Source organism: Nicotiana sylvestris, chromosome 3 (genome assembly GCF_000393655.2).
Source record: "Nicotiana sylvestris chromosome 3, ASM39365v2, whole genome shotgun sequence".
Lineage (NCBI taxonomy): Eukaryota > Viridiplantae > Streptophyta > Magnoliopsida > Solanales > Solanaceae > Nicotiana > Nicotiana sylvestris.
In genome coordinates, this window is record NC_091059.1 from 124,810,144 (window position 1) to 124,882,232 (window position 72,089).

Sequence of the window (72,089 nt, forward strand, 5' to 3'; positions counted from 1 at the left end):
AAAGGAAGAAGAGACTGAAAACAGAAGATAGAGCTTCAGATATAAATAGGGGGGGGGGATTCGAAGAGAGATAAGAAGAGAGATACACAAAAATAGATACAGAAAAAAAAATCAAAAACAATTGAAAAATTTCAGAAAAATACACTGTTTGATTGAGTCGTTTGGTATTTTCTGAAGCTTTCCTCTAGTATGGAAGCAATTTCTGGTTAGCTGATAATGAAAAGGGTTTAAGTCGAGTCGTGTTTGGGGTCTGCTGATTTATTAAGATTGAAATTAGGGTCTGACTATCGTATCACATCCCTTGGTTTCAAAATTAGTCTGCTGGTTCATTTTCTGGTGTTGAATACTACTGCTGTTGTTGGTTACTGCTGATACCTCATTTTTCTGCTCCCTTCTTTCATTTCCAGGTACACGTCTCAAAACTACCTTGATGTAGTTGTTGAAATAGAAATGAGATTAGCATGTTCAAGTTCTCTATGTGTTGTACACTGATGGCTAGATAAATGTTAGTTAGTGTGTACATTGTTTGATGCAAATCAGATTTGATGTGTAATAATCTGAACTTTGAACGATATTGGACTGTTAAATTTGAATTAGAATTTGTTCATTCTGAATAGTAGTTTTAGTGTAGTGTATATTGAATTCATGTGATAATTACTCATTACAACTTAAAATTGTCTTTGAAATCAGAATGGAGATTATGATAATGTTAAAATCGGGCCTAATAATTGATTTAGTAAGTGCAGCACTTTAGTTTTGACACTAGTGATTTGAGCTTAAGATTAGGGAATAGACACTTAAATTGGTGAACTGTGTTTGATAGCTCAACTTAGTCGTTAATCACTCCATTGCCTTCGGAATATGGTGGTAATACATTAGTTAGGCATACCCCAAGCTTGAAATTGGAATCAAAATGATCAGTGCTTGCTAATTTGAGTAGGTGTACCTTGTTCTTACTTGTTACAAATTATAGAGTGCACATGGAATAGCTTGAAGCAAATTCAGTAGTATTCATTTTAATTGAATTAAGTTTGCTTGGTACAAAGATCAAGGCCCAGCGGCCTGTTGCCAGTAGTTTTGAGTTTCAGCTCCTCTGACGCGGGCCAAGGTCCAGTTTTAATTCCCTTCACGTTTGGACCTGGGCAAGGTCTGCGACTGGACCATTTTGGGGTACAGACCTGGATGTAATTTCTCTTTGTTGGGCTTATCCTGGAGCCCAATGGCTAGACTGTGGTGCTGAATTATCAATTGGTCCAGTAACAAATTAATTAGGACTTTTTCTTTTATTATTAGAAACAAATAAAAATAGAAAATCATAGTTGCTTTTAGGTTTGCCTTTTAAATAATAAACTGAGATGAGCCTCTCTAAATAAAATGCCTAAATCGCGGGGCCCTCAATTAATGTCTGTATTAAATTACTTAGAATTCGGGATGGGCCATTTAGCGAATTTCATGCCACCCAAAGATAATAACGCGTTAGTCACTTTAGGTGCGCTTTTAATAAGTTACTTTCTTAAACTCGGGTGTGCATTTCATGTGACCCAAATCAATTCCCAAAATGTTGAATAAAATATGTTCAGGATTGCGGGTGCATTTCATGTGACGCAATCCAAAGACACGTTTTAAACAACGTTCAACTTTCTCTCAAAATAATTGAATAAAAGCGGTTGAAAGCTAAATTTGGCACATAGGTTCAACATGTATTAAAATCAGATAAATAAGCTGAATATGACAGTTGAGTGACCGTGCTAGAACCACAGAATCCGGGAATGCCTAACACCTTCTCCCGGGTTAACAGAATTCCTTACTCGGATTTCTGGTTCGCGGACTGCTAACAGAGTCATGTTTTCCTCGGTTCGGGATTCAATCGGTGACTTGGGACACCATTAATCTCCCAAGTGGCGACTCTGAATCTTAATAACAAATCCCATTCCGATTGCCCTTTAAGTGGAAAAACTCTTTTATGCCCTTGCGGGTGTAGGTAAAAAGGAGGTGTGACAGCTCTGACGACTTTGCTGGGGATGCAAACCCAGAATCTATGGTTCAGGGTTCAAAAATTCGAGCTTAGAATAATTGTTATAGTTGGCTTTATCCATTATCTGATTTTGTTACATGATTTGGGCCTAATGTGCTAATTGATTGCTTTTACCGCTTTGGTATTCCGTGAACTGTATATAAACTGTTGCAAAATCCATCTTCTCTCTGAGTCTTCTAAATCATGAAGAAGTGTGCACTTCGTGTAATATCTTTTCTGTTAGAGTCATATCCTAAATTTAGAACGAGGTTCGGACAAGTTGCAAAGCCGGCGAAGCTTCTGTATTCCCGGTACGCTGCCCTCCTCGGCTCGAGCTGTCCGCTCGGGTAAGCCAGGTCTAGAACAAACACCCAGGTTCTGAACCTAGAATAACTCAACTTCATACCGGATCCCTAGTAGGAACGCTTATTTGCATCATGTGCATTTGACTTAGGGGACTCAGCACAGTGGTTGGGTCCATCTAGGACAAGCAACCTGAAATGAAAAGACCATCCTGATGCATCCTACTTATTTTCTGTGCATTTATTTGTTCGGACTTGCATGCTGACAGGCTCTTGAATCTAGGGAATATCATAAATTTGAGAAAAAGAAAAAGGAGTGAGAGGAAATAGCAGTGTAGAGAGTTAATTACCTATTTTTAGAATAAAACCAATGCCCAAATACTGTCGAAACTCTGCCGAAATTTTGAGAAAATAAAAAGAAAATATTTTATGTTTTTAAAATTGTTTGTTTTACTCAAAAAGCAAAATGTGTGAAAAAGAGTCTTTTATTTTAGTTTGTCTTGTTTTCAAAAAACGGAAAAGAAAAATAGTTTGTTTGTTTGTTATAAAAGGAACAAAGGAAAAAGAATCTTGTTTTCAAAAATAGCTAGTTTCTCTGCCCGAACTACGCGAACCTGATTCTCGTCTCTCGGGGCGGGATACGTAGGCAACCCACATAGGGTCCGGTCTTCCTAGTAAATCTTAGGTTCTTGGCTTTGCGGGGTCTTAGCCAAATTTTGCACTTCTAGCCACCTTTTGGCCAAATAAGCCATTTTGCAAAACTAGCCTCAATCATGTCTTGCATGTGTCCAGTATTGAGTGTTATTGTCTCACATAGTGTTGGTTTAAAGTTTTCTCATACAGGTGTGGATTTATTTACCAGAGTTTGAGCATGACAGACACCCAGTGACCATCCAGTCAGGATCGCTCAATCAGGAGTTGCTTAAGGAGATTTGTTTTATTTTTATGTTTTGAGTTCGTTCTTCATTTTATGTCTGTCTTTTACTTTTTAGTTTTGTACAATAATGTCAAGTCTTTTGCTATTGTATTTCTTCTTTATATTTGAAAAACATGTGTTGTAACTCAATAATCTAGAAAAAAAGAGATATTGCATTTTATATTTTCGTTATAAGGTTTCTTTAGATTACTAATTCTAGAAATGGGAAAAAGAAAAATTTTTGAGGTTGTTTTTCCTTTAGGCAATCAATATCTAGGACTTAAAATGAATTATTTTTATGTTTCCTTTAAGTATATTAAGACCAAAATTCCAAAACAAAAAGAGAATTTTCTTTTAGTACTTCTTTAAAAGCTTTATATAAGGTGTTAATTCAAAATCTAAAAAGATTTTCTTTGGAGAAGTTTCTTTGGGAAATTAGTGAAAAATGAAAAAAAAAAATTATTAGGATATTGTACATAGAAGAGAAAAAAAGACAACATACTTTACCTTTGATTTATTTTCGGAGTTTCTCTTTTAGGCAATCAAAATTGAAATCAAAAATATTTTTTTTTGCTTGTTTCGAAATCTTGCGTCAAGATATCAAATGAAAATTCAAAATATTTTTCTGTGGTTTATTCTTTAGATTTTCTTCCTAAAAAAAAGAATCAAAAAAAAAAAAATTCTCTTTTACGATTTTCCCTTAATAATTCTCATAGAGTATTTGTTTCCAAAAGAGAGAAAAAGTATGTGTTCGTTAAGCTTGAGTTTGGAATAGGTTATAAAACATTCAGTTTAGAAAATTCAAATTCTTTTATTTCTTTTTCTCATCAGAGTAGTCATTAAGGTAAAACAAAATGTCAGTTTGTTTACTTTATTCCCGATCTTCCAGAACTACGCAAAAATCTGATTCATGCGGTGTCATGATACCTAGGCAACCTACATAGGGTTCGATCGAATCATTTTTTTTAAAAAGAAAAAAAAAGAAGGAAAAAAGGGGAAAAAGAAAAGAAAAAAGGGTGGAATTATGAGACGTGAGAAATGAGAGGAAAGAAAAGAGTGATAATTAGAAAAAAAAGAGGAAGGAAAATGATCAAGCAAATGCTATAAAAGCAAAGAAAAGGGAGGTTGAAATGAACAAATTGGGATGATGCCAAGTGACCTTATGACCCTCGAAGTCATTCTAGAACCGTTAATTGTGGCTAGGTGCATTGCACGCAATGTAATATTTTTGTTGTTAAATGCCCTAACGCTAAAGTGATGGCCTCATTTTGTTATATTCATAGCAGAAGGGTGGTTGGTTTGTGGTTTTTAAGTGGTAACTCTTCTCTACAACACAAAGTCAAAAGGCAATGGCAGACAACAACAGAACTGAGTTGGTTGATACCGGTGCCCGAAAGCAGTTGGTTGAACAGGACAATGGGTTGGTTGAATAGGTAGAGATGTTAAGACAACACATGGTGGACATGTATCAGGCTTGGATGACTGGGAAGGCACCACCCCCGCCACCACCTAGCTTCCTAGATGCTGCCCTTACCCAAACTCCGGACACAATGCCAGATGATACTCCATACTCTCCAGATCTACCCGCTTATCACAACTTTCCCAACCACCCTAGTAGGTCCATCACTCGTCCTCCAACTATCTTTTCCCAAAAGTGCCCTCCTGTCATATCCACTATTCCCAGCAATGAATATCTACTCAAAGCTCATGACCAAAACTACCCCGTAGAGGTTTCCTACAAGGTTCCTGACTCATACAAGAAGAGCCCTCGGGATAAGCTTCATGTTGAAAATGAAAGGTTCACAGGAAGAGAAGGGAAAGAAGGGATACCCAGGAGGCTGAAAGGCATAGAAAAATCCTTGAAGAACAAACAAGGAAGGGAAGACCAGGGTAGCATGGCTTACAAAGAACTATCTGTGTCCCCTGATGTTCGCCTGCCCGTGGGGTTCAGAGTGCAAAAATTTAACTTGTATGATGGGTGTGGAGATCCGGTAGACCCTCCTATTGCAGTGAAATAAGAAGCGTTGGAGAGAAAGATGTCATGTTGAGGGCATATTTCAGTAAGAGCCTAACTGGGGCAGCTTTGGACTGGCATATTCGTCAAAATGTTGGTAAGTGGCCTACATTGGGAGACATGGCTCAAGATTTTGTTCGATACTTTCAGTACAGATCAGGCGTTGCCCCAGACCGCTCCTCCCTATCTAAAATGGAAAATAAGCCGGAGGAAAGCTTTAGAGAGTTTGGGCTCAGATGGAGGGAACAAGCTTCTCGAGTCAATACCCCGATTGGTGAAAAAGAAATGGTTGAGCTTTTCCTACGAGCCCAAGGGCCCACCTACTTCAGTCATTTGATCCCGGCCTTGGGAAAGCCTTTCAAAGATGTGTTAAAAATGGGGGAGCTAGTAGAAGAGGGAATCAAGTCAGGCAAAATCATGAGTTGTTCGAAAGACATTCAGAACATCCCAGTAAGCTTGGGTGGAAGAAAGAGAAACAAAAAAGATGATCCGACGGGCTTTCCCGATCAACACTTCCAGCCTCGACATCGTCCCCAAGGATATCCTGATGCACCTAGTGATGCTCCCGAATGCCACTTCCCCCCCTCCCCCCACTCCCAAAATCGTACATCACTCTCTCAGTACCCAGCTCCACAAAATGCCTATCCACCCCCACGAGCCTATCGAAAACCCCTTGGATCAGGTTTTCAGCCCAATCAAGCATTTAAGAATGAGATGTTGCTGAAAAAAGAAAAGGCTTTCACCCCATTGGGAGTGTCATACGCCAGTTAGTTCCAAAAGTTGAAGCAATTGGACATGTTGAAGCCGATCCAGATAAAAATGCCAAACCCTCTTCCAAAGAAGTTTGATTTTTCTCAAAGGTGCGCATATTGCTCAGATGCCCCGGAGCATGACATAGAGAAGTGTTGGAATCTGAAGAAAGCAATTCAGAAGCTTATTGATGCAGGCGACATTGTTGTGCAAAATCCAGATGCAGCAGACACTAGCCAAAGTCCATCGCCTATGCATAATGAGACGCATATGATGGGTATGATTTATTTTGAAAAGGAATATGAGAATTCTTCTGAGAACCTCGGAGGTCCACATGTTACAAAGCTTTTAGCGCTATTAGAGGTTGATCCTAAGAAAGAGCAGGCAAAGGGAACCCAAAAGAAATTTGCTAAGAACAATGTGATGGAGACTTGTGAAGGTCCTAGTATTGTTGATGCAGAAGTCAGTGGCTAAGATGTTGAGTTTGGTGATTGGAAAGACGCTCTTTTCTTGGTTAGCCAGGGAGGAGTTTGGTGGTTTATTTTGTTGTCATTTCTGTTGTCCGGATTATTCCAAGGGTTGTAATCCGAATATGGTCTTGTGACTCAAACCCGTCTATCCTTTTATTTTGTCTAGTTCCTTTAGTCGTAATATCTCATTTAGTGCTGTCTAGGTTTGTTCCAGGGTTGTATCCCAGTTTGTTTTACTTGTTTTGTTATTCGAACCGTTTCACCGTCTGTCTAATGCAATGTCCTGTCTTTTGTTATTTCCAGTCGTTTTCTTTGTTTAGTCCTTTTCTATCCTTTCATTTTGTCTTTTGTCTAATGCTGGTTCTAGTGACATGACATGCATGCAAAATTCTAGGCCTGGTCTTAAAGTCAGTTTAGTTATGAAGCAATGGAACAATTTTGAAGATGATAGGGACATTTGAGGGAATTAAGTAAAGGCATTTTGAGATCACTTCCAACCCGAATTGTGTGAAACTGGGGCAGGTAGAATGTAAAGAAAACCCTACTAAAATGCATCATGCCGCATCGGGTTGAAGCTAAAGGCAAGTTTGCCCAAATTGACAGGAGTCGTTCGTGGTAATGAGGGCGAGAGTGTTGTCCAATGGTGCTTTATATTTAACAGATGTAGAAGGCGAATGTGTAGATATGGTTATCAAGTCTGGTACAATCAAAAGATGTTACGATTGTTTTCCTTGGTTTGTTTAATTGTGTTGTTTGTACTTGGCATGTTTTGAAGATTGGAATGACGAAGGCATTTTGTTTTGATATCTAAACACCTTATCCTTCGTTACCCCTTTGAGCCTCATTTATTTTCTTTCATACCCCTCTTTCGGAATCAGTAGCAAAGATTAGAAACACAAGTGTAAAAGATAAGTAAAGGATAAGGAGAAAAGAATAGAACGAAAAGGGAGAGAAGAAAAATGAAAATTGAACAAAAAAAAGAAGAGAAAAGAAGAAAGAGAAAAAAAAAAGAGGAAAAAGAAGAAAGAAAAAAACAACAAAACAGCAAAAAAAAAGAAAAAGGAAGAAAGAAAAGAAAAGAAAAGAAAAGAGAAAAGAAAAATCACAATAGAGCAATTCCTATGACATGAACTACGTTTGACCTGATTCCTTTTAAGGATACGTAGGCAGCCTCACGGTTCGTCTCATCAAAATAAAAATCCAAAAGTCCCCAAGCAAAGAAACTGGGGCAGAAGTGGTGGTTGTGGTAGGAAATCTGATTCTGAAAGTTGTAATTTTGAACCCATTCAAATTGTTTTGAGCCTTTGATATACTGTCTTCCTAACCCCATCCAAAGCCCACATTATTGTCCAAAGAAAGACCTTTCGACCAGTTTTCGAGAGATGCCAAGTCAAGCGAGTAGAGGTGAATCATATCAGGGGCAACACTCTGGTCCAAGCAGAGAAATAAAATGAGAGTCTTAGAGGTGAAAACCTTCACGGGCAACGTAAGGCGACGGGAGCTGAGAGAAATAAAAATGAGAGAGTCTTATTGGTAAAAACACTCGCGGGCACCGTAAGGCGATAGTAAGTTGAGAGAAAGAACAAAATGAGAGAGGCTTGATGGTGAAAACCCTTCGGGCATTACAAGTCGAATAAGGATTGTGAATCGGATTGGATAATCAAAGCATTGAAGCCCAGTTTCACGGTTTAGGGGTATAACAGGAGTTAAACATTAGACTTGCTCAACAGAATAGGCCACAGGTGCATGTCATGGTCATTAGAGTTGGTATCCACATTTAATAGGTTTCTACTTTGTAATTTTCTTATTAGGAATCATCTCTTTCCTTTGACCTTTACTCTGTTCCTCTTGTCTTATTTACTTCCTCTTCCTGAGTCTGTTGGGTCAAAATAAGTGAGAAATGACTTCAAAATTTGCCACCGGCTGTCCAATTGCACAAAACGGGGTCTGGCTAACATATCAAAATGTCACAAGTCAGAAAAGAACAACAAGCGCATTGAGCTGGTAATAATCAACATGCTTTGGGATCCTTATGAAATACAAAGGTTTGGTACATATCAATTCATGGACAATGCAACAGATGGAGGGTGTTAGGTGAATAGATTAAGGGTATTTTCTGTGATAAGATTCACAAAAAGTGGTTAACTAGTGGCAAGCGAGGCCTTCCATGCAGAAATCAAAGTTATCATGGCAAGCTAGGGACCAATAGACTTCAAAGCCAAGGCCAGTGGTTTAAGTCAAGGAAGAACAACATACTCACTGAGTTGGTAACAATCAACATGCGTTGGGATCCATGTGAAATACAAGGGACAAAAAAGGTGGTAAACCAGTGACAAGCAAGATCTTCCATACAGAAATCAAAGTTATCATGGCAAGTGATGGAGCAATAGACCTCAAGACCAAGGCTAGTGATTTAAATCAGGAAAGAACAATGTGTACATTGAAGTTGGTAATAATCAATATACTGTGGGGATCATGTGAAACACAAAGGTTTGGTAGATGCTGGTTTATGAGCAATGCAAAAGATAGAAGGTATTGGGTCTAAACGGATCAGAGGTATTTTCTGTGATAAGGGTGACAGAGAAAGTGGTCAGTCAATAAACATGCAAGGTCTTTCAAGTTGAAACCAAAGTTATCATGGGAAATGAAGGAGCAATCGCCTTCAAAGTCAATGCCACAAAACAACCACCATATTTATAAACTCACAAGTTTTCTTTGTTTGAAACAGGGACAAATATTGTGTCCAAATCAAAGCTTGGAAGATTGAATTTTTTTCAAATGTCATGCCCAAATTTTGTCAGCACAAAGGCGGTTTGAGAAGGGGAAAGGAAAATTTGTTCTATCTGTAGGAACCCTCCATGAGGAAAAGCATGGTTCAGAGGCAAGGAATTTTATTCGTCATGCAGAGATCCTTCAGAAAGAAAGCATGGCTCAGGTAAGTTCATTCTCGGCTCTTCAGGACCCTCCTGGATAATGGGATTTAGTTTTAAGTGTTCAGGACCCTCCTTGACAATGAGATTTAGTTCTAAGACCTTCATAGAAAATAAGATTTAGCGTAAGTTTTACCTTTAGGAAATATGATTTAGCTTTGAAGTTGTCACTCTTAAGGTGAGATTTAATTTTTTTCAGGACCCTCCTAGAAAATCGGACCTAGTTTAAAATTCAAAACAATCATGAGTAGTAACATCTAGCATAAATGTACCAAAAGAATATAAGTTGGTTTCAAATTTTTTTTTCTGTAGATAGAATTCAACTAGGAGTTGTCAGGACCCTCCTAGAAAATCGGACCTAGTTTAAAAAAAATGAAACAATCATAAATAGAAAAATCTAGCATAAATATACCCCAAAGGAATATAAGTTGGTTTCAAAGATTGCATGTTTAAGATAGGATTCAATTAGGAGTTTTCAGGACCCTCCTGAATAAAGGGACCTAGCTTTATGATTTCCATTAGATAACAAGATTTAGCATAAGTTCTGTTGTAGGGTAATATAGTTTAGCCATAAAATTGTCACTCTTAAGATAAGACTTGATTTTTGATTGTCAGGACCCTCCTGGATAATGGGACGTAGTTTAAAACTGGCTTGGATAATAAGATTTAGCATAAGACATACCTTCAGTAGATATAATTCATCTTTAAAATTGCAGTTTAATTAAGAATTGTCAGGACCCTCCTGGATAATTGGGAATAGTTTAAGACCGACCCTTTTAGATAACAAGATTTAGCGGAAGTAACACCTTTAGAAGATACAACTTAGATTTAAAATTGTCGTTTAGTTAAGAGTTGTCAGGACACTCCTGGATAATAGGGAGTAGTTTAAGAACCTCTTAGATAACAAGATTTAGCGCAAGTCATACCTTTAAAAGATATAGCTTAGATTTAAAATTGTCATTTAGTTAAGAGTTATCCGGACCCCCTGGATAATGGGACATAGCTTTCAAATTCTTAGTAATATTTGGTAATATGATTTAGTTTAACACTCACATATGCGCCCAGCTACCAAACTGGGGCAGAAAATTTTCTTTGTTTTGTCTATTTTTGTTGAAATCATGGACCCGCTTGGAGAACAAGGAGAAGCAAGTCAATTTTCAGCAATCAGGCGCCCACCTGGAGAGCAAGGGAATACAATTCAAGTTTTAACAATCAGGCGCCCACCTAGAGAGCAAGGGAATACAATTCAAGTTTTGGCAATCAGGCGCCCACCTGGAGAGCAAGGGAATACAATTCAAGTTTTGGCAATTAGGCGTCCACCTGGAGAACAAGGAGTAACAGTTCAAGTTAGCAGTCAGGATCCCGCCTGGAGAGCAGGGAATACATTCAAGTTCAGCAGTCAGGAGCTCGCCTGGAGAACAAGGGAGTACAATTCAAGTTTTAGTTTTCAAGTTCTTATTGATATTTGGTAATGTGATTCGTTTTACACTTACATATGTTCCCAGATACCCAAATTGGGGCAGAAAAATTTCCTTTGTTTTCGTCTATTTTGGTTGAATTCAGGAGCCCGCCTTAAGAGCAGGGAATACATTTCAAGTTAGCAGTCAGGAGCCCGCCTGGAGAGCAAGGAATACATTTCAAGTCTAGCAATCAGGTACCCACTTGGAGAACAGGGAAAAGTAGTTCAAGTTTAGCAGTCAGGAGCCCGCCTGGAGAGCAGGGAATACATTTCAGTCTTTACATTTTTCAAGTTTTGAAGTTGGGAGCCCGCCCATATAACAGAGTAATACATTGAAGTTTGAAGTCAGTAAAGCGGAGGGTTACAACAAAAATCCCCAGCAGAAATCAGAAGGAAGACCACAAGTCGAGCCAGAAGTAAAGAAACAGCGGAGGAAGCACAAATCAACAAGGCAACATCAGTCACAAGATCAAGTTTGGAAATAAATCTTTGTAAAGCATAGATTATAGCTTAGTCTAGCTTCTTCATTTTTGTCATGGTGTAATAAGGAGGTCAGTAAGCAGTATCAACAGCAGCAGTAACAGTGAAACCACAGCTTCATGGTAGTCCCAGCTACCAAAACTTCCCGAACTACATTGACCTGATTCCTTTATAGCCAAGGATATGTAGGAAACCTTTGAAGCAGAAGTTCGGTCAAATCTTTCAAAAATGCTTCCCCACGGAGTATTCAAACAGGCAAAAATCGCTCGTATCCGCTAACTTTATCTTTGCACGAAAACTCTTCATGTTTCCGGACAAAGAGGGGCAGCTGTGAGTACGTGATTTTTACCTCATACGAATTACTCCAAAAGAATTTCAAAAATTAGGTCTTTTCTTTAACTAGGTGTTATTTTTAGGAATTATTGTGTGATTTCCCTGATTGTTCGCATATATTTGTGTGCATGTTTAATTTTGTTAATGCATTAAAAATACAAAAATATAGCATTTTCATTTGAGATTTGATTTTTACATTTTTTGGAATTAATTAATAAATTAGATGTTTTACAAAAATGAAAATTCAAAAAAAATATAACATATTTTTGTGATTTAGTCAAATTGTGTGATTTTCTTTTAATTTGGCATTTAATTATTTGTGATAATTATTAGTTAGAGTTAATTAGTATTTTTAAGTTAATTTGGGGTTTTATAAATTAAATTTAAGACTTTTTTAATTTTTGAAAGAAAAAGAAGAAAAGAAAAGAAAAAGAGTTAATAAAAGAGAGGAAATAAAATTTGGGCCAAAATTAAATTAAATCCCAAGCCCAAATCAATTAACCCAGCCAAAAACCAGCCCAGACCCGTCCCAACCCGGTCCGCCCTTACCAGAACCAAACGACGTCGTTTGGACACGCTTTGATCAGGGCCGTCAATTTTATTTGATCGAACGGCCCAAAGCTTTGCCCATCACCCGTATCTGACCCATTTCATCTGAGACTGATCCGGTCTTCATCTCACTCAAACGACGTCGCTTCATTTAGTCAGATGATCCAAGCCGTTGATCTCGATTGATCGAACGGCCTGGATCCAATTTCACCCCAGTATATATACATCCAAACAAACCCCGCCCCCATCTCGTCTAACCCCCCCATCTCGTCTATCGTCTCCCTCACCCCAAACCCTAGAGACCAGCCGCCACCATTCCCACCGCCTTCCGGTGGCGGCGCCGGCGCCATTCCCCTCCAAAATCATACCACAGAACCACCCCAACCCCCTCTTTCCAAATCCATGATTCGTTTCCCTTGAATCTTGCCCAAACCTCTCGAATTTTAGATCTAAGGTTCAAATCCCAAAACCTCCGTACCCTAGCTGACTCCAATCCCTCCCAAATTAACACCACACAACCGCCTTGACCCCCTCATACCTAATCCATCACCAGTTTCCCTCGAATACCATTGAAGCCCCTCGAATCTGGATTGGAAAGAAAAAAAATGAACCCCAAATCCCAAAAATCCAAATCGTTAGATGCTTGAAGATTTGAGATCGAAATCGACCTTAGTTGTGTGTTCTCAGTTAAGAATACTCGATTAAGGTCTATTCTGGCCATAAATTCGAAGAAAACCAAAGGCCTAATTAGAGACAGTGTTCAGATATTTGGAGGTAGATTTCCTGATTTTGATTTTTTCTATTTTTCTCACTATTATCTTCTTCTACTCCTTTCTGTTATTAGAATATTTATTTGGTCAGTATTGTTCTATGTTTTTAGTTAATAGATTGTTTGTTGATTTTGTTTGGTGTTGTTTTGTTTCTCAGTAGTTTAAACTCACAGTAGTTCTTAAATTGATTCCTGTTAATTTTATTGAAATTATTTCATTTTAAGAACTATTAGGTAGTCTGCTGGGAAAGTTTGTTTGTATAAAGATTGAATAACCTAAAACGATATGAATTGAGTTCAGCCTGGCCCATGAATTTCAAGTTTAAAAACAAAAACTTTAAGATAATAGTGGGAATTATTTAAGTGTTCACCTACTTAAGAAGTTTCTAGTGGATAGTAGGGTAGTATTTGCACTAATGGATTAAATAATTAAGTGAATAATTGAGTGGACAATGGAGTGGAGGATTAAAAAAATGAAAAAGTTGATTGGTAGTGGAGAGAACACTAACTTAATGCCTATTTCAAGGGCTGTTGAGGACATAAATAAAAAAAAAAAGGGAAGAAGAGACTGAAAACAGAAGATAGAGCTTCAGATATAGATAGAGGGGGGGATTCAAAAAGAGATAAGAAGAGAGATACACAGAAATAGATACAGAAAAAAAATCAAAAACAATTGCAAAATTTCAGAAAAATACACTGTTTCATTGAGTCATTTGGTATTTTCTGAAGTTTTCCTCTAGTATGGAAGCAATTTCTGGTTAGCTGATAATAAAAAGGGTTTAAGTCGAGTCGGGTTTGGGGTCTACTGATTTACTAAGATTGAAATTAGGGTCTGACTATCATATCACATCCCTTGGTTTCAAAATTAGTCTGCTGGTTCATTTTCTGGTGTTGAATATTACTGCTGTTGTTGGTTACTGCTGATACCTCATTTTTCTGCTCCCTTCTTTCATTTCCAGGTACACGTCTCAAAACTACCTTGATGTAGCTGTTGAAATAGAAATGAGATCAGCATGTTTATGTTCTCTATGTGTAGTACACTGATGGCTAGATAAATGTTAGTTAGTGTGTACATTGTTTGATGCAAATCAGATTTGATGTGTAATAATCTGGACTTTGAACGATATTGGACTGTTAAATTTAAATTAGAATTTGTTCATTTTGAATAGTAGTTTTAGTGTAGTGTATCTTGAATTCATGTGATAATTACTCATTACAGCTTAAAATTGGCTTTGAAATCAGAATGTAGATCATGATAATGTTAAAATCGGGCCTAATAATTGATTTAGTAAGTGCAACACTTTAGTTTTGACACCAGTGATTTGAGCTTAAGATCAGGAAATAGGCACTTAAATTGGTGAAGTGTGTTTGATAGCTCAACTTAGTCGTTAATCACTCCATTGCCTTCGGAATATGGTGGTAATACATTAGTTAGGCATAACCCAAGCTTGAAATTGGAATCAAAATGATCAGTGCTTGCTAATTTGAGTAGGTGTACCTTGTTCTTACTTGTTACAAATTATAGAGTGCACATGGAATAGCTTGAAGCAAATTCAGTAGTATTTCATTTTAATTGAATTAAGTTTGCTTGGTACAAAGATCAAGGCCCAGCGGCCTGTTGCCAGTAGTTTTGAGTTTCAGCTCCTCTGACGCGGGCCAAGGTCCAGTTTTAATTCCCTTCACGTTTGGACCTGGGCCAAGGTCTGCGACTGGCCCATTTTGGGGTACAGACCTGGATGTAATTTCTCTTTGTTGGGATTATCGTGGAGCCCAATGGCTAGATTATGGTGCAGAATTATCATTTGGTCCAGTAACAAATTAATTAGGACTTTTTCTTTTATTAATAGAAACAAATAAAAATAGAAAATTATAGTTGCTTTTAGGTTTGCCTTTTAAATAATAAACTGAGATGAGCCTCTCTAAATAAAATGCCTAAATCGCGGGGCCCTCAATAAATGTCTGTATTAAATTACTTAGAATTCGGGATGGGCCGTTTAGCGAATTTCACGCCCCCCCCAAAGATAATAACGCGTTAGTCACTTTAGGTGCGTTTTTAATAAGTTACTTGCTTAAACTCGGGTGTGCATTTCATGTGACCCAAATCAAATCCCAAAATGTTGAATAAAATGTGTTCAGGATTGCTGATGCATTTCATGTGACGCAATCCAAAGACACCTTTTAAACAACGTTCAACTTTCTCTAAAAATAATTGAATAAAAGCGGTTGAAAGCTAAATTTGGCACATAGGTTCAACATGTATTAAAATCAGATAAATAAGCTGAATATGACAGTTTAGCGACCGTGCTAGAACCACGGAATCCGGGAATGCCTAACACCTTCTCCCGGGTTAACAAAATTCCTTACTTAGATTTCTGATTCGCGGACTGTTAACAGAGTTATATTTTCCTCGGTTCGGGATTCAATCGGTGACTTGGGACACCATTAATCTCCCAAGTGGCAACTCTGAATCTTAATAACAAATCCCGTTCTGATTGCCCTTTAAGTGAAAAAACTCCTTTATGCCCTTGCGAGTGTAGGTAAAAAGGAGGTGTGACGGAGGTAACATAAGAAGACACCAATGCTTGGAAAATGTTCTTCGATGGAGCAGTAAACGCAAAAGGCATCGGAATTGGGGCAATCTTGATCTCACCCACTAGTCAGCACTATCCAGCCACAGCCCGGCTTCGATTTTTCTGCACAAACAACACTGCTGAGTATGAAGCCTACATTATGGGTATGAATATGGCAATCGACAAAGATATGGAAGAATTGTTGATCATGGGAGATTAGGACTTGATTATCCGACAAGCTCAGGGTGAATGGGAAACTCGGGATGTCAAGCTTATTCCCTACATACAACATGTGGAAGATTTTAGCAAGCAGTTCAAGTAAGGTACATCCCTCATTTTCACAATGAATTGGCCGATGCACTCGCCACTTTAGCCTCGATGTTGCCATATCCAGGCAATCTCCACATTGACTCGTTGGAAATCCAAATCCGAGAAAGGTGTAGTTACTGCAATACGATTAAGATGGAACCACATGTTTAGCCATGGTATCATGATATTAAGAGATTTCTGAAAATAAAAGAATATCCCGAGCAAGCCAATAGAGATTAAAAGAGAACCAATAGAAGGTTTGCCGGCGATTTCTTCTTGAGCGGCGAGGTCTTATATAAAAGGACTCCAGATCTCAACTTGCTAAGATGTATGGATGCCGAAGAGGCAGGAAGAATCATGCGTGAAGTGCACGCAGGGGTGTGTGGACCCCACATGAATGGATACGTCCTGGCAAAGAAGATCCTTCAAGCAGGCTATTATTGTATGACTATGGAAAAAGATTGCTTCAATTTTGTTCGAAAATGTCATCAATGTCAGGTGCACGGTGATCTGATGCGCCGTGGTCGTTCGTTGCCTGGGATATGGATGTTATTGGGCCGATCGAGCCAAAAGCTTCAAACGGGCATAGATTCATATTGGTTTCCATCGACTACTTCACGAAGTGGGTTGAAGCAATTACTCTCAAAGCTGTCACCAAAAAAGCTGTGGTAGACTTCGTGCACTCCAATATCATCTGTTGTTTCGGTACTCCTGCAACTATCATTACGGATAATGCTGAAAACTTGAATAGTAACTTGATGAGGGAGATATGTAAGCAGTTCAAGATCACACATTGAAATTCTACCCCTTATCAACCTTAAGCTAATGGCGTTGTCGGAGCAGCAAACAAGAACATCAAGAAGATTTTGAGAAAGATGATCCAAAGTTCCAGGCAATGGCATGAAAAGTTGCCATTTGCATTGTTGGGATATCGCACAACTGTGCGCACATCAGTTGGAGCAACCTCATATCTTTTGGTTTATGGCACTGAAGTCGTGATACCCGCCGAAGTTGAAATCCCTTCTCTTCGGATCATTGTAGAAGCTGAGATTGAGGATAGTGAGTGGGTGAAAGCCCATTTGGAACAGTTAACCCTGATTGATGAAAAACAAATGGTTGCATTCTGCCACGGGCAGTTGTACCAACAAAGGATGGCCCGTGCCTACAACAAGAAAGTGTGGCCTAGGAACTTTGAAGTGGGGCAACTCGTTTTGAGGCGTATTCTCCCTCACCACCAGGAAGCAAAAGGAAAGTTTTCTCCTAACTAGAAGGGCCCATACATTATCAGAAAGTTATTGCCAAAAGGGGCGTTATACCTGGGAGACATCGAAGGAAATGACCCCAAAACAGCTGTAAATGCAGACACAGTCAAAAGGTATTATGTCTAGTCTTTCTACAACAACAACATTATCCGATTGGGATGATGAAGGTTTTCATTCTTGCTACCCCAAACACTCCACTCCTTTGCTAACCCTTTGAGCCAGTTACCTTTCTTTCATTACCCTCTTTGGAACTTGAAAATGTTTGTGATAAAAAAAATCAATCAAAACAAAAGAAAAGGAAAAACAACAAAACAAAATGTTTCCCTGAACTACGTTCAACTTGATTCTGAAAGGATATGTAGGCAGCCTCTCTCTAGGGTTCAGTCGCACCAAAATAAAAATCAAATTTCCCCCAAAAGTGAAACTGGGGCAGATGTTATAATGGTTCAACGATGATCCCGCCTGAACAGTTCAAAAGTTGTACTTCGATCCAATTTCTTTTTACCCAAACCTTGTTCAAGTCCTTCCGATCAATTGGTAAAAGATGTTCAAAATCAAAGAAAGCAGTTGTTTGGATCCGATGCAATCAAGATGAGAGAAATAAAATGAGAGAGTCTTATTGGTAAAAACCCACGGGCACCGTAAGGCGATGGGGAGCAGAGAAATTGAAATGAGAGAGTTTTGTTAGTGAAAACTCGTAAAACAGCACTATAAGGCGACAGTGAGAAAAGAAATGAGAGAGGTCAATTGGCGAAAACGCGCAAAGGGCACCACTGATCGAAAAGAGGGAATTCTTTAAGATCATCGGCAGACAAGAGTCCTGGCAAGGTTCCTCAGTTTTTGAGATACAAATTATGAAGGGTTTCTGCAAAATCAGATGGTTTACATAGATCAGGCATCCAGTCCAAAAGGCATGTCATGTTCATTGAAGTCCGCATGTACTCCAAATAAGTCCTTCTTTCTTCCCTCAGAAAGGGACACTTCTTGTTTTAAACTCATTCTCCATTCCACTATTTGTATTCTTTGAATCCCTTTCGATCTAACTCTGTTCCGAAACTAAGACAAAGAAATGATGGCAAGACTGGTTTTACAGGGTTCTACTTGACAAAAGCCAAGTTCAAAGAAAAGCACCCAGCCTCAGCGGGTGCACTGAGTCGATCTCACTGGCCATGATGGCCGATGCTCCAGGTTCAAATTTATTGAAAAGGAAAAGAAATCCAAAGTCAAATGCCCATAAAGGCAAAATAAGAGGAAAAGGCCAAAACCCTATACGGGTTGAACCATCGTATTGAAAGTTTTGGAAAGCCAAAATCCATGGTCTTAAAAGAGAGATTGATCAAGCCAACAGGCAACAAAGATGTTTATCGAAAGAGTTTGTCCGAGATCAAGTAATCAAAACAATCAAGGCCACAAAATCAACTACCGTTTCAAGCTAACAATTGTTCTTTGTTGAAAACATGAAACAGGTGCAATTCAAAGCAACCTTGCAAGAAGCGGGTGTAACCAAAAGACACTGCGCAAGTGCTAAAACAACTTTGCAGCAATGATTCCGAAAGGGAAGTCCCCTCCAAATTCTTTCCCGCATTTACTCATTCCATGAAATAAAGGAAGAAACAAATTTTAAAAAAAAGAAAAGAGATAAGAAGAAAATTCAAAAAAAATGGTAGCCTAGGATCCCCAATCTCTATTTATTTATGAAAAAACAAAATCTCTATTTATGATTTTCTAACATAGGGTCTCCACTCCCTAGTTGAATTTATTTTAAAAATAGGGTCTCCACTCCCTAGTTGAGTTTGTTTTTGTACATAGGGTCTCCACACCCTAGTCATCTTTCCAACATAGGGTCTCCACACCCTAGTTGTATTTATTTTAGACATAGGGTCTCCACTCCCTAGTCGCCTTTTCCAACATAGGATCTCCACTCCCTAGTTGAATTTATTTTAGCCATAGGGTCTCCACTCCCTAGTCACCTTTCCAACATAGGGTCTCCACTCCCTAGTGGAGTTTATTTTTAGATATAGGGTCTCCACTCTCTAGTCGCCTTTTCCAACATAGGGTCCACTCCCTAGTTGAGTTTATTTTTAGATATATGGTCTCCACTCCCTAGTCGCCTTTCCAACATAGTGTCTCCACTCCCTAGTTGAGTTTATTTTTAGATATTGGGTCTCTACTCCCTAGTCGCCTTTCCAACATAGGGTCTCCACTTCCTAGTTGAGTTTATTTTTAGACATAGGGTCTTCACTCCCTAGTTGAGTTTATTTTTACACATAGGGTCTCCACTCCCTAGTCGTTTTTCCAATATAGGATATCCACTCCCTAGTTGAGTTTTATTTTAGACATAGGGTCTCCACTCTCTAGTTGCTTTTCCAAACACAGGGTCTGCACTCTCTGGTTGATTTTTAGTATAGATATAGGTTTCCACTCCCTAATCTCTTTCTCCTAAAGATACACAATCTTGATTTTATTGCGCTCAATAAAAAATAGTTTAGATTTTGTTACAATAACTCATGATTCCTAGTGAAAATTGAGGCAGAAAAATTTCCTTCGTTTGTTTGCTTTGGTGCCTGAACAGGTTTTCACCGTGAGGCACAAGGTTTGAGATGACCAAAAGAAGAAGTTTCAACCCAAATAAAAGAAAAGAAGAAACAAGAAAAGAAGTTGAACTCAAGGTGCAGAAGCGGAGAAAAGATGCGGACTGCTCCAAATTTGATTGAAGTCACAAGTTTCGCATGTCCCGCCTTGATTCGAAAAGCTGAAGAAGAATGAACTAGCGGTTACAGCTAACGAGCATCAAGATTCAGATCAGATTCTGCAGGAAGAACCATCCACGACTCAAGATCAAGCTTTAGAAGGTTTATAGATAGGAATATTGTAACTCGTAGTTGATAGGCTTTAGCTAGTTTAGCTTCTTATCTTTCATTGTGGTGTAATAAGGAGCTCAGTAAGCAGAAGCAACAACAGTGAAATCATAGTTTCCGGTAGTCCCAGATACCAAAACTTCCAGAACTACACTAATTTGATTCCTTTATAGCCAAAGATATGTAGGCAACCTTTGAAGCAAGGTTGGGTCAGGCTCTTTAAAAGAAATGCTTCTTAAGGAGTTTCAAACGGGCAAAAGTCCCTCATAATTGCTCATTTTATCTTTGCCCGAAAACCCATCGTGTTTCCGAGCAAAGAGGGGCAGCTGTGAGCATGTTATTTTTTCCCTATATGAAATACTCCTATAAACTCCCAAGAAAATAGGTTTTCTGTTAATTATTTACCATTTTAGAAATTTTTATAGAATTTTCTTAATTATTGGCATTTTTGTGCATGTTTAATTTTTATTTAAATCATGAAAAAATACCAAAATATCATGCATTGCATTTAGGATTTGTTTTTATATTTTTAGAATTAATCAGTAATTATTTTCTTTATAAAAATTTGAAAATAACAAAAATAGCTCATTTTTACATTTTTTGTCTTTTAATTTTAGTTTATTGATTTTCCTCTTTTAATTTATAATTAAGTGATGTTTACAATTTATATAATTATTTAATTAGTTTAATTTCATATTTTTAGATAATTTATAATTTTTAATTAAAAAAAAGGAAGAAAGAAAAAGGAAAATTAGAAATAAAAGATGAATTGGAAAGGAGTTCCCTTTTTCGGAATTGGGCCATTTTCTAATACCCCAATTCAGCCTAATAATGTCCCCTTTTAAAAACAATCAACCCAGGCCAAACACTCACCGCCCCAGTCCAAACAAACTGGACCAAACCAGCCGGTTCGACCCGCCCATTTCCTCTCCATATAAAACCTCTCTTATAATATTTCCCTAATCAAACCCTAGACCTAGGAAAATAAAAAAATAGTGCCCTTGTCTACTGTTCACGTTCTTCCTCCTCGACTCAGCCCTCAACTAGCCTGTAACTCAGGCGAGTTCACTCAAATGGCCCCCTCCCCTCCACGTCATTTGATTCCCAACGATTTTGGTCAGAAAGAATATGAATATTCTCTCCAAATCGCACGATTTCTGGTACGAAAGGACGATTTTCTGGATGAATGAGAGCCGTGGATAGATGTAAATTGATCCACGCCTTCCATTTGTCCCAAAAATTGTTCAAAACCTGAAGATTTTCGGATTTTTTGGCAGAAGATTTGAGATTTTTTGAAGGCTATATATATGAGTTAAGTTTCTTTGCTAGAAGGGAGAAGAAAAAAAATCGGAGAAAAAGTCTTCAAAAATTTAGTAGTTGAATTTCTAGGGTTTTGAAGTTCTTCTTTTCTCTTTAGTTTTTTTTTCAGTCAGCAAATTTCTTAGAAAAAAAAAACGAAAAAAATGTACAAAGGCATATCCTAAGGTTGTCTGTTTTAGTTCATTTTTCGAAAGAAAAAAAATAATTACAAATCTCAGCTTTCTTCCTTGATTCCGAGTTTTCAGGAATGGTTCTTGAATTGAAGTTTTAAATTGGAGTTTGTGGATCGGGTTCTTATTTTCGGCGCTGTTGATTTCTGTCCGAATTTCTCGGTTGCGATTTGAGTTCGTTTGGTTGAAGCTATTCTTTGGTTGCTCGCCGAGCTCTCATTCTCTGTCTCGATTTTTATTTGGCTTCTTTGTCTTCTAAATCTCATCCTTGTGTAATTTAGGTACGTTCTTGTTCCTGTTCACCTTTTATTTGTTTCTTTTACAATAGTAATGACAAATGCATATTTGTAGTGATTTTGAAAGTAATAAAGTGTACATTCACACGGAAGGTGCAATTTCTGGGCAACTTATGTGTTCTTTCCTCCTTTAAATGTGCTTATTATGCGTGCATTTGATATTTAACTTCAAATGCATTTGCGAAGATTCAACTTCAAAGGCCCCTGTGAATTTGATATTTCAGACTACTACTTTATTCTATTTTACATCTTAGTATTTGTACTTGAAAAACATTGCTCTCTTGTCTAGTTTGTGTTTTTTGTGGTGGTGAATGCTTGAATGCACATGTATACCAAATGCTTTATCTGTGCAGAATAATTAATGTCATACTAGTTAGCACCTTATGTAGCTTTTCTCCTTTTGGTTTTCTTATTCTTTATGCTCTAAAATTCAAGAATCTTTTCCAAGTTTAGCATGTATTTCTTGAAGCTAGATTTGTAAAATAGTGCTTTTCTTAATAGATTCGTATTGATGCAATTTGTTGTAATAGATTGAGTTGTAGTCTTTCATCATATTTTTGTCCAAGTGTAATTGATTGATGGCAGAATGCCTAATCTCACTATTAAAATTACTATTCAAAGTCGAGAAATTAATATAGCTTAGATACTCTTCATATAGTTTAGATAAATTATGCATCTGTTTTAAAAGTGGTTGTTTGAAAATCAATAGGTTAGGCATCTGTTCTAAAATGTTTGTTTGCAAATCAATAGGTTTTTTTTTTTTTAATCTTATGGTTGTCTTTGGACATGTTACGTTCTTTGAATTCTTATTTTTGCCTATCTAAGTGTTTTAAGCACTTTTGCTTGCTCTGTTCGATATAGGTAAAGGATAACAAATGACTGCAACAGATCACTCTTCAAGCCTTTACCTAGGGAATCAATAATTCAATGAACATTCGTAGTATACTTAGGCACGCGATTTTTAAAAATTATTACGGCTACGGGTACGGTTTCCGTGACGTGGTTGTGATAACTAGTTTTTAAATTAGTAAAAAAACAAGAGCATCTTTAGTTTGCCTTTAAAATATTCACCCCTTTTTAACAAAAAGATAATAATTTGAGGTGTGCCATGCTTTAAACTTATAACACATGGCCCTTACAAATTTAGATCAAGAACTAATTCTTTCTTAAAATAATTTGGGGTGTGCCATACACAAATAAAATCCTTTAATTTATGGCCCTCATATAAATTCAAAATTAGTATAGAAATTGCCTTGAACTTTCGTAGTCTGCTTTAGGCGCGTTAATTAAATAATTGCCATAGCTACGGGTACGGTTCCCGTAACATAGTAGTGACGCTTAACTACTAAAATTCGGGGGTACATTTATGTGAACCAACCACAATTTAATCTTTTAAAAATTAAACATGTTGCAGATCATAAGTACGGTTCCCGTGACATGATTCACAATATGTAACAATAATTAAATAAAAGCGATTATAAGGTAAAATGCACAATAGGTTGAAACATGTAATAAATCGGATAATAGGCCAATTTTAATAGTTTAAGCGACCGTGCTAGAACCACGGAACCCGGAAATGCCTAACACCTTCTCCCAAGTTAACAGAATTCCTTATCTAGAATATCTAATTCGCAGACTTATAAAGTAAAGTCGAAATTTCTTCGATTTGGGATTTGAAAATAAACCGGTGACTTGGGACATCAAATAAACTATTCCAAGTGGCGACTCATATAATTAAAATAATCCCATTTCAAATAATGTCACTTTAATTGAAAAAACTCCTTTATACCCTCTCGGGGTGTAAAATGAGGTGTGGCACTCGGTACTCTAAAATGGACTTCTTGGGCGAAAAGACCTTCGGATAGCTCAAATCCAACTATAACAACTCCAAAACACACATAAATCGAATAAGGAACTATTCCGAATAATAAAGTTTCAATCTTTACAAAATATAAAAATCGACCCAAAAGTTGACCCCCAGGCCCGCACCTCGGAACCCGTCAAATTTTATAAAATCCGATCACCCATTCCAAAATGAGTTCAACCATACAAAATTTATCCAATTCCGATACCATTTGGTCCCTCAAATCATGATTTTTCATTTTAAAAATTTTCATCAAAAACCAACTCTTTTCCCAACCCAAAACACAATTTAAATGATAAAAATAAATACAAATTCGTGGAATATATTTAATTCTAGTTGAAGAACACTTACCTAATCGAATTTTGGGAAAACCCCACCAAATATTGCCAAGAACCGAGCTCTAGAAGTCAAAATATGATGAAAATGGTGTAACTCTCGATTTTGGAATATATTCTGTCTGCCCAAGTGTTTGTTCATCGCGATCATGGGAGAAGATATGCTATCGTGTAGAAGAAAATAGCTACTGTCCCAAAATGTTCTATGCGATCGCGTATGGACTAATGCAATTGCATAGAAGGAAAAGATTAATTGACCAAAAAATGTTCTATGCGATCACGTAAGGAAGGATGCGATCGCAAAGAGTAAAATTGGTGGACACTATACGATTGCGGAGAAATCAATGCAATCGCATAGAAGGAAAATGCTGTTGTCCAAATTTGTGCTATGCTATCATGAACAAATCAATGCAATCGCATAGAAGGAAAATGTTGCTGTCCAAATTGGTGCTATGCTATCGCGGACAAATCAATCCGATCGCATAGAAGGAAAATATGGCAGGTTAACATTATACTGCGCGATTGCGGCTACGCCTATGCGATCGCATAGAAGGAAATACCAGATAGCAGGACAGTAGTTCAAACATAGGGAAGTATGACCCGTAGCCCATCCGAAACACACCCGAGGCTCTCGGGACCCCGTCTAATCACACAAACAACTCATGTAACCTAACACGGACTCGCTTGTGGTTTCAAATAACATCAAAAAACACCAAAACAACGAATCAAACTTATGAATTTCCAAATCTTCAAATATCAAATCTCATGCCGAAACCTATCAATTCAACTCTGAATAACGCCAAATTTTGCAGACAAGTCCAAAATGACATGACGAAGCTTCTCCAACTCTCGGAATCACATTCCTATCCCAATATCACAAAAGTCAACTATGGGTCAAGCTTCTCCATTTTTCAAACTTTAACTTTTATAACTTTTGCCGAAATGCCTCAATTTACCCTACGGACCTCCAAATCTGAATCCGGATGCGCGCCTAAGTCCAAATCACCATACGAAGATGATGAGATCATCCACGACCCAATCCGGGGCCGTTTACCCAAAAGTCCAATTCCGGTCCAAAGCTAGTTTCCTTTTTCCAATTTGACTCTGAATCATCCGTTAACTGTATTCATCCATGCAGGCAAGTCACTACACATATTATGAAACCGAGCACAATTGCTCAAAATGACCAGTTGGGTCATTACATCCTCCTCCACTTAAACATACGTTCGTCCTCGTACGTGCCCGGAGTCATTCCAAAACCATTGATCCACTGCATGAGCTTACCATTTATACACACGGGGGTGTTTCACCAACACCCAACCTATAAAGAACTCACAATGCCACTTAACTGAAGGTCTCATCTCCTCCTTAGTCCATAACCTTAGAAAAGAACCCAAAACTCAACTTTTGAAATTCATCATAGGACCCGAATTCCACATCATCACACTGAGCAAACCCAAACAAGCTGAATCAAGCCAAAAATTCCAATCTCGGATACAATCACATGTTGTTCCACACAACTCAATGCCCGAAGCAATTACATATGACCACCATAGCTGTTCAAATAACACCCTGGACGCCGGCAACACACCTTACATAGAATATAACCTTATTCCGGACCTCCACATCATTGTCCATGATAAAGAAACATGGGGGAACTCATAGCCTCCTATGAAGTCAACAAGTCAAGAAACCCTCTCGCCCGCCAGGGCCATTATCCAAATCTTAGTAGAAATACCCACATACTTCCAAACATTCCTCACCCCCAATACCATAGTACCACTCTCAGTTCTATCAACCACATCTCGACCAATACAAGAAGCCCAACTGATGAATCATCATGGAAACACACAAATTCTCACACTACACAGCTCGTACACTGAACCAGCAATAACCCAATTACGTAACACAAATAAGGAAAAGCAAAGTAGAAGAATTTTCTAACAAGTATAACATGTGCAACAACAAAATATAGTTTTCATCAAATTGTTCCACAGAGGAAAAGCAGAACCCCAAATAAACACAAGGAAAGGGTAGCTCATATAACATCCACTGCGGCGCGCAGCCTGCTCCCAAATACTTATCAAGCCAAGATGCTCGGGCCACTGATCATATAAATACTGATATCAAGCACAACATTGTGCTAAAGTATACTGTGGGAACAATGAATAAAAGTAATAAAATAGGAGAGATGCAAGCACATATATGGTGCAATGAGCAAATCAACATCACGAGGGCTATCACACCCGTATCGTCATAAGGCCTAAAGAGAATTATAACATTCAGGGGAAATAATCATACAACCGCACCGCCTAACACAACATAGAAGAGTAGCACATAACATAGACTAGGGGCGCAAACAATATTCACTCTACCTGATAACATAACCATGATGACAATCCACAGGAGCACACAACTCGACTTGATACAAATTACATATTCTCGCTGATCTTCCAATTAGGCCCAAACCAAATACGGATCCTTCCCAATTAGGTAAATATTCTTCGAAAATCGACAGTAACCTATCGATAATACATGCCATTAGTTACCCTATTCTCAACATTTCTTTACAATCCACTACAAGAAATAGCCCACAAACGGGGACACCTAGTCCCAAAACCTCAGGATTACTAAAAATTCCATACCCGGACTCAACTATGCAGATCAAAGGGCTGATACATCACTCACCTTCCATCATCCTGTCTAAGCACCCATATAAGATTCCGGCTGCACAACAAAACATGAACCTCAAAAGCCTCAGAACCCAGTAATCACTATGCTACTAGCCACGCACTGCAAACCAAAACTCAAGGTCCTTTCCAAAAATGCACACTCTTCACATATGGTAGCCAACAACGCCAACACTCTATTAGCTTCAGATACCGATTCAAGAGAAACCGCAATGTATCGCATATTCTTTATGCCCATAGTAGACCCCCACCTCAAGGCGTAGTCAAACCATCGAAATCCACCCACACGCAACTAAGCCATCAGAATTGTACCTCTCCAACTCAACCGAGTCGCACAAACCGTCCAATCCAAGAGTACTGCCACAATGCCAGTAGAGAATTCCCATTCAAAAGACCATTTACTTCCATTGCTATGCTGACCCAACACTACTGAACTGACTAATTTCTTCGGATAATCGATATGCAATAATCCCAATCAAAGTCCCAAATACAGATAACCCCAACATGAACCACGTAGCCAGAAGCTAATAAACCACTATATTTCCTCTGAAGCACACTATCGTGCCGCAACCACGGTACCTACGCTGAATAGACCTTTTATGAATCTGAAGTTGTTCCTCCGACTCCCCTTGATGCTGAAATGTAGATCCATTATTGACATAGTAATATTGCATGCCCCAATATCATTTCATGTAAACTGTCAATCCTTGGTCAAATGCAAAATCCGGGAATCCACCAATATTACATATATACATGCTTCCAGCCCAAACTGATATAAGTCTAACTCTGCAATCTGAATGCCGCTATTGGACTTATCCATTTGGTGCAAAGCCATGGGAAACAATGTTTGATAATCCACAAAACTACTCTTCACAGCTCGTACAACACAATTCACACGGTACTCCAATACCGCCAACTACTCCTAATCAACACCCACCTCGTGGCCTTGCCAAAAATTGCGACGACTAGTCGACCAATTAAACCTTCCCTGCTCGCACTCATCAACCATATGTCATAAACCGCAGCGCCTCCATACGAACAACAGAATAGTCGGTCACTACTTCTGGATCTTCTGTCTGAACAACATGTTGAGACAATGTTTGAGCATCCTTGACTCTTTCCTAGTCCATTTGTAGCATCACAAACCACTGGCGTATGGCGAATGCTCAGAGCGTAATATTATACACGAGTGGATGTAAATGAACAAATGTTATATACTTTGAACTGAATCAATATCGCATGATAAGGAATGAAAGAAAGGGAATTTCCTAACAATTTTGTAGCCTCTCAAAGATAAGTATAGACGTCTCCATACCATTCCGCAAGACTCTACTAAATCTGCTTGTGACTGGTAGCACCCATGAACCTAGAGCTCTGATACCAACTTGTCACGACCCAAAAATCCCTCCGAAGGAGTCGTTATGGCACCTAGTCTCTAAACTAGGTAAGCCTAACATAAACTGAAATAACATTGATGTTTACTAACTTAAAATTAACCAACTCTGAATAAATCAAAATTCCCAAAATCGGTGGTACAAGTCACAAGCCTATGTAAGAATAATTTCACAAAATAATACATCACTGCCCGAAACAAAGGAGCAAAATGGAAGCAAATACAAATGAAGGTGACTCCGAGACCTGTGAACGTTGTAGCAGGTTTACCTTGAGTCTCCACCGCGACGACCCGCACGGCTACTATCAATCCACCTGGATCTGTACACAAAAAATGTACATAAGTGTAGTATGAGCACACTACGGAGGTGCCCAGTAAGTATCAAGACTAACCTTGGTGGGGTAGTGACGAGGAACATTCAAGACACCTACCGGTCAAATGAAATGAACGGGATATGATAATAAAACATCAAGATAAAGATAAAGATGTGATATCAACCGCGAAGAGAAAATTCAAGTACAAACAGTATAATCAATAAAGAGAGAACACGGATAGTAACAAACGGAAACCAAGTAAATCAGATAACCCAAGCAATTCGACACTGACATAATAGAGATGGAGAAAAGTAAGAATGTATCCAATTAAAGAAAACAATGTCAGCTCAATCAATCACATCGTATTTAATACACCATCCCGACCATTTCAATCCTTGATTTCTCATATCATAATCTCAACTTTCAAACTTTCAGCACATATGGCACCTCGTGCCCACATATTTTCCATCTCACTCTTAACAACAAAATCACATGATATACAATACAAAATGTCCTTACAAATGCACTTAAGATGTTCAAGAAGTCCTATTTACATAATATAGGTTAAATTTCAATTTCTAAATAAGTTTGGAAAATCGGCAAGAAAATATGAAGTTATTTTTCGAAATCATTCGAGTAAGAAAATACCCCTTTCAATTTAAAATACAACATCAGAAGAATTATTATCTTTAACAGGGGAGTTGATAACTTAAAACTTAGTAGAAATTCCTTTTTAAGAAAAATACAGCTAAGACGGTTTAAGGGGATATAATTGAGAAACTAATTGAATTAAGGATGTAACAATTATTGAAGTTTGAAGTATTGGAACATATAAATAAATATATATAAATACAGTGAGGTATAGAAAACATTGTGGGTCCTAACACAAAGGATTACAACAGTAAAGGAATTAAACAGTTTAAACATTTGTATTTATAACAACAAATAAACACAGCATCAGAAAGTGCACGGCATCACCCTTCGTGCTTTTACTCTCGTTCTCACCATAAGAATCAATATTCACTTTTATTATTTCTTGTTGCGGCATGCAACCCGATCCCAATCATATGTTACTGTTGCAGCGTGCAACCCGATCCAAAACTTTTAATATTGTTGCGGCGTGCGACCCAGTCCCAATCATATATTACTGTTGCAGTGTGCAACCCGATCGAATACATATAATATTGTTGCAGTGTGCAACCCAATCCAAATCATATAATGATGTTGCGGCGTGCAACCCGATCCATATAATATTATTGCGGCGTGCAACCCGATCCCAATATATAAATCAACACCAATCACGAAAGAATCCTGGCAAAGGAATAATAAGGAAACAGCAATATCCCGGCAAGGGAGTCAACAACAAGAATAAACACGTACCGACAAGGGAACCAACAGTAAGAATTAAATATGTCCTGGCAAGGGAATCAGCTATAACAAAACTTGTACCAACAATTAACTTTATAATGAAACCTCAACTACACAACAAGACATAATAGGCACGTGATAACTACACCGACAACCACAACAATTGGACATGTAACCTATTTGCACGAAGTCATAGAGGAACTCACAACCAAGAAGTATCAAAACAATAAGGAAGGCAATAACTTCAATTAAGGCAATTTAGGGTCAATGTAACATGTAAGAATTAGAGGAAAGCTAACAACGTCATATGGAGCATATAGAGGCAATTTAAGAAACTAGGAAACGCAATCATAACAGGATAATTTCCACATAAGGACCTAAGAACCCTAGAGGCAAATTTCCCACAGATAAGTCCGAGAACACACTCATCACCTCACATACATGTACTACAATTAGCATAGAAGACTCAATTCCTAAGGGGAAGTCCCCCACACAAGGTTAGGCAAGATACATACCTCAAAGACGACAACTCAGTACTCTAAAATGGACTTCTCAGGCGAAAAGACCTCCGGACAGCTCAAATCCAACTATAACAACTCCAAAAAACACATAAATCGAATAAGGAACTATTCTGAATAATAAAGTTTCAATCATTACAAAAATATAAAAATCGACCCAAAAGCCGTCCTCTAGGCCCGCACCTCGGAACCCGTCAAATTTTACAAAATTCGATCACCCATTCCAAAATGAGTTCAACCATACAAAATTTATCCAATTTCGATACCATTTGGTCCCTCAAATCATGATTTTTCATTTTGAAAGTTTTCTTCAAAAACCAACTCTTTCCCCAACCCAAAACACAATTTAAATGATAAAAATAAAGACAAATTCATGGAATATATTTAATTCTAGTTGAAGAATACTTACCCAATCGTATTTCGTGAAAAACCCACCAAAAATCGCCAAGAACCAAGCTCTAGAAGTCAAAATATGATAAAAATGGTGTAACCATCGATTTTGAAATATATTCTGTCTGCCCAGGTGTTTATTCATCATGATCGCGGGAGAAGATATGCGATCGCGTAGAAGAAAATAACTACTGTCCCAAAATGTTCCATGCGATTGCGTAAGGACTAATGCGATCGCATAGAAGGAAAATATTCACTAACCAAAAAATGTTCTATGCGATCGCGTAAGGAAGGATGCGATCGCGAAGTGTAAATTTGGGGGACACTATGCGATCGCGGCCAAATAAATGCAATCGCATAGAAGGAAAATGTTGTTATCCAAATTCGTGCTATGCTATCGCGAACAAATTAGTGCAACCGCATAGAAGGAAAATGCTGCTGTCCAAATTTGCGCTATGCTATCGCGAACAAATCAATGCAATCGCATAGAAAGAAAATGCTGCTATTCAAATTTGTGCTATGCTATCGCGGACAAATCAATGCGATCGCATAGAAGGAAAATATGGCAAGTTAACATTGTACTACGCGATCACGGATACACCTATGTGATCGCATAGAAGGAAATACCAGATAGCAGAACAATAGTTCAAATATAGGGAAATATGACCCGTAGCCCATCCGAAACACATCCGAGGCTCCCGGGACCCCGTCTAATAACATAAACAAGTCATATAACCTAACACGGACTCGCTCGAGGTTTCAAATCACATAAAACAACACCAACACAACGAATCAGACCAAAAAAACAAACTTATGAATTTCCAAATCTTCAAATATCAAATCTCATGCCGAAACCTATTAATTCAACTCGGAATAACGCCAAATTTTGCAGACAAGTCCAAAATGACATGAAGGAGATTCTCCAACTTTCGGAATCGTATTTCGACACCGATATCATAAAAGTCAACTATGGGTCAAACTTCTCCATTTTCCAAACTTCAACTTTTCCAACTTTCGCCGAAATGCCTCAATTTACCCTATGGACCTCCAAATCCGAATCCGGATGCGCACCTAAGTCCAAAATCACCATACGAAGCTGTTGAGATCATCCACGACCCGTTCCGGGGCAGTTTATCCAAAAGTCTAATTCCGATCAAATTCCCACCGTTTAAACTCCCAAAGCTAGTTTCCTTCTTCCAATTTGACTCTGAATCATCCGTTAACTGAATTCTACCATGCACGCAAGTCAATACACATATTATGAAGCTGCTCGAGACCTTCAATTGCCGAGCTAAGCACAATTGCTCAAAATGACCAGTCGGGTCATTACATCTTCCTCCATTTAAACATACGTTCGTCCTTGAACGTGCCCAAAGTCGTTCCAAAACCATTGATCCAGTGCATGAGCTCACCATTCATACACTCGGGGGTGTTTCCCTATCACCCAACCTATGAAGAACTGACAATGCCACTTAACTGAAGGTCTCATCTCCTCTTTAGTCCATAACCATAGAAAAGAACCCAAACCTCAACATCTGAAATTCATTATAGGACCCGAATTCCACATCATCACACTAAACACACCCAAACAAGCTGAATCGAGCTAAAAATTCCAATCCTGAATACAATCACATGCTGCTCCCCACAACTCAATGCCCGAAGCAATAACCTCTGACCACCATAGATGTTCAAATAATACCCTAGATGCCGACAACACACCTCACATTGAATATAACCTTATTTCGGACCTCCACATCACTTTCCATGAAAAAGACACATGCGGGAACTCATAGCCGCCTATGAAGTCAACAAGTCAAGAAACCCTCTCGCACGCCAAGGCTCTTATCCAAATCATAGCATAAATACCCACATACTTCCAAATGCTCCTCACCCCAAATACCATAGTACCACTCTCAGTTCTAAGAACCACATCTCGACCAATACAAGCAGCCCAACTAATGACTCATCATGGAAACACACAAATTCTCACACTACACAGCTTGTACACTGAACCAGTAATAACCTAATTACGTAACACAAATAAGTAAAAGCAAAGTAGAAGAATTTTCTAACAAGTGTAACATGTGCAACAACAAAAATATAGTTTTTCATCAAATTGTTCCACAAAGGAAAAGCAGAACCCCAAATAAACACATGGAAAGGGTATCTTATATAACATCCGTTGCGGCACGCAGCCCGCTCCCAAATACTCATCAAGCCAAGATGCTCGGTCCCCTGATCATATGAATACTGATATCAAGCACAGGATTGTGCTCAAGTATACTGTGGGAACAATGAATAAAAGTAATAAAATATGAGAGAAGCAAGCACATATAAGGTGCAATGAGCAAATCAACATCACGAGGGCTATCTCACCCGTATTGCCATAAGGCCTGAACAGAATTATAACATGCTGGGGAAATAATCATACAACCTCATCACCTAACACAACATAAAAGAGTAGCACATAACATAGACTAGGGACGCAAACAGTATTTGCTCTGCCTAATAACATAAACATGATGACAATCTACAGGAGCACACAACTCGACCTGATATAAATTACATATTCTCGCTGATCTTACAAATAGGCCCAAACCAAATTCGGATCCTTCCCAATTAGGTAAATATTCTTCGAAATTCAATAGCAACCTATCGATAATACATTCCATTAATTGACCTATTCTTAACATTTCTTCACAATCCACTACAAGAAATAGCCCACATACGGGGACACCTAGTCCCAAAACCTCAGGAATACTAAAAATTCCATACCTGAACTCAACTATGCAGATCAAAGGGATGATACATCACTCACCTTCCATCATCCTGTCTAAGCACCCATATAAGATTCGGGTCGCGCAACAAAACATGAACCTCGAAAGCCTCAGAACCCAGTAATCACCATGCTACCAGCCACGTACTGAAAACCAAAACTCAAGGTCCTTTCTAAAAATGCACACATTTCACACATGGTAGCCAACAATGTCAATACTCTATTAGCTTCAGATACCAATTCAGGAGAAACCACAATGTACGACATATTCTTTATGCCCATAGTAGACACCCTCCTTAAGCCGCAGTCAAACCATTGAGATTCGCCCGCACACATCTAAGCCATCAGAATTGCACCTCTCCAACTTAACCGAGTCGTACTAACCGTCCAATCCAAGAGTGCTGCCACAATGCCAGTAGAGAATTCCCATTGACCATTTACTTCCATTGCTATGCTAACCCAACACTACTGAACTGACTCATTTCTTCGGATAGTCGATATGCAATAATCCCAATCAAAGTCCCAAATATAGATAACCCCAACACGAACAACGTAGCCAGAAGCTCATAAACCACTACATTTCCTCTGAAGCACCCCATCCTGCCGCAACCACAACACCTATGCTGAATAGACCTTCTATGATCTGAAGTTGTTCCTCCGACTCCCCTTGATGCTGAAATGTAGATCCTTTATTGACGTAGAAATATTGTAAGCCCCAATATCATCTCATGCAAAATCTCGATCCTTGGTCAAATGCAAAATTCGAGAATCTACCAATATTACATATATACATGCCTCCAACCCAAATTGATATAAGTCTGACTCTGCAATCTGAATGCCGCTATTGGACTCCTCCACTTGGCACAAAGCCATGAAAAACAACGTCTGATAATCTACAAAACTACTCTTCACAGCTCGCACAACACAATTCACAAGGTACTCCAATACGCCAACTACTCCCAATCAACGTCCACCTCGTGGCCTTGCAAAAAATTGCGACGACTAGTCGACCAATTAAACCGTCCCAGCTCGCACTCATCAACAAGATGTCAGAAACCGTTGTGCCTCCATACAAACAACAAAATAATCTCTCAATAGTTCTGGGTCTTCAGTTTGAACAACATGTTAAGACAATGTCTGAGCATCCTTGGCTCCTTCGTAGCCCATTTGTAGCATCACAAACCACTGGTGAATGGCGAACGTTGAGAGCATAATATTATACACAAGTGGATGTAAAGGAACATAAGTTATATACTTCGAGCTTAATCAATATCGCACGATAAAGAATGAAAGAAGGGAAATTTCCTAACAGTTCTGTAGCCTCTCGAAGATAAGTACAGACGTGTCTGTACTGATCCGCAAGACTCTACTAAACCTGCTTGTGACTGGTAGCACCCATGAACCTAGAACTCTGATACCAACTTGTCACGACCCAAAAATCCCTCTGAAGGAGTCGTGATGGCACCTAGTCTATAAACTAGGTAAGCCTAACATAAACTAAAATAACATTGATTCTTACTAACTTTAAATTAACCAACTCTGAATAAATCAAAATTCCCAAAACCGATGGTACAAGTCACAAGCCTATCTAAGAATAATTTCACAAAATAATACATCACTGCCCAAAACAAAGGAGCAAATGGAAGTAAATACAAATGAAGGTGACTTCGAGACTGCGAACGCTGTAGCAGGTTTACCTGGAGTCTCCACCGTGATGATCCGCACAACTACTATCAATCCACCTAGATTTGTACACAAAAATGTACAGAAGTATAGTATGAGCACAACACGGTGGTGCCCAATAAGTATCAAGACTAACCTCGGTGTGGTAGTGACGAGGAACAGTCAGGACACATACTAGTCAAATGAAATGAACATGATATGATAATAAACATCAAGAAAAAGATAACGAAGTGATATCAACCGGGAGAGAAAATCCAAGTACAAACAGTATAATCAATAAAGGGAGAACACAAATAGTAACAAACGGAAACCAACTAAATCAGATAACCCATTCAATTCAACACTAACATAATAGAGACGGAGACAAGTATGAATGTATCCAATTAAAGAAAACAATGTCAACTCAATCAATCACATCATGTTTAATACACCATCCCGACCATTTCAATTCTCAATTTTTCATATCATAATCTCAACTTTCAAACTTTCAGCACATATGGCACCTCGGGCCCACATATTTTCCATCTCACTCTTAACAACAAAATCCACATGATATACAATACAAAATGTCCTTACAAATGCACTTAAGATGTTCAAGAAGTCCTATTTACATAATATAAATTAATTTCAATTTCTAAATAAGTTTGGAAAATCGGCGAGAAAAGATGAAGTTATTTTCAGAAATCATTCCAGTAAGAATGTACCCTTTCAATGTAAATTACAACATCAGAAGAATTATTACCTTTAACAGGGGAGTTGATAACTTAAAACTTAGTAGAAATTCCTTTTTAAGAAAAATCCAACCTGAGACGGTTTAAGGGGATATAATTGAGAAACTAATTGAATTAAGGATGTAACAATTATTGAAGTTTGAAGTGTTGGAACGTATAAATAAATATATATAAATGCGGTGAGGTATTGAAAACGTTGTGGGTCCTAACAAAAAGGACCACATATGTAAAGGAATTAAACAATTTAAACATTTGAATTGATAACAACAAATAAACACAACAGCAGAAAGTGCATGACATCACCCTTCTTGCTTTTACTCTCGTTCTCACCATAAGAATCAATATTCACTTTTATTCTTTCTTCTTGCAGTGTGCTACCCAATCCATATAATATTGTTGCGGCGTGCAACCCGATCCAAAACATATAATATTGTTGCGGCGTGCAACCCGATCCCAATCATATAATGATGTTGTAGCGTGCAACCCGATCCATATAATATTGTCGCAGCTTGCAACCCGGTCCATATAATATTATTGCGGTGTGCAACCCAATCCATATAATATTATTGCGGCGTGCAACCTGATCCGACTATACAAATCAACACCAATCATGAAAGAATCCCGACAAAAGAATAATAAGGAAACAACAATATCCCAGCAAGGGAGTCAACAACAAGAAGAAACACGTCCCGGCAAGGGAACCAACATTAAGAATTAAATATGTCCCGGCAAGGGAATCAACTATAACCAAACTTGTACCAACAATTAACTTCACAATGAAATCTCAACTACACAACAAGACATAATAATCACGTGATAACTACATCGGCAATAACAACAATTGGACATGTAACCTAGTTGCACGAAGTCATAGAGGAACTCACAACCAAGAAGTATCAAAATAACAAGGAAGACAATCACTTCAATTAAGGAAATTTAGGGTCAATGTAACATATAAGAATTAGAGGAAAGCTAACAACGTCATATGGAGCATATAGAGGCAATTTAAGCTACTAGGAAACCCAATCATAACAGGATACTTTCCATATAAGGACCTAAGAACCCTAGAGGCAAATTTTCCATAGATAAGTCCGAGCACACACTCGCCACTTCGTATGCATGGACTACTATTAGCATAGAAGACTCAATTCCTAAGGGGAAGTCCCCAACACAAGGTTAGGCAAGATACATACCTCAAAGACGACAACTTGGTACTCTTAAATGTACTTCTTGGGCGAAAAGACCTCCGGACAGCTCAAATCCAACTATAACAACTACAAAACACACGTAAATCGAATAAGGAACTATTCCGAATAATAAAGTTTCAATCTTTAAAAATATATTAAAATCGACCCAAAAGTCGACCCCTGGGCCCGCACCTCGGAACCCGTCAAATTTTACAAAATCCTATCACCCATTCCAAAATGAGTTCAACCATACAAGAACCGAACTCTAGAAGTCAAAATATGATGAAAATGGTGTAACCCTTGATTTTGGAATATATTCTGTTTTCCCATGTGTTTGTTCATCGCGATCGCGGGAAAAGATATGCGATCGCGTAGAAGAAAATAGCTACTGTCCCAAAATGTTCTATACGATCGCGTAAGGACTAATGCGATCGCATAGAAGGAAAATATTCACTGACCAAAAAATGTTCTATGCGATAGCATAAGGAAGGATGCGATCGCGAAGAGTAAAATTGGTGGACACTATGCGATCGCGGACAAATCAATGCAATCGCATAGAAGGAAAATGTTGCTGTCCAAATTTGTGCTAGGCTATCGCGAACAAATCAATGCAATCGCATAGAAGGAAAATGTTGCTGTCCAAATTTGTGTTATGCTATCGCGGAGGTTTCAAATAACATAAAACAACACCAAAACAACGAATCAAACCAAAAATCAAACGTATGAATTTCCAAATCTTCAAATATCAAATCTCATGTCGAAACCTATCAATTCAATTCGGAATAACGCCAAATTTTGTAGAGAAGTCCAAAATGACATGACGGAGCTGCTCCAACTCTCAAAATCGCATTCCAGCCCCGATATCACAAAAGTCAACTATGGGTTAAACTTTTCAATTTTCCAAACTTTAACTTTTCCAACTTTCGCCGAAATACCTCAATTTACCCTACGGACCTCCAAATCTAAATCCGAACGCGTGCCTAAGTCCAAAATAACCATATGAAGTTGTTGATATCATCCACGACCCATTTCGGAGCTGTTTACCCAAAAGTCCAATTCCGGTCAAATTCCCACAGTTTAAACTTCCAAAGATAGTTTCCTTCTTCCAATTTGACTCTGAATTATCCGTTAACTGAATTCAACTATGCACGCAAGTCAATATACATATTATGAAGCTGCTCGAGACCTCAAACTGTCGAATCGGGCACAATTGCTCAAAATGACCAGTCGGGTCGTAACAGTTCTTTTCCCCAGCAGAGTCGCCAGAGCCGTCACACCTCCTTTTTACCACCGAGAGGGTATTTAGGAGAGTTTTTACCAATTAAAGTGACATTTGTTTGAAATTGGATTATTTTATTTAATTTTTTAGAGTCGCCACTTGGAATAGTTTATTTGGTGTCCCAATTCACTTTGTTTATTTTAAATCCCGAATCGAGAAAATTTCTACTTTATTTTAAAAGTCTGCTAACCAGAAATTCTAAGTAAGGAATTTTGTTAACCCGGGAGAAGGTGTTAGGCATTCCCGGGTTCCGTGGTTCTAGCACGATCGCTTAAACTATTAATATTGGTCTATTATCTGATTTACTACATGTTTTAAACCTATTGTGCGTTTTTAGCTTTATAACCGCTTTTTAGGATTTATGGAATTAATTGTTGAACAAGTTATGATTGTCGTACACTTGCCATTTTGGAACATACCGCAAACCGTGCTACATGAAATGCACCTGCAATTCGCGATATGTTTATTTTTATTAAAACTCAAAGTTGTTATGATCGGGTCACATAAAATGCATACCCGGATTTGGAAATTATGCATCACAACTATGTCATGGGAATCGTACCCGTAGCTATGATGATTTTATTATAACACACCTAAAGCAACTAGCGCATTTAATTATTTTCTTAATCTTTGATGTTGTTGTGATGCCAAAATTATGAACAAGATATTATTGGGGCAAATAGACTAGCTAACATGATCTATAACTTGGCCCAGATTCCTTATGGTTCAAGACCCACCTTATGGCCCATTCTTATTCCTTGCCAAGAGAGAAACAACTTCAATTTTTCTATCTACCCAATTAAAAGCACTTATTCAAGAACCAAGACTACATACATCATAATCGAAATAAAACTAATTAAAACAATTTAAATGAAAACTAAGACATGCTACTCAAACAACGTAGAATCATAAATCAACCAACACGCGCACCGAGCTATCATAACACAATAAAATGAGAATGAAAATTGAGAAATGGACCTTTTATTGATGAACAAAGCTGAAAATTGCAAATCAATTGGGCTAAACAAAGCAACAATCCTTGGACCGAAACACCGAAATTAACGATCCGAAACCTCGAATCGACACCGAAAAACTCAAAACCCAAACTCAAAGCAACTGCTATCCTTTTTTTTAATTCGTCTATTTCAATGTTTTCCAATAGAACTCCTTCCACACACGATGCTCAAAGGCAAGACAATACAATAATGTACCAGCACACGAAACAATACGAAGCTCTTTCGGTTCTAAACAGCTAAGTATCACCAAGATCAATACATGAGAAAGTTCAGTGATAGACCGACAATCAGGAAGAACCTCATTAACAATAAGCAGCTCTTTGCGTTTAGAATTCACCACCTTTTGAATCTAATTTATACGAGGGTTTTCTTTCCTCTGCTAATGTCAAATTATCTCGATTCCTAGCAGGTTTAATTGAGCAAATTGTCAATGGTCGATAAGTTGAAACCAAGTGAATGGGTTGGATCCAGGGAATCTGTAGCGCAACTTCCTTTCCTCTGAAAAAAATGGAAGTTCTTTCTTTTGCCAAAAAGTCGCGGTTCTTAACTTTAGTCTAGGTCTTAGGTCTTTGGGAATTGGGAGTCTGCCGTTTATTTTTTGGGTCTAGAAATTGAAAACTTAGGGTAGGGTTTCGATAAATGGGTATTTTATATAGAGGTGGGAAGGGATCATGGCCATTGGATTAGAAGGAAATAGATGGTTAGGATTAAATCTTGCACTTAAGTGGGCTAATGAGTTGGGTAGAATGGGCTAAGGGTAATTGGGTTGGACCATGTCTTTTGGGTTTGAACTTAGGCTAAAAAGACCAAATAATTCAATGTATCTATAAAAATATAAAAATTACTCTAAATTAAAATAAACTAGTATAAAACTAAATAGTACGAGTGAAACTAATTTTTTTGTATATTCAAATGTTATAATACTATAAATATAAATATACTAATTGACTTTAACCTAAAGATAAAAAATATTTTTTTTGTAATTGTTTATGTTTTGTGATAAAAATAAAGTAAAAGAGTCAACACTATTTAAATAGTGATAATAAACCTTAATTACATATTTACGCTAAAATGTGTAAAATCTTGGGGAAGGTCAAAAATTACATGTCTACAGATCTGATGATGAATTCATCGGTAGGGAACCACTCGAACATCCACTAGACTTGATCCTTAGTCAAATTTTCGAAAAGTTGTACCCATCCCGCAACATCCTCTGGCTGAGCAAACATGTTTGAAATATTGTTCATTCTTTTGGGATGATCGAAGGCTATGTGATCATTCCACGACCTTCGCGGAAATTCTTGACGGTATTGTCCCTTTTGGAGATGTTCCAACGACCAGACCTGTAGCAGCAAGTTGCTACCCTTGAAGAACCTGAACCCCTTCTAACATTGCTCCAAAGCCTAGTACATGTCTGCAACGATCATAGGGATGATAGTGTATGTATCTCCCTCGATCCCGTCCATCAGAGTTTTGGTCACCATGACCAACCTAGTATGGATCTTATCCCCTTGGATTGGGAATACCAGTATGCCCAAGAAACACATAATAAACATGAAGACCCTACGGTGAATCCAACCTAAAGAAGTTATTGAGAACTCATCATCAAAAATACGGTAGGAGCTGCCGTGACTGTATCTTTCATAAAGGAACTCAAAAGGTATATAGGAGTCCTTTAGGCATTTCAAGTTGTCATTCTTCTTCAGCCCCATCATTTTCAGAAATTCCCTAGCAGTGCAATTTTCAGGTGCTAACATATTAGGGCTATCCCAAGGAAACCCAACAAATCCTCCTATTTCTTCTATGAGGGGAGTCATTTCTATGTTCCGAAAACAGAACACAGCCCTTTCCTTGTCCCAAAACATAGTTGCTCCTCGATCAACATTTTGTTGGGCTGAAGGTCCAATAGAGAAGGCAAGTTTCCTAAGACTCGTTTCACATGGTTTTGGTCACATGAAAGAAGATCCCTCCACCAATCTAGCAAAAGTGAGGATATGCTACCGGCCATATAAAATCTGGGGACTTCGCGCCTCATTTTCTGCAAAACAAAGAGAGTTAGGCCCTTTCTCCCTCCAGGTTTGTCTATTTATACAGTAATGATTAGTATATTGGCACTTATTTCTCCAAATTAATGCACATAATTGTGGTTACGTCCATTGGGATTATGGAAAACCCGATCGACTTTTGGACAAGGCTTGTCTTAAAGGGTTATTATGTGTACAATATATTAACCTGGCTAAGTTTGACCATTATGCATGTACAATTTAATCAGAGTAAGGTTGCTATAGAGGTGTAGACTGGGACCCTCAAGCGAACAACTTGAAGGGGAAAGGCACGGAACCATCGAACGCACCGCTGATCGACTAGTTTTACCACAAATACGCCTTTCCAAATTTAAAGGGTGATATATAGGAAAAGCGCAAACACTCATCAAGTGTTGCTATAGGATTAATTACGCACGAGTGGAGTATGATGTTGAGCAGGATTTATGAAATAATAAACAGCATGTTGTCAAGTATTTGCACATAGGAATAATAAATGCAGTATTTAAATAATTGAAAGGTAGTTACGAAAAAAAACAAGGAGACAAGTCAGTTTTAGGAAAATAAATCATAAATGCTTGAAAATAGATAGTTAAATTCAAATAAGGGAAAGGGTGCAGGATAAGGCATGCGTGGACTAATATACAAAAAAATATGTTCATTATGGTAAGAGCCTAAATATCCCCAGCAGAGTCGCCATACTGTCGCTTCCCCTTTTTCCCTCGCGGGAGTCCGCGTTTCGATGTTCATGGGGTATAACTCGTTTCCTTTTGGAAATTGGGTATTTGGAGAGTCGTCACCTAACGGATTATGGTGCGTTAGGGCACCTAGAGCGATTAAATCATATAACTAGTTTGCATTACCAGAGATTAGGGTAAGGGCTCGAAATAACCTTGAGGGGAAGGTGTTAGGCACCCCTCGCGGTCCACAATGGTAGGTCCCGGCCGAACTTAGACTATGTGAATTAGTCATTTTAATGAATAAACAATTTTAACACATACTCGCAAAATAAAGGCTTGTTTTGACATTCTAAGTACATGTATGATTCAAGTAATGAAAACAAGGGAAAAGGTTTGAACAAATTTGCACATATTTAAAGAAAAGTAAATTCATTTAAACAACGAGAGTTGGGAAAGAGGGGTCCTAGGTTGGTTAGCCTACAGGATCATACCCACACAATGTCCGGTAATCACTCCTCAATGAGGGGCTACACGTGATATTAGCACGTAGTCATCATATCCTTACTACCCAATTTCCTCCCCTTGGTCATAGCCTAAAGCGTTCTTGCAACCTTGAAAGATATCTTATGTGTGCACTACCTGTCCCTTCCTCGTAGCCCTGGAGGTATTTAGGACCACTAATTTAGGTAGTTCTAGACCATCCTAATGTACTTAAAGGAGAAAATCTAGGCGTCAACCAAAACAATTAGGATTTCATTAAAGAGGGAATAATTAAAGGTTCACGTTTTACCTCCAAAAACAAAGCAAGTAAGTGCACGTTTCAAACAATAGTTTTCAGATATTTAAGAGGAACTCTAGAACATGATATCTAGGTGAGCAGAGAATATGCAATATTAAGTTCGGACGAAAGTGTCAAAGACCTATTCAGCTTGACTACTAATTTTAGACCTGTTGAATATGAGTAGTCACAGATAACAGAACATGTTTTTGTAGTTGTAGGATTTCCAATCGCCCTACAGGCTTGCCTAGGCATATAATAGTGATATCCTATGAGCATGGTATCTAATCATTAATCAGGAATGTAATGAGATAGTGAAGAATTTTAGTAGGGTAATTTGGATCCTATAGGCATGCTCTCTAGTAATATTAATTAAGGCAGCGTTGAAAACTTATTAAAAAATGAATAGATTAGTTAATTAAACTGATTCAGAGTCTACAAACATGAGTTAAAGTTCAATTAAACTAGTTTTAGATCTTATAGGCATGATTTCTAATTAAACATAAGGCGAAGCAAGCAGAATTTATTTGTCCAAAGCGAAATCCCTATAGGCATGATTTCTATTAAAGCTGATTTAGACCCTATAGGCATGATCTCTATTATTAAAACTGATTTAGATACTACAGGCATGACTTCTAATTGTGTGAAAGTGAAGCAAGCGGAATTTACTTGAACCAAAGCAGATCCTATAGGCATATTATCCAACAAATACATTTTTTGAACCAAATGAACCCCTATAGGCATGTCATCTAACAAAACACATTTGAATTGAAATGGACCCTATAGGCATGTTATCTACCCCAACTTTACCCACAGTATGAGACTACCCACCCTTTTTCACTAATCACCCCAATGTTTGTTTACAATAATTATTACAGTCCAAGAATTGAATATAAATTACATAAATAGAATAGACGTTAAGCTATAGGGAGCCTGAAGCAGGCCCAAAACAATCTTGGTGTATCAAGCCTTCACTAGTCTCAAATGCCCAAAGTTCCATAGCCCAATTCATGTCCAGGTGTGTCAGAGTTTCCTAAGGACCTCAAGGATCCCGGGCAGTGCTCACACCCAGACTTTCCTCAAACAAAGACTGATTATGTGCAGTGTGGAAGTGTCAGCCCTGATATGCAAGAGTTCAAAGAGATCTCAAGGGTCTCAAAGCAGTACACATACCAGATGGGTAGGACTTAGTAATCTAAGAGAAATGTGAGAGTGCATAATAATTTGAAAGAGCTTGGTAAACTGTATAAAGAAATGTCATAGTAGTGAAAAGAGTTTTTTGAAAAAACTGTAATGGTTTGAATAACACAGTAGTTGGAAAAGCATGAAAAAGAACATCTTGAAATCAGAATACCAATCCTAGAACAGCTTCAGAAAATACTTTGGAAAACAGACTTCACACAAGGAGAAAGGGGTAGGGTACACCTAGAATGCACCTTAGTGATAGCAAACAAATACACAGATTCCTCAAGAAGCTACGGAATTGACAAGTTAGTTACAAAGATATATTGAGAACACATAGATCTTAGACATGACCAATACGCACAACTAGAGTACCTTTGAAAGGGCTAGAGGTCTTAACAAGATATCATTAGTGAAGTAGAGTAGGTAAGACATAGATAAACAAACTAAACAACCACTTCATGAAGCATTCAAAGTTTTAGAGATACTAATCACATGTAGAACAAGCAGAATTTAGACATGCTGGGTGAGACAGTAAACAAAGAATGCAGCTTGGACATACTAGTGAACAAATAGGATTAATGCAATTATCTAAAGCAGGATTGGGCATGCTAAACAATATACTAGTTATAGCTTAGAACAAACAAAACATGCTGAGTGATATAGTAATTAGACAGTGTAATCTAAGCATGCTGGTTACACATTGAGCATATAATAGTACAATAGCAAATAAAACTAGAAATCACAACTAATGAACTGCAACAACAAAGAAAACCCATAGCTTTGGAATGTGAATTGAATCATGACATACCAGTTAAGGAGAGAATACAGAGTATAGAGCAGAGATGGTGCAAATAGCCAGCCTTGGCTTACAGCCGACTGGATTAGTGAGAATTTCAAGTAACAGAAAAGAATAGAGAGATTTTGAGAGTTTGAGAGTGTGGAGGAACTAGTGTTCGTGTTTTTAAAGTGAGGAGTAAAGGAGAGTATATATAGCAGTTAAGATCAAGGAAAATAATGTAAAGAGAATCAACCCTTCTGCAATTAAGGAAGCCACAGAATCAATTATACACCAATTAGTGTAATTTTCCCTTAATTAAGGGTAGTTAATCAACGATAAAGGCAGAATACATTTAAGGAAAGAAACTCAAATGAGCAATTAGGGGTAAATAGACAGAATTTTAATTAAGGAAATGATTAGTGAAGAATCGGTAATTATCACAGTTAATCGAATAAGATAAGAAAGCTAATCAAGATTGTAAATAAAGAAAATAGTCAGGAATTAGCACATAGGTCTTAACAATGCAAATTGATAAATCAGGAATCCAAATCAGTTACTGATTTAAGGAGAAAAGTATAAGTTTACCATGAACAGGGAAAAAAAGAATATAGACACATAGAATCAGTAGAAAAAGTCGAATCAAGGACCTTAGTAGAGGCACATTAGGATAAAATCACAAGACATCTAATTAGGCTAAAGAAAAAATCACAGGAACCAAAGCATAGGACGACATCAGTACATAAGTAACCTAGACAAACTCAGAATCCAAACAATAATGTCAAACAATTAGGGTTTTTAGCATAAACAAGTTAGGGTTAAAGCAAACTTCATGAAATTGGTTAAAACACATAAGAAACAAAAGATTAAACACTCAAACTTATCTAACGTTTTGGAGAAAGAAATTTTCGGGGGACCCTAGTTTGGAAAAACTTAAAGAAGAAAACTGGAAGGCATGTCAACATACAGAGATTCGAACAAATAGAAGTCATAGAATTCAAACACCTGAAGTACTGTAGTGTTTAAAATTCAGTCAGTAGTAGAGGAATAAGAGGAACTTAAAGAAAAATCACAAAAACTTGAAAACATTTCAAGTATGCAGAGATTCAAATAGTAGATAGCAAAGCACCCAAAATATAGTGCTAAAATCAATTAACAGTAAAGAAATAAGAGTTCTTTAAAGAAAAGTTATTGACAAACTCAGAATCATTCCAGATCTATAAAGATCAGGACGGATTCATGTCCAAAGATTAGGGTTTTGAGGGGAAAGGGGAGGGGTAAAGAGAATCTGGCTTTGAACTAGAGATTTGAACCGTGGAACTTCAATAAAAAATACTCACAAACCATGGACGAACTCTTCAAGGTCCTTGAACGAGATCTGGACCAGATCTCTTCGAGTTTCATCCACAAAAACCACATAATCGAAAAACCAGTGAGATAGGAGACAAGTACATGCTTCGTATAGCCATGGAACGCCATAGATCGGACAGGGTTTCAAAGGATTAGGGCTGATTTTGGGTGATGGCGATTAGGGTTAGGGGCTGGTCTCAGAGAGAACCAGAGAGAAGGGAATTCAAGGGCAGCTGTATGGAGGAAATGATTAGTGTTTAGGGGGTCGTTTGATTAAAAAAGGTAAGTATTGATGTGGACCATTGATCTAAAGGATCAACGACCACGATTTGATGGGGATCTTGGGTCAGGTATGTGCAGATTGGGATTGGGTGAATTGGGCTGGTATTAAAGGGGTATTGGGCTGGTTAATTTCAAGACAAAATTGAAAATAGAAGAGGCTATTTATTAAATACCCCAAACAATTGATTAAAAAAATAATTTGTAAAATACTTACTAATTATAAAAAATAAAAATTTCATGCGTAGAAATATTTAAAAATAGTTATTTAGTGTTTAAAAATGCAAATGACTAATTTCTGGTAAAAATAACACGAAAATGTGTGCATTGGCTATAATTGCAAGGTTATTGCAATTATAGCCAAAAGATACCAATTTGGCTATTTATGAAATAATATGGACTCAATAGGACCCATAATAGTAATATTACATTAAGACATGTTCGAAATTCGTGTGTGATGCAATTTTATAATTATTTATATTAAGAAAATATTAAAATAAATTATTTCAAGGGTATACAAATTATGGAAAAATAACCATTGATGCTAATGCATGGTTTTAAAGGTATATATGCATTTCAAAAATATTATAGAAAAAAATTGGGTATCAACAGACGCCAAGGAACACTTAGTCCGAGAATTTTACGCCAATGTGGCGCACATCAAAAAAGGGACTAAGGTGACCGAAGTGAGGAATCTAAAAGTCAGATTTGATCAAACCTCACCAAACACATACTTGGAGCTCGAGGATGTGGAGCCGGTACAATATCTGGAGAAGTTTCAAATGGGTGATGCGGTTCGCCCTTGGCTAGCCGAGATTTTAGTAGCTCCAAGACCACCACTACCATGGATCATAGTAGGGGTTCCCATTCAACGGAACACCCTCAATTTTGAAGCCAAGGTTTGGCAAACCTTTTTATGCAGCCGGATAGACCCTAGCAAAAATGAAAATGCTCTTCCAATCCCTCGGGCTGTCTTAGTTGCATCCATCATGGCTGGGTACCCAATCAATGTGGGTGCCATCATGTCGGTCAACATGTCTTTGATCGGTAGGCAGGGTGAGATCTCCTATCTATACCCAAACACCATAATAGAATATATTGGGACCAAACACACACGCAAGTATACGTGGTCGTCAAGTAATAAAGTGACTCAAGAGTCAGATGTAGAACCCACAGAGACTTAGATTGATCATTAACTAAGCAAACTAAAATCAATTACTTGTCCAAGATATTTGAGAGCGATATTTTTCTATTAATCTACTATTGCGGAAATTAAACAAATAACAATGAAATTATCAAGATTGCGATTTTGTATGACAAGATTTTACTTCAGAGGAGATGAAAATTCCAGGGTTGTGGTTGGTTTATCAATCCTATTAAGTTCAGTAATCACACTCATTAATCCAAATTATCTATAGTTGCTAATTAACTAGATCTTTTATATGAATAGCATCTTCCCACAATGCTACTTGCCTGCACACAATATGTCAACCCTATATTCTTATGGTATTGAGTCTATCATGAACGAATATAGCAGGGTATTCAATTAAGCAAGACTGTTAGGTATATTCCTATCCTAACTGCGAAATCTTCCCCCAAGTCACGAGTTTAGAAGCAAGCTCTCTCTAATTCTACTCTAATATAAACACGACTTTCCCAAGCATAGCATAGATAGTAATAGAACTCAACCGCTGGCCAGACAAAAGCAATTATGCACAGAATTAAAGAAATAACCACAAGATGATAATTCAAATTAACGAAGGTGTAATTAATAAACGTTAATAATCATGTCAACCACAACCCTAGAACGTAGAGTGCTTAGCCACTCATGTTCATAATAACAATTTTCCAAGTACTTTGCATAAATAAATTACAAAGAAAAGAAAAAAGGATGAAGAACTCTATGATTTTCTCCTCCGAAAGTTATCCATGTGATGTCCTTGCCTCTCGTCGCCAAATAACTCCTTCAAAGTTGCATTTTTAGGTCTGTTTATATGTTTAGGACAAGACCTAAACGTGTAGGTCAAATCCTAGTCATGCCGAGAAACAAATTAAGTCTTCAAATCTCGGACTGGACCTCACTCTAAACCTGGCGTCGCCATCCTAACGCCAGCTTTAGCCTGGCCTTATCCTTGTAGCGCCAGCCTAATGCCAGCCTCAGCCTGGACTTTGCCTTGCAACGCCAGCCTCAACCTGGGCTTTGGCTGGCCTCACCAGGCTAAAGCCTAGTTAAGCTAGCCTTTGGCCGGCCTCGCCTTTTCACTGTTATCGATTGCTATACTTTCATCTCCAATTCTCCTACACATAAAATAGACTCCATTACGCGCAAATAAAGTGTAATTTATCATTAAAGCATGTAAAATTCCAGGCACATAATGTGCTAAACCATGAATTATAGCCACACACCAATACCCCACACTTAAACATTACTCATCTTCGAGCAATCAAACTACACTTATAGACACATCCTTTTTAAACAATCCTCCTAATTCATCACACCAAAAATCTTTAAAATAGACTAAGCACAAGGGTGTAACATCTTCTCCTCAAGATTTGACTTACAAGTACCTTGCATTATTTCACAATTCACTCACTTACTCTGATATAGAGGTCAAGAACATTACCTTTCCTTTATGAATCAAGTTCCCTCACACAACAAAAGAGAGTATTTCACACACAATAAAATTTAAGAACAATAAGGAACTCAAGATAGAAAGAATTTACTCACTCTTAGAAATAACATTCATATGCTACAAAAGATGCGCCATAGGCTTGCCCGTAGTGTAATACTCGACTAATCGAGCTCATTCAGTCTAGGATCAAGTAGATCTTTTATTGGTTGTAATGTAGGCTGCGGGTCATGTAGGATACATTTGGATATGACTGACTACACCTCTCTAAGCACTTTAATACATTTACTTTAACATTTAAACCCATACTTATGTTAAACCATAACTCCACCTTCACATAAATGTATATTAACTCCATATTTCTTTGAGCACAATTACATCAAGATCACCACTATCATGGAATACTTTCACAGCAATATAACTGTCACACCTCCTTTTTACCGCCCCGCGAGGGGCGTAAGGGAGTTTTTCCAATTAAAGGACAATCGAAACGGGATTTATTATTAAGATTCAGAGTCGCCACTTGGGAGGTTTATGGTGTCCCAAGTCACCGGTTGAATCCCGAATCGAGGAAGATAATGACTCTGTTTAACAGTCCGCGAACCAGAAATCCGGATAAGGAATTCTGTTAACCTGGGAGAAGGTGTTAGGCATTCCCGAGTTCCGTTGTTCTAGCACGGTCGCTCAACTGTCATGTTTAGCTTATTTATCTGATTTTTTACATGTTGTAACTTATGTGCTGATTTTAACTTTTAACCGCTTTTATTCAATTTATTAAAGAAAATTGAACGTCGTCTGAGACATGTCTTTGGATTGCACCGCATGAAATGAACCCGCAATCCTGAACAAATCTGATTCGACGTTTTGGGATTTGAATTTGGGTCGCATGAAATGCACACCCGAGTTTAGGGACGATAACATTATTAGATACGCACCTAAAGATGCTAACGCGTTATTATTTTTGAGAAGGCCGTGAAATTCGCTAAACGGCCCTTGCCAAAATCTAAAGAGTCAATATCTACATTTATGATGGCCCCACAGTTTGTGATTTATTTCGGCGAGGCGCAACTCATTTATTTTAAGGATATCCTAAAGCGACTTCGTTTTCTATTTCGTTTGTATCTAGAATAAAAGAAGAAAAATACCTAATTTATTTACATGCTTGAGAGTTATTATTGAAAAATTTCGAACCTAAATAGTTAACATCGAAGATAGACGGGAACATGGGGGCAGAACAGTTTTGGGCCCAGGCCCAGTTTATCGAGCGCAGAACTGGACCTGGGCCATTTCTATTTTTAGCGTCTGGCCTGCTACTTACTTGTACACTTTTTGGTATTCACAATAGGGCAGAAATGGAATCAACAACTACAAAAACCCCTTTTATGACTCTAAATATACAAGTCTGCTAACTAAAACAGTTTAAACTACTGATTAATTAACCTAAAGTCTTTATACGTATTTGAAACATGCTTTGTAAAGAAATAAACTGAAATATCAGAATGCTACCACTACATTATTGGTTCTTTAAACTAACATGCAGGGCAGTCTATCCACTACTACTGATCGATACTCAGTTGTACGTAGCAAAGCTACTACATGCTTTTAACAGATGAAACTAACTACTATATTACACAATTTAAAATTTCAGAATATACAAAGCTAAATGTTAAAACTTCAGTTCTTTATTTCATATTCATGCTTCAAATTTTAGACTTACAAGGTTCAGCAAATCAATTGTGTACTTGATATTTGGAAAAAACAAAGAAGGAAAGGAAGATCAGTAGTGCAGCAGTAAACGCACAGCAACAACAACAGTAGATTCAACAACAACCAGCAATACAACCAGTAAAACCAATAACAGGTAACCCAGTAGCAGATTGAAAACCAACAGCAAACTTAAGAATACCCAATAGTAACCACAAGAAACCAAATAGCAATACCCAAATGAATCCCAATGATCTAAGAAAACAAACACAAGGCGAAGCGGGGATGGACAATAATTCTCAGATTTTGAGTATGCAAGAGCAGAACAGTTGAAATTTTTTTTTTTTTGGGTGTAAGCTTTAGCTTTTATCACTTCAACTAACTGAAATTCTAAGGGTAAGAATTCCAGCCTATATGCACTCAATATACGACTCTTAAAATTCCATATATCTCACTTTTAGGTTCTGTTTTTTTTCTTTACTCTCCAAATCTGTTTTTCTAATACCGAACTGCTAATCTTCAAAATTCAGTCTCCAAATCTGTCCTCAGTGTCCCCTTTTTATAACAAAGAAATGTCTGTTTAAAAGACCAGTCAGCCCTTTTTTTATTCAAACTTTAGCTTTTTCAGCCTGTATATTTTTTCCCATGTGCACTCCTTAACCCCTTTTATCATTCAGCACATGATATTCTGATTTCCACCTCAAAAGGTTTTTTTTAAAATGGTGTCAGCTCTTTGATTCTTTATTAAAAGCCCATGCTATTTCTTATTTCCAGCCAATAAAGGCACTTAACACATTATCACTCCCACCATTGATCCCTATTTTATTCATTAGTTTAGTGGTATATTAGTATTAAACTGACATACCATTAAAACTGAACAATTTTAAGGTTTCTAACATCCCAAAATACCCTCTGGGAATCTGAACTACTTCCCTAACAGATGATTTCTAACTGATCTCTAATGTACTACAGCTATAACCAATTCACAACTAAATTCAAACAATGATTCGATCAAAATGTGAAGCAGTATGAATCAGATTATTCTAATATTCAAACCTGTAAAACTAATCGACGACATTTATCCAATAGACTATACTAGCTATAACATATAACAATTAATCGATAAACAAATAAGACTAGACATGCCACCAAATGATTTCAGCAGCTTTGCACAAAACAGGGAACCTACATGAATTAACCACTCGACGATATTAATCAAATCGAATACGTATCTTACCACACGTATTTAACAATGGTCAGAAGAAGAGTCTACCAAATAAAAGGTCTTATGAAGACGGAGAGAATTGAAAGAAAATAACAAAAAATCAACAAATTAACTAAACATGTTAACAAACACAAATAGAATTCAAACAAGAACAGAAGGGAAAGAGAAACTTATCTTGGAAGCTCAAAAACAAAACGACCCAGGCTTGAACCAGACTTGATCATTTGAGGTCGAACGGACTTTAATCGAAGTGTTCTCAACTGAGAACACCTCGTAAGGTCTATTATACCCCAATCCTTTGTTGATTTGGACATACCCCCATGGATTTGAGTTATAGGGTTCTTGGGGCTCGTATTAGGGGTTCGAGCTTTTCTGGTTAGATTTGAACCAAACCAGACTTGGTTTGGTCACGAGGGAGGTCGGGGGATTAACTGGTGTGAATTTGGGGTCAGTTGGTGCAGGTTGAGGTTTGGCTCGAATCTCCAAATGAAGATTCGAGAAGCTAGGGGCTGATTCGAGCCACACAGTTTGTGGATTTGGATTCAGGGTGGCTAGATGGTCCTAGTGTATTAATTTGGCGGTCACCGGCATCGTTGCCGCCGGGTTTCGAGCTCAGGGGTTCAATGGCGGCGGCTAGGGTTTGCTAGTTAGGCTCGTCTCTAAGAGAGACAATGAAAAGGGGGGGTTTGGTTCGGGGGGGCTGGGTAGAGATTTTGGAATATATACCACGAAGGGGATTGAATCCCGACCGTTAGATCAATCAAGATCATTAGCCAGGATTAAGGGAGTTAACCAATACGACGTCGTTTGGTTTAAGTAGGGGGTCAGTTCGAACCGGGTAATAGGTCGGGTTTGGGAAAGGCCATGGGATCGCTAGATTAGATTGGATGGACGGCTCAGATCAAATGCCCTATGCGGCGTCGTTTGGGGGGCGTCTCTGAATGACCTGTTTTGGACTAGGTCAATGTAACTGGTTTGGGCCTGAATTTTTGGTTTCTCCTGGCCCAATCCGAGTTTCCTTGATACTTCACCCATTTTCCTTCTTTCTTTAATTACCAAAATTAAACAAAATCCTAAATAAATTGTAAAATCAAAAATAAAATTACGCACATATTATTTAACACCTATAATAATTAACACACAAATTAAACATTAAATAAAATCACACAATGACAAGAAACACACATGCATATTTTTTTTTTTGATTTTCTTTTAAGAAAATTATGGTTAATTAATTCCTAAATGCATGCATCATGTATTTTTTGTATTTTTAACTATAGCAAGGTGAGCATTTACGGACAGGACAATTATCAAAATGTCACGCAAATTCTCAAAATTGTAACCGAAGGTAACTTGTTTTATTTTTTCAATTTCTTTTGGAGTAGTTTCCGTGAAGCAAAAATCACGTGCTCACAGCTGCCCCTCTTTGTCCGAAAGCACAAAGAGCTTTCGTGCAAAGATAAAGTGAGCGGATACGAGCGATTTTTGCCCTGTTGGAGTACTCCGTGTGAAGCATTTTTTTTGAAAAAAGATTTAACCGAACCTTTGCTTCAAAGGTTTCCTACATATCCCTGGCTAAAAGGGAATCAGGTCAATGTAGTTCAGGAAGTTTCGGTAGCTGGGACTACCATGAAGCTGTTGTATTGTTGTTACTGCTATTGCTGCTGCTGCTACCGCTTACTGACCTCCTTATTGAACCGTGCTCAAAGAAAAACAAGAAGCTAGACTAAACTGGGGATTACAAAATCATATCTATCTTTCACACTCGCTCTTGTCACCTTGCTTTCTTGTTGGCTCGTGTTTTCCCCGTTGCTTCTTTTTTTGACTTGACTTGCAGTCTTCTTTCTGGTTTTTGAGATGGGATTCATGTTGGGGGCATTTTGTTGTAATCCTCCGCATTACTGGCATCTGACTTGACCTTTGAAATGCATTCCTCTGTTATACAGGCGGGCTCCTGACTTCCAACTTAAATGTACTCATCTATTATATGGGCGGGCTCCCAACTTTAACACTTAAAATGTAAAGACTGAAATGTATTCCTATATTCTTCCAGGCGGGTTCCTACAACCAAAGTAAACAAAAACAAACGAAATTTTTGCCCCAGTTTGCACTAGGAATATTCGTGAGTTGTTAGCCAAATTGTAAACCACTTCTACTGCAATGATGAGAGTAAACTAAAGACTAGACTAGGATGTGCATCTCTTACAAGTAAAACCAAACTTGGGAAGAAGTGCGTCTCCTACGGGTAAAACAAACTTAGGCGGAAATGCCTTTCCTATGGGTAAGACAAACTTAGGAGGAAATGCCTCTCCTATGGGTAAAAATAAACTTAGGAGGAAATGCCTCTCCTAGGGGTAAAAATAAACTTTGGAGGAAATGCCTCTCCTATGGGTAGGACAAACTTAGGAGGAAATGCCTTTCCTAGGGTAAGAATAAACTTAGGAGGAAATGCCTCTCCTATGGGTAAAACAAACTTAGGAGGAAATGCCTCTCCTAGGGGTAAGACAAACTTAGGAGGAAATGCCTCTCCTATGGGTAAAAATAAACTTAGGAAGAAATGCCTCTCCTAGGGGTAAGAATAAACTTAGGAGGAAATGCCTCTCCTATGGGTAGAATAAACTTAGGAGGAAATGCCTCTCCTAGGGGTAAGAATAAACTTAAGAGGAAATGCCTCTCCTATGGGTAAAACAAACTTAGGAGGAAATGCCTCTCCTATGGGTAAGAATAAACTTAGGAGAAAATGCCTCTCCTATGGGTAAAACAAACTTAGGAGGAAATGCCTCTCCTATGGGTAAAACAAACTTAGGAGGAAATGCCTCTCCTAGGGGTAAGAATAAACTTAGGAGGAAATGTGTCTCCTATGGGTAAAACAAAACTTAGGAGGAAATGCCTCTCCTAGGAGTAAGAATAAACTTAGGAGGAAATACCTCTCCTATGGGTAAATCAAACTTAGAAGGAAATGCCTCTCCTAGGGGTAAGACTAAACTTAGGAGGAAATGCGTCTCCTATGGGTAAAACAAAACTTAGGATGAAATGCCTCTCCTAGGGGTAAGACAAACTTAGGATGAAATGCCTCTCCTATGGGTAAAAATAAACTTGAAAGACCTAGCCTAGGAAATGCTTTTCCTAGTGGTGACGTGTGATCGTCTCAAATAGCCTTTTGCGTAAGCAGAATTTGGGCACTACACCTGAAAAATTCACCCTTCCTAGCTTTGATATGAACCTAGCTTCCATCCCTGTTTCAAACAAAGGAAACATGTGAGTTTAAACATGGTGGTTGGTTGCGCTACTCCTGTTGGGGATGCTATCAACCCTTTTCCTTCCGTCCTGAATTATCTTTCTTCAAAACTACTTCCCTCAAAACTTGTACTGTCTTCTATCGAACTGCTGGGGATAACATTTTCTCAAAAAATGTGTTATCTTACTCCTCCAAAGACTACTTCCCTTAAGACTGATGTTTCATTCCTATGCAAACCGTTTCTCTATTTATATTCTTCCTTCGAAGACTATCTCCCTTAAAACTCGTGTTACCTTCCTCCTGACATTGCTTTCTTTAAAGCTTGTTTTGCCTTCTCCCGAAAAACTGCTGGGGATATTGCTTTTCTCAAACCTGTGTTAGACTTATCGAAAAATTTCGAAATGAACGAAAATTTTCTGCCCCAATTTGATAATCTTCTTTGTGACCCTGTCTTTCTGCTGTCAGTAATATTCCATTTCCCTTCTTCAAATCAAAGAAAAATTTGTTAGTTTAAAATGGGGGGAGTTGTCGTGCCCTTTCTGCTGGGGATGGTTCTTCTTTTCTCTTCCTTGCTTTGCTATAAAACTTGCTGGGGCTGATATTCCTGTTGGGGATGGTTCTTCTCTTCTCTTCCTTCCCCGCTCTGTGTTGTCCGACCATTGTGGAGCTTGGTCAAGAATCTGTCGGAGTTGTCCTTGTGTCTTGCAAGTCTGCTGGGGATCCTCAGAACCTTTTAACTGTTGCTTTTCCGTTTTCTCCCACTTCCCCTGGAAATTTGGTCCTCTTGGGGTCTAGACCCATTCATCATTTGTTCTTGAGACCAACCTCTTTTCGCTTTGTCGCCTTATCTTTTGGGCCTGTCCTATTTGCATTTTGTTTTTGCATTATTTTGGCGACTGGTAGTAAGCTCTGAAAATCTTTTTCAAAAACAACTGTCGGTGAAGTAAAGTCTTTAAGCCAAGAAATAAAAAAAGTGATGATCTCAAAAATAGAAAAAGAAGAAGTCTTTCTGAACAAATGTTGGGGAACATGAAAGAAAAGAACTTATCTGAATGATATAACTGATCCCAACGATCATGTCGCGCATTCCGGATTAATCAACCCAGTCTATTTGTGTCAATCAACCTTTCGGATGACCTCATGTTGCTGGGGATAAATAGGCACTCAACTCTTTGCCAAATGCGGATCCTTTCTGCCAATTTTGTCTTGTCGCCTCATAGTGCCCTTCGAGGGGTTTTCACTAATAAGACTCTCTCATTTCTCTCAACTCCCGTCGCCTTACGGTGCATGTTAAGGTTTTCACCGATAAGACTCTCTCATTTTATTTTATTTTTCAGCTGGGGATCGGAGTGCTACCGATATGACTCTCTCTGTTAGGAGATTCTTTCGGCTATCAATTCATTTTCAGCTTGGGGATCAAAGTGTTATTCCCGACCTCCATTTGCATTGATTTAGAACTTTTCAGATACTGATCGGGAGGTTTTTTTTTTGACATCAATATGAGTTTTTGTGTATGGTTAAAAGAAAAGGGGTAGCAAGAGGTTCAAATAATTTTGATGGGTAAAACATTACAACTCTTGGAATCAACTTTCTTTCCCAAAATTATACACAAACTTCTGCCCTAGTTTTTCTTGCTTGGGGGATTTTTATTTTTTGTTATACTATGACCGAGCCGTGAGGCGCCTACGTATCCTTCTTTGAGGAATCAAATCAAACGTAGTTCCCAATTCCTTTGTTTTTCTTGTGACTTTTCCTTTGTCTTTATTATCATTATTTTTCTTCTTTTTTTTTCATTTTAATTACTGATTCCAAAAGAGGAATATGAAAAAAAATAAGGCTCAAAAGGGGAAGCAAAGGATAAAGTGTTTGGATATAAGAAAGAATTGCCTCCGTCATTTCATTCTCCGATAAATGCCAACCACAAACAAACAACAATTACAATCAAAAGAAATCATACATAATATGTCTTAACTGCGTCAGAATTGATAGCCATGTCGACGAATTTCCCGTCGATATCTGTTAAACATAAAATGCCATTGAACAATACTCTGGTTACAATAAATGGCCCTTGCCAATTCGGGGCGAACTTGCCCTTTTCCTCAGCCTGATGTGGGAGGATGCGTTTCAACACTTGCTGGCCCACTTCAAACTTCCAGGGACGTACCTTTTTGTTGTATGCTCTTGCCATTCTCTTTTGATATAACTGGACATGACACACAGCTGCCAGTCTCTTTTCATCAATCAAGCTCAACTACTCCAAACGGGTTTTGACCCACTCATCATCATCAATCTCAGCTTCAGCAACAATCCGAAGGGATGGAATTTCAACTTCCGCCGGTATTACTGCTTCGGTTCCATATACCAACAAATAGGGAGTGGCCCCTCCTGAAGTCCGAACAGTAGTGCGATAACCCAACAATGCAAATGGTAATTTCTCATGCCATTGTCTGGACCCTTCTACCATGTTCCTCAATATCTTCTTGATGTTCTTGTTGGCTGCTTCAACGGCTCCATTCGCCTTGGGACGATATGGTGTGGAATTACGGTGTGCAATCTTAAACTGTTGACATACTTCCTTCATCAAATTGCTGTTAAGATTAGCACCATTATCTGTGATGATCACTTTTGGGACCCCAAATCGACAGATGATATGGGAGTGAACAAAATCCACTACTGCCTTCTTGGTTACTGACTTGAAAGTTTTAGCTTCAACCCCCTTAGTAAAATAGTCGATAGTCACCAGAATGAACCTATGACCGTTGTAGCTGCCGGCTCAATAGGTCCAATGACATCCATGCCCCATGCAACAAATGGCCATGGCGCTGACATTGTATGCAATTCTGTCGGCGGAGAATGAATCAAATCTCCGTGTATCTGACATTGATGGCATTTCCGCACGAAACTGATACAATCATGCTCCATAGTGAGCCAATAATACCCTGCTCGAAGAATCTTCTTCGCCAATACATATCCGCTCATATGTGGCCCACAAACTCCGGCATGTACCTCTGTCATAACTGTCGCGGCTTGACAGGCATCTATACATCTCAGCAATCCCAAATCTGGGGTTCATTTGTACAACATTCCTCCACTGAGGAAGAATCCACTTGACAATCGCCGAATGGCTCTATTTTGGTCTCCGGTGGCCTGCTCCGGGTATATCCCCATCCTGAGGTACTCCTTTACATCATAAAACCATGGCTCGCCATCCACTTCTTCCTCTACCATGTTGGAATAAGCATGTTGATCACGAACCTGAATGTGCAATGGTTCAACATGAATTTTATCTGGGTGGTGTAACATCGATGCTAAAGTGGCCAATACATCGGAAACCTCATTATGAACTCTTGGGATGTGTCTGAATTCCACTGATCGAAATCGCTTGCTCAGATCGTGCAAACATTGTCAATAAGGTATGAGTTTCAAATCCCGTGTTTCCCATTCGCCCTGAATCTGATGCACCAGGAGGTCCGAGTCTCCCAAGACCAAAACGTCCTGGACATCCATGTCTGCAGCTAGTCGTAGACCCAAAATGCATGCCTCATACTCAGCCATATTGTTGGTACAATAAAAACAAAGTTGACCTGTAACAGGATAATGACGTCCTGTTTCAGAAATAAGTAACACTCCTATTCCAACTCCCTTCGCATTTGTGGCTCCATCAAAGAAAAGCTTCCATCCTAGTTTGTTAGGTAACTCCAACTCATCTATATGCATTACTTCCTCATCAGGAAAATACGTCCTCAATGGCTCGTACTCTTCATCAACAGGATTCTCGGCCAAGTGATCGGCCAGCGCTTGGGCTTTCATGGCCGTCCTCGTCACATAGACGATATCAAACTCTGTGAGTAAAATTTGCCATTTTGCTAACCTTCTTGTAGGCATAGGCTTTTGGAAGATATACTTTAATGGATCCAGGCGTGAAATGAGATAAGTAGTATATGAGGACAAATAATGCTTCAATTTCTGGGCCACCCAAGTTAGGGCGCAACATGTTCTCTCGAGTTGAGTGTACTTGACCTCATATACTATAAACTTCTTGCTAAGATAATGGATGGCTTGCTTCTTCCTTCCTGTAATGTCGTGTTGCCCCAACACGCAACCAAACGAATTCCCCAGGACCATTAGATGAAGAATTAATGGTCTCTCTGGCTCAGGTGGGACCAACACAGGTGGATTTGACAGATACCCCTTGATTTGGTCAAATGCTTCTTGACATTCCGCCGTCCACTCTACCGTAGCATCTTTCTTTAGCAGCCGAAATATGGGCTCACAAGTCGCCGTGAGTTGAGTGATGAACCTGTTGATATAATTTAGTCTTCCCAACATACTCATCACCTCCGTTTTGTTCTTTGGCGGTGGCAAATCCTGGATGGATTTGATCTTGGATGGGTCCAACTCAATACCCCGTCGACTGACAATGAATCCTAGCAGCTTTCTTGATGGAACCCCAAAGGCACATTTGGCCGGGTAGAGCTTAATATCATACCTTCGAAGTCTTTGAAAGAACTTCCTTAGGTCTGCTACATGGTCTTCCTGACACCTGGACTTTATGATCACATCATCTACGTACACTTCAATTTCTTTGTGTATCATGTCATGAAACATAGTAGTCATTGCTCTCATGTATGTTGCCCCAGTATTCTTCAATCCGAATGGCATTACCCGGTAGCAGTAAGTTCTCCATGGCATAATGAAAGCCGTCTTTTCTGCATCTTCTTCATCCATTAAGATCTGATGATATCCTGCATAGCAGTCCACAATGGATCCGATCTCGCGCCTGTTGCAATTATCGATCAAGATATGGATGTTGGGCAATGGAAAATTATCCTTAGGGCTTGCCTTGTTGAGATTGCGGTAGTCGACACATACCCTAATTTTCCCATCTTTCTTCAGCACTGGTACCACATTGGCCAACAAATCGGGATATCGAGTGACCCGAATAACTTTTGCCTGCAGCTACTTGGTCACTTCTTATTTGATTTTCACAATCATATCCATCTTAAACTTCCTCAATTTCTGCTTGACAGGAGGGTATGCCGGGTCAGTGGGCAATTTGTGAACCACTAGATCGGTGCTTAATCCCGGCATGTCATTATATGACCACGTAAAAACATCTTTGAACTCAATGAGGGCTTTGATTAATTCCTCCCTGATGTTTGACTCAATGTGGATGCTGATTTTGGTTTCCCTAACATCGTCTGCATCCCCTAAATTGACAGCTTCGGTGTCATTCAGAATAGGTTTGGGTTTCTCTTCGAACTGGCACAATTCTCTATTTATTTCTTCGAAGGCTTCATCCTTGTCGTATTCAGACTCATCATCATAATCGATATCTTATACAATTAAGTTGGAGTTAGATTGATTTTTTAGACTAGGTCGAAGATCCGTTGTGCATGCCATGTCATTAGAACCAGTAAAAAGAGAACTGTTCAGAAAGAGAAAAGAATAAAACAAAATTAAAACAAGATAAGAAGAGAAAATTTTCATTTTATTAAAAATGCGGGATAACCGGGTTCACACTTTACAAAATAAAATGAGATTTGGATTACACCCTGGAATAATCCAGAAAACAAGAAAGAAAAATCAAAGCCTACTACCAGGACTCTCCCCAGATAGGAAGAGGAGTAGCCGTCCAATTGTTGACATTGGCCGTTGGCCCAACAATCTGTATTTCTGCCTTACTGGAACCCTCTCCAGCCTCTGTCATGTTGACATCTGCGAACGTTCTCTCAAGGCCCTCATTCAAATCTTCATCCAGCCCGATCAAAGGTCCAACAATTTCCGAGACTGGTAACTTTCTGCATCCTGCTTTGACAAATGATTTGGACAGTCGTGGGACTGGCTTAGGAAGGACCCAGACTCTTTTCTTCATCTTGCGGGCCCGTTTTACGTCCGCTGCGATAGGCTTGAATCCCAACCCAAAAGTATCCAGGTTCTTGGGCAAAGATACAGGCTTGACCATTCCCTACAAATCAATCCCCAAACCTTTTCCTAGTACAAACCCGCTGTTCAACATCTCTGAGGCTATCATGAAGGTCGCAGCTGTGATTCTGGGAAGTGGAAGGCCCCCACCCTCAGGAATTTTGTCCACTAGGACTGCGTTAGAAACCTGATAAACCCATGGGCCCTTGTCACCGTCGGTTTCTATGAAGGGCACAATAGCATCACTGACGACATGTGTACCGTCATCCATGTGTACCACAATCTCTTGTCTATCCCATTGGCGGATCGACTCTTACTGCTTGTTCCCTCCAACGGAATCCGAATTCCCTGAAGCTATCTCCAGGCTTTTTCTCAAGTTTTAACAGTGTGAGACGGTCCGGGACGATCTCAAGGTTATACTGGAAGTGACCCGCAAATGCTTGTGCTAGATCGTCCCAGGTATACCACCTTCTAGGATCCTGCCTCGTGTACCATTCAGTGCGGACCCGCTTAAACTTTGACCAAAATAAGCTATCAGGAGCTCATCCTTGCCACCCGCTCCTCTCATTTTGCTACAAAAGCCCTGTAAATGTGCCATAAGATCATCGTGCCCTTCGTATAAGTCAAACTTGGGCATCTTGAACCCTGCTGGTAATTGGACGTCAGGGAAAAGGGCATAGATCCTTGTAGGCTACGCTGAACTGGTTGCCCAATCCGTGCATGCTCCTGAAAGATTGCTCCAGGCTTTTGAACTTCCTCATTACCTCATCCTGCTCTGGAACCTTAGCCGTCTTTTCAATCTCCGCCAGGACCTCCAAGTGGGGATTATAGGTATGGTTCTGGTACATTGAATGTGGGTTCAGGGGGATAGTATTGCGCATCGTGAGCCTGAAACAACGGCTCACTAGTTGATCTTTGCAGCGTGGCTGGTGTGGGTCCCATAAAAGTGGGAACATTTGGTGGTGGGAAATGTTGATGGGGTGGTGGAGCTTGGGAATCATAGGGGCTTCTCCCCTGATAATAGTGGTGATTCGGGAGGTTTGTTGAAGGGCCAGGGTGAGGGTATTCCGGCATATGCCCTAGTGTAGGAGTAACGGGTGGTTCAGGGCTCTTTTGCACTTTAGCCAAGGCTAACTGCATCGCGTTCATTTCCAATCTGATCCTCTCTATCTTCTTCATTGCCTCTTTCAGCAACTGGCTTACTGGCCTTTCTTCCTCGGCACTATTTTCTGAAGTAGTCATGATTATTGGTATAGGTCCTTTGGATCTTGTTTGATAATGATGTGATGCCAGAACACTTTAACAACTAACTGTCTGATATTTGGAAAACAACAAACTTGTTAGCGTTAGAGTTTTAACAGATTTGGTAATTGCACGTTGGGGATGCAATGTTCCTAAGCAGTTAACCATTTCTAACATGTGTTTGCTCCAACCGCATGCGTCATCCCAACTTGTTTTATTTGTGCCTTTAAAGTGTTTTGGGAACCCTCCGCTTTCCTCTCTATTATCTTTCTTTTCTTCTTTCTTTCTCTTTTTTTTTCTTTTTTAGTGGTGGTCGAATCTTATGTGGATTACCTACGTATCACGTCCCCGCGTGAATCAGACCGGGCGTATTTCTACCACAAAGTAAAGACACAAAATTCTTTTGGAATCATTCAATTCATCACCAAAATTTGCTATTACAAGCTACTTATTTTAAACAAAGAACAGCAAAATACAGATTCCAAAATACTTAACCTGACTCGATGAAAACAAACAACATATGGGAAGATAATAGACCCATAAAGTCAACAAACAAGACTTGAACTATAGATACATTAAAGCTTTTAATTTATGTGCCCGCGAGGCATCGTTCGGCCTTTCCGCGGGCTTAGGTGTAAGACCCCTTTGTAAGCTTTTCAACTCATCGATGATCCGGTGGACGTAGCCCATGACGGAGGCAAGAAGGGTATCACGAGGTATTTGCTCACATGCTAGGCATCTCATGTAGATGTGGTGCCCAATCTCATCAATCCTACCCCGGATGTTATCCATTTCCCTGAACAGTTGCTCTATTCGCCGGTTCTTTAGTCCCAGTACTTGAGCATTGTTGGCGAGTCAATCCTGGAACCTCTCCATTTGTTCTTCCGTTCTGGCCATTAAATCATAACAGCGCCTTCTGTCTGTTCGGGCATCTCGGGCTTGTTTAAAGACCCGCTCCTGAAGAGTGGAGTTTGTTTCTCTTAATAGTCCAATGGTCGCTTTGTAATCCCTTATGACTTGCTGTAGATGTCTTTTCCGCGCCATTGTACCTTTTGCGCATCTGACTCGCATTCTTGCTATGCAAGCCTCGGATCTCTCCAAGTCCTCTCGGCTTTTGCTGACCTGATTCCTCAACTCTGCTGTCGGACCGACTTTTTTGTCGGTCACCGGCATTCCTTCTGTCTTGGCGGATTCGGGCTCTCAGGGCCTTGTTTTCTTGAGTCAACTTGCTTTTCTCTCCTGTATCAGCATCAATTTGCAAGCTGCTTTGATATTTCAGCCCTCAATTTGTTGTTTTAGCTTCCCAATCTCGACCCGATATTCTTTCTCTTTCGCTAGCCAACCCCATTGTGCTTGTGATGATTCTACAAAGTCTTGGACTTGAGCTCTTTTAGCAGGTCTCTGACGAATCTGGAACCTTTTTCCGAACCAAGCATTGTATTTTGGGTCTACCTCACCCTTAGCCAGTTCTCGAACCATAGTCTTGGGCTCAAGGAATCTACATTCGTGCCACAGCTTTCTAATTTTTCCTTCGGGGAATACGACTCCTGAGCTCAACTTAATGGCGTGCTTGCTTAGATCCTCATCAATGGGAATTACCTGAAATCTTCCTAGCTGGCGCAATACCCGATGAGGAGCATATGGTTGGATACTGCGAACTCCTATCAAAAGAATATGACATTCCTCGGCCGCCATGTATATTACCTCAGTATCAGGCAACCACCCAAATGCCCATTCAATTTGGTCGGCCGTCATTGACCTTAATCGTGCAAGACATTCTTCGACACCTTCGGGGAATACAACACCTATCATCCGTTTCTCAAACCACTGATACAGTTTTTTTCGGCCAACCCGTGATTCATGTATCCTACTCGGTGACATAGGTGTTCTTGCATCCACAACTGGAGTAATAGATTGCATCCCTGGAAGAAATCGCCTGCTTCTCGGCATATAGTTAAAGCTCGGTAGATTTCGAACAAAACCAAAGGGACCACGGTACTGTTAGTTTTTTTGATTGCAACATCAGCCATCCCTACAAGGCCAATCTCTATTTTCTTATTTTTGCGTGGACAAACCACGATCCCCAGGAATGCTGTTATAAATGCCAAAGTACGTCTCGCCTCCCACTTGTTCCTGTTCCCAGCATGAGTTAGTCCGAGGTTCGGCTCTTCAAAACCCTGAGGAGCACCATACCGTTGATATAAGAATTGGAGAGCACATCATCCTCTCGACAAATCATCATTTTGCACCTTCCGACTAATGTTTAGCAAATCCAAAAACCCATGCGGAGATACCGGTCTTGGTGAAAGCAAATATTGTCCCCTTAATTTTCCATTCAACCCCGCATATCCTGCAATTTCCTCTAGTGTAGGTGAAATTTCAAAGTCAACAAAACGGAATACATTGCGGGTTGGGTCCCAGAACGGTATTAGAGCCTCGATGATATCTGTTCTCGGCTTGATATTCAACAGATTGACAAAACCTCCCAAAACTCTTCCCACTATCTCTTTACTATCGTCTTTCAGATCATTCCACCACATGTGGAGCTGTAGAGGGACCTCGCTAAAGACTGAGAACGGTTCATTTTGATTTGTGCTCATCCTACACATTTATTAAGGTGATTAAAGAAAGAAAAACTTTTATTCGACTCAAAATAAAACTATCTATATTCCATTTTTCAATTTTGAAGATGAAGGACGTGGTTTTCAAATACAGCCTTTCAGCACTTCGGGGACGAAGATTTTAAGGCTGTGTAGGTCTACCGGTCAAAAAATCACAAAAATGGCCGTTTGTGAAAATTCAGCCTTCCGGCGTCCCTTTCGGGAACATTCGGCTATTTATGGCAAAACAACCTTACTCGACTTCTTTTTTTTGCCCTTTTCAACGTAAACAACACGGTATTGCAAACACGGCCTTTCAGCGCCTCTAGGACGAAAACATAAGGTTGTGAGGGTCGAAACTCGAAATGAGACCAAAGGTGGCTATTTACGCAGGGTCATCCTTCCAGCGTCCTATTCGGGGACATTCGGCTATCTTTGCACAAACGACATCACCAGACTCAATTATGATAAAAAATTTAAAATTTTGCAATTTTTGGCTATTTTTCAAAAGGGGAAGTTGGACCCGATTAGGGCTGCCTACGTATCTCACAGCCGGTGAGAATCAAACCAGCGTAGTTCGGCAAATGACTTTTTTTTTTATTTAATTTTTAGCATTTCAAGCAAAATAAATGAATAAAAAATAAAAAAATAAAAAACTACTTTTAAAAACAACATATTTTCGCTTCCGTTGGCAAATAAACTATTTTGAAACAAAAATCATGACTCTTTTTCTTTTCCCATAAAAGAACAAACTATTTTTTTTCATTTTCCATTTTTTGCAGACCAGACAAACTAAAAATGATAGACTTTTTTTTTTTTGAATAAAACAACTATTTTAAAAATAAAATATTTTTTCTCAAAATTTTGGCAGAGTGATGTAGTGCCCAATCTCATCAATCCTACCCCGAATGTTATCCCTTTCCCTGAATAGTTGCTCTATTCGCCGATTCTTTAGTCCCAGTACTTGAGCATTGTCGGCGAGTCGATGCTGGAACCTCTCCATTTGTTCTTCCATTCTGGCCATTAAATCATAACAGCGCCTTCTGTCTGTTCGGGCATCTCGGGCTTCTTTAAAGACCCTCTCCTGAAGAGTGGAGTTTGTTTCTCTTAATAGTCCAACGGTCGCTTTGTAATCCCTTATGACTTGCTGTAGATGCCTTTTCCGCGCCATTGTACCTTTTGCCCATCTGACTCGCATTCTTGCTATGCAAGCCTCGGATCTCTCCAAGTACTCTCGGCTTTTGCTGACCTGATTCCTCAACTCTGCTATCAACCTCTCGTCGGACCGACTTTTTGTCGGTCACCGGCATTCCTTCTGTCTTGGCGGATTCGGGCTCTCAGGGCTTTGTTTTCTTGAGTCAACTTGCTTTTCTCTCCTGTATAAGCATCAATTTGCAAGCTGCTTTGACATTTCATCCCCTCAATTTGCTATTTTAGCTTGCCAATCTCGACCCGATATTCTTTCTCTTTCGCTAGCCAACCCCATTGTGTTTGTGATGATTCTACAAAGTCTTGGACGTGAGCTCTTTTAGCAGGTCTTTGACGAATCTGGAACCTTTTTCCAAACCAAGCATTGTATTTTGGGTCTATCTCACCCTTAGCCAGTTCTCGAACCATAGTCTTGGGCTCAAGGAATCTACATTCGTGCCACAGCTTTCTAATTTTTCCTTCGGGGAATACGACTCCTTAGCTCAACTCAATGGCGTGCTTGCTTAGATCCTCATCAGTGGGAATTACCTAAAATCTTCCTAGATGGCGCAATACCCGATGAGGAGCATATGGTTGGTGCGAACTCCCATCAAAAGAATATGAAATTCCTCGGCCGCCATGTATATTACCTCAGTATTAGGCAACCACCCAAATGCCCATTCAATTTGGTCCGCCGTCATTGACCTTAATCATGCAATCCATGCTTCGACACCTTCGGGGAATACAACGCTTGTCATCCGTTTCTCAAAACCACTGATACAGTTTTTTTCGGTCAACCCGTGATTCATGTATCCTGCTCGGTGACAGAGGTGTTCTTGCATCCACAGCTGGAGTAATAGATTGCATCCCAGGAAGAAATCGCCTCCTTCTCGGCATATAGTTAAGGCTCGGTAGATTTCGGATAAAACCAAAGGGACCACAGTACTGTTAGTTTTTTTGATTGCAACATCAGCCATCCCTACAAGGCCAATCTCTATTTTTTTATCTTTGCGTGGACAAACCACGATCCCCAGGAATGCTGTTATGAATGCCAAAGTACGTCTCGCCTCCCACTTGTTCCTGTTCCCAGCATGAGTTAGTCCGAGGTTCGACTCTTCAAAACCCTGATGAGCACCATACCGTTGATATAAGAATTGGAGAGCGCAGCATCCTCTCGACAAATCATCATTTTGCACCTTCCGACTAATGTTTAGCAAATCCAAAAACCCGTGCGGAGATACCGGTCTTGGTGAAAGCAAATATTGTCCCCTTAATTTTCCATTCAACCCCGCATATCCTGCGATTTCCTCTAGTGTAGGTGAAAGTTCAAAGTCAACAAAACAGAATACATTGTGGGTTGGGTCCCAGAACGGTATTAGAGCCTCGATGATATCTGTCCTCGGCTTGATATTCAACAGATTGACAAAACCTCCCAAAACTCTTCACACTATCTCTTTACTATCGGCTTTCAGATCATTCCACCACATGTGGAGTTGTAGAGGGACCTCGCTAAAGACTGAGAACGGTTCATTTTGATTTGTGCTCATCCTGCACATTTATTAAGGTGATTAAAGAAAGAAAAACTTTTATTCGACTCAAAATAAAACTATCTATATTCCATTTTTCAATTTTGAAGATGAAGGACTCGGTTTTCAAATATGGCCTTTCAGCACTTCGGGGATGAAGATTTTAAGGCTGTGTAGGTCTACCGGTCAAAAAATCACAAAAATGGCTGTTTGTGCAAATTCAGCCTTCTGGCGTCCCTTTCGGGAACATTCGGCTATTTATGGCAAAACAACCTTACTCGACTTATTTTTCTTTCCCTTTTCAGCGTAAACAACACGGTATTGCAAACACGGCCTTTCAACGCCTCTAGGACGAAAACTTAAGGTTGTGAGGGTTGAAACTCGAAATGAGACCAAAGGTGGCTATTTACGCAAGGTCAGCCTTCCTGCGTCCTGTTCGGGGACATTCGGCTATCTTTGCACAAACGGCATCACCAGACTCAATTATGATAAAAAATTTAAAATTTTGCAATTTTTGGCTATTTTTCAAAAGGGGAAGTTGGACCCGATTAGGGCTGCCTACGTATCTCACATCCGGTGAGAATCAAACCAGCGTAGTTCGGCAAATGACTCTTTTTATTTATTTAATTTTTAGCATTTCAAGCAAAATAAATGAAATAAAAAAAAGAGAGAAGAAAAGAAAGAAGAAAAGAAAAATAATAGAGAGGAAAGCGGAGGGTTCCCAAAACACTTTAAAGGCACAAATAAAACAAGCCGGGATGACGCATGCGGTTGGAGCAAAAACATGTTAGAAATGGTTAACTGTAGGAACATTGCATCCCCAACGTGCAATTACCAAATCTGTTAAAACTCTAACGCTAACAAGTTTGTTGTTTTCCAAATATCTGACAGTTAGTTGTTAAAGCGTTCTGGCATCACATCATTATCAAACCAGATCCAAAGGACCTATACCAATAATCATGACTACTTCAGAAAACAGTGTCGAGGAAGAAAGGCCAGTAAGCCAGTTGCTGAAAGAGGCAATGGATAAGATAGAGAGGATCGGATTGGAAATGAACGCGATGCAGTTAGCCTTGGCTAAAGTGCAAAAGAGCCCTGAACCACCCGTTACTCCTACACTAGGGCATATGCCGGAATACCCTCACCCTGGCCCTTCAACAAACCTCCTGAATCATCACTATTATTAGGGGGAAGCCCCAATGATTCCCAAGCTCCACCACCCCATCAACATTTCCCACCACCAAATGTTCCCGCTTTTATGCGACCCACACCAGCCACGCTGCAAAGATCAACTAGTGAGTCGTTGTTTCAGGCTCACGATGCGCAATACTATCCCCCTGAACCCACATTCAATGCACCAGAACCCCATACCTATAATCCCCACTTGGAGGTCTCGGCGGAGATTGAAAAGCCGGCTCAGGTTCCAGAGTAGGATGAGGTAATGAGGAAGTTCAAAAGCTTGGAGCAATCTTTCAGGAGCATGCACGGATTGGGCAACCAGGTCAGGTAGCCTACAAGGATCTATGCCCTTTCCCTGACGTCCAATTACCAGCAGGGTTCAAGATGCCCAAGTTTGACTTATACGAAAGGCACGGTGATCCTATGGCACATTTACGGGGCTTTTGTAGCAAAGGATGAGCTCATAATAGCTTATTTCGGTCAACGTTTAAGCGAGTCCGCACTCGAATGGTACACGAGGCAGGATCCTAGCAGGTGGTATACCTGGGACGATCTAGCACAAGCATTTGCGGGTCACTTCCAGTATAACCTTGAGATCGTCCCGGACCGTCTCACACTGTTAAAACTTGAGAAAAATCCTGGAGAGAGCTTCAGGGAATTCGGATTACGTTGGAGGGAACAAGCAGAAAGAGTCGATCCGCCAATGAGGGAAGGTGAAATGGTGGACTACTTCTTACAAACTTTGGAGCCAACTTACTTTGGTCACCTGGTGACGTCAGTTGGTAAATGTTTTAATGAAGTAGTAAAAATGGGTAGCATTGTTGAAGAAGGACTCAGGTCCAACAAGATAATGAGTTATTCGGCAATCAAGGCCATAACTCAGGCTATCTAGAGCGGCACGGGGGTGCGCTTGGGAAAAAGAAGAGAGAGGAGGTCGCAACAGTCGAAGCAGGCACTTGGTCCAGATCAAGAGGTCCTTCCCCTCGATACCAGCCCGGGCCCCACTACCCAAACTATCCACACACTCCATACAACCCTCCACAACCCTATCATCCACCACATGAGCCACATTTCTCCGTCCATCATGCCTAAACCTACAACCAGCCTCCGGCTCGCCCGCAATTGCGTGCGCCGGCTCCCCAACATACATATCCACCTCTCCAAAACACATATCCACCACCAAGGTCATACATGAATCCTTCAGGGCCAAGCTTCTGTGGAAATCAGGCTTTCAGGAACGAAAGGATGCAGAGGCCGAGAACATTCACTCCGTTGGGAGAAACCTATACAACTCTGTTTCACAAGTTGAGGCAGATAGGCTTGTTAAGTCCTATCGAACCCAAATTGCCAAATCCCCTTCCCAGAAATCTGGACCACTCAGTGAGCTACGAATATTGTTCGGGGGCTCCCGGGCATGATACCAAGAAGTGTTGGAAGTTGAAGACTACCATACAAGATCTTATTGACACAAATAGGACGAGGTTCAGGCAACAGAGGCACCCAACATCAATGAAAACCCATTACCGGTGCACCATGAGGCCCACATGATCGAACTATTGCACAAAGGAGGTAAACCCAAAAATCCCTCACAAACGGTAATGATGATTCGGGCTAGCCCGAACGAAAAGTAGACCAGTAGAAGGGCAGTGGTACAGTTGGGAAAGGTAGATGACAAGCCATTTGGGGTAGTGGGGAAAGGTTCGTCTATTGCTGCAAAAAAGCCAGAGTCAGTCGGGGTATTTGGGAGTATCAAGCACCCCAGTGTTGGTAGTAAAGGGGGCCCGCATAGAACCAGTCGTTATCAGGCTAGTAATGCAGTTGCCAATAACAAGTGAGAAAGCAGTGCCATGGAGCTACAGCCAAATGACAGTGATGCACAAGGGGAAGGAAGTTGTGGAAGAAATTTGCGAGGCCCAGGGCTTAACCCGTTCAGGAAGGTGTTTTTCTCCCGCGGAACTGAGAAGAACCAATCCTGTAACGATAAAAAAGCCTGTAACGGAGGAAGAAGCAGAAGAGTTTTTGAAGAAGATGAAGTCCTAGGACTACTCAATTATAGAGCAGTTGAGAAAAACCCCAGCCCAGATTTCATTGCTATCCTTGTTGATCCACTCAAGCGATCATTGTCAGGCCTTAATGAAGATTCTGAACGAGGCCCATGTCCCGGACAAGCTCTCAGTGAACCATTTGGAGAAAATAGTGCACAAGATCTTCGAAGTAAACCGAGTAACATTCTCTGACGATGAGTTACCGGTAGAGGGTACGGAACACAATAGGGCACTCTACTTGACGGTAAAATGCGAAGACTCGGTGGTCACTCGAGTACTAATTGATAATGGATCAAGTTCAAATATTTGTCTTTTGGCCACTCTGAACAAACTAAAGGTTGTTGATGATAGGATCCACAAGAACAGCATCTGTGTCCGAGGTTTTGATGGAAGTGGTATTGACACAGTGGGTGATATCGTACTGGAATTAACCATTGGTCCAGTCGAGTTCACCATGGAATTTCAAGTGATAGATGTGGCGGTATCGTACAATCTTTTGTTAGGACGACCCTGGATCCACGCAGCTAAAGCAGTACCTTCTACGCTGCATCAAATGGTCAAATTTGAATGGGATAGACAAGAGATTGTGGTACACGGGGATGACGGTACACATGCCGTCAGTGATACTATTGTGCCCTTCATAGAAACCGACGGTGACAAGGGCCCATGGGTTTATCAGGTTTCTGACGCAGTCCCAGTGGACAAAATTCCTGAGGGTGGGGGCCTTCCACTTCCCAGAATCACAGCTGCGACCTTCATGATAGCCTCAAAGATGTTGAACAGCGGGTTTGTACCAGGAAAAAGTTTGGGGATTGATTTGCAGGGAATGGTCGAGCCCGTCTCTTTGCCCAAGAACCTGGATACTTTTGGGTTGGGATTCAAGCCTACAGCAGAAGATGTAAAACGGGCTCGCAAGATGAAGAAAAGAGTCTGGGTCCTTCCTAAGCCAGTCCCATGACTGTCCAAATCATCTGTCAAAGCAGGGTGCAGAAAGTTACCAGTCCTGGAAATTCTTAGACCTTTGATCGGGCCGGATGGAGATTTTAATGAGGGCCTTGTGAGAACGTTCGCAAATGTCAACATGACAGAGGCTGGAGAGGGTTCCAGTAAAGGCAGAAATACAGTTTGTTGGGCCTAGGGCCAATGTCAACAATTGGACGGCTAGTCCTCTTCCTACCCAGGG

General features: G+C 39.3%; 1 protein-coding gene across 1 annotated transcript; it reads left to right on the forward strand.

Annotated features, from left to right (window-relative positions):
* Nucleotides 1–16,407: 16,407 nt before the first annotated feature.
* Nucleotides 16,408–17,133, forward strand: LOC138887988 (uncharacterized). Its single transcript, XM_070169781.1, has 2 exons — nt 16,408–16,636; nt 16,688–17,133. Exons 1-2 carry the CDS (start codon nt 16,408–16,410, stop codon nt 17,131–17,133), a joined length of 675 nt encoding a protein of 224 aa, XP_070025882.1.
* Nucleotides 17,134–72,089: the final 54,956 nt, after the last annotated feature.

Bases quoted from the DNA above. Each gene is read 5' to 3' on its own strand.
- LOC138887988 (XM_070169781.1), top strand. From the start codon at position 16,408: ATGGATGTTATTGGGCCGATCGAGCCAAAAGCTTCAAACGGGCATAGA. The intron at 16,637-16,687 runs GTAAGCAGTTCA...ATCAACCTTAAG, and splicing joins TAACTTGATGAGGGAGATAT to CTAATGGCGTTGTCGGAGCA.